Genomic DNA, 64,129 nt, shown 5'->3' with positions numbered 1-64,129 from the left:
CAGTAATAATAAATGCAATTTCTTTTTACAATAAAAAAATCTAGCATGGGGAAAGTTACTTTGTCGGATGACGGAAAATCTGTTGTAATGGACATCACAGGAGATGTTTTTTACTTTACTGAAACCCCAAAACCCACTTTAGTGCAACCATGCCCTAAGAAACACGAATCTCTTGGAGAAGAACAAATATCAAGCTCAAAACAGATCTTATCAAATGTTGCTGTGCAAATTCCCACATCCACCAACATAAACCCCCCGTTGGGAGACAAAGCATATCCACTCAAGCAATAATACAATGGCATTGGTAAAAAAAATTCTTATCTAGGTGTTCGTTATTGGTTCCTACATGTTTATGCATGTTGGGGTGTCAGTTTAATCTTAACAATTTAGCTATAGTCTATATGGCTTTAACATAGGGACAAACACACCGTTGGTGGCAACACACTGTTAATTTTCATGTTTTTATTCTGCGAGTAACATTACAGGGGCTAGACAGCAACATTAAGTATTATGGTGCCCTCCATTAATAGCGTGTGTGGCCTCCTTTGGCATCAATTACAGCCTGACATCTCCTCTGCATACTATAAATATATTTAGATATTGTGTCAGTTTGGATTGAATGCCAGGCATTCTGCAGGACGGAGAATAAGTTAGCTGCTGATCTTCTGGGGATTAATTTAATCATCGAGTCCAATAGCTCCCAGATCTGTTCTATCGGATTCAGATCTGGGCTTTGAGGTGGCCAGATCATACGATGAAGGATACCTTAAGAAATAATTATGGGCTTCAGTGGGTCGATAAAATATTGCGCTAATGGCTACCTTTGTTTTCCTTTTTTCTAAATATCCTCTGCATAATTTTGAGGCGTGTTTGGGATCGTTATCTTCTTGCAGAATGAAACCTTTCCCTATTAAAGAGAGCCCTGCTGGAACGGCCTGACGAACGAGGATGTTATGGTAAACCTTTTTATCCATAATTCCGTCAATTCGCTTTAAAGTAGAAACGCCGTTTACGGATATTCCTCCCCAAACCATGATGGATCCACCGCCGTGTTTTACAGTGGAAACAATACAGTTCTTGGCGTATCTCTCTCCTGCCATCCGTCGCACGAAAACTCGGCTGTTGCTCCCGAAGAGGCAAAATTTACTTTCATCAGTGAATAAAACCTAACAATAATGTGAATTGAAATCGTTTTTGTTTGTTGTAACAATATTATTACCTTAGACCATTGAGCCTTGGTCCACATTACGTGTTTTTGGGAAAATATTAAACGCTTTGCGATGTTTACTTTGCGAAGTAAAGGCTTTTTGCAGCCAATTCTACCATTCATACCGTAATTTTGCAGTATTTTTCTGATGGTTGATTTTGATACTGGACTTTTTCTTCCGATATTAAACTCTTGCGTAAGTTGTGTTGCTGTTTTTCTTCTATTTCTTCGAGAGAGGGACGCAATATATCTTTTATCGCGTTCGCTTACTACACTAAATCTTCCCCGTCCTGGTCTATTACAATATGAATTACTTTCTGCAAAACGGCTGACTGTGTCAAAAGCTGTACTAACACCACAACCGATTATACGCGCAATAGCTCTAAAAGACGTCCCACTTTCACGTAATTCTATTATTTTTTTCCTTTCATCAATAGTTAATTCTCTACGACGCCCTGCCATTTTTCAACCTCCTTCCGGTTTCAATTCTCTAACTAAATGATTTCATACCTGAAAGTAGGAAAAACATCTGTTTTTTCTTTTGGTTTTCTTTTGGTTTGCTTTTAGTTTTCGTTTTTGAAAACGTTGCTAATGAGGTGAAAACCTTTTCGTTTGTAAAACCAGCGCCCCTGGTGGAAAAAAATAAAACTAGTTTTGTCGGGTAACAAGATATGACCTTCCCTGTTTAAAAAAATTCCCCTTAATTAAATATTGATATTACACTATAGCCATTAACACAGAATATAAACGAAAGAGTTCTTTATGTAACGGAATAATTGTATTATGTACATAATGATTCCTTACATACGAAATAAATATCTATAAATAGGGCATGGTGCCATAAGACGCTATAGAAATTAGGGGCAGTGTTCGTTTATTTGTTGAACAGCATGCTGGTCAACAAATCCTATTAGAAAAGAAATTAAAAAATTAGTACCCTATAGCTTGTTATTTTGTCAGCAAAATTGTAAAATTTAATTGCTTTGCTGACATATTTGAGCCCGATTTCCCGGTCCGCGCTAGGTACCCGCCGCCGTAAGACCCAATGTAAAAAAGTCCAAAACAAGGCCCGCGTTCAGACACTTTTTGCGGGTACTGTAGTTGGCGAAGAAAAGGAACCTATCGCGTCCAAAACTACTGATTTTTCGATACCGAAGATTATGGGACGGTGCATCAGATTGGCTGCTTGTCGCCAGAGAACGAACGCGCTCTCGCAATCATTCAAGAGAAAACCAGAAGATTAGAAGTCGGCTATGAAGTGCCGATCATTTGGCTAGAATGTGATCCCGACTTCGTCAACAATCGTCAGATGGCAGAAAATAGGTTCCGGAGTCTGCTGAATCGATTCAAACGCCAGCCGGAGTTTGAAAAGGATTATCGGACACCCGTCCAGAAGTATTTCGACCAAGGCTACTGTAAGGAACGGCCAGCCGCGAACCTTTTTACCACCGCCGATTTCACACCTCCGATGTGCGACCTTGGTTCCCACGGAGAACCCTAACCCGAAAACCCTTACCCGGTACCTTTTTACACTTTAGTGTTAAATTTACACTTAAATATTCTCTACCTTTCCCCGTATGTTGAATTAAACTGACCTTGTCCTCCCGTATAAAATGTCCCTCTAAAACCCTAACGAATTCAGTCTTTTTCTAGTGCTCAACTCGACAAGTTCTTTTAATTTTGTAAGTGTAAGTGTTTGTGTGAATAAACTGTTTTGTGCCCCGACCCGCCACGTTCTACTCTACCGCCGCTAGTTGTCACTATGCGCACACTGTAAGTCTACCTAAAATTCCCCTCTCTATCTCGTCTTATTCTGGAAGCCTACTCTCACCCGGAGAGTCAAGCTTCACATTGGTGACAGTGAAATTCGAACCCCGAACCCCCGTTAGAGACTTAAATTTTCCTATATCTTTCCGGTACCTCAGATAGCGCCAAATTTAATTTTTTCCCACATTGCCAAATATCTATTGATTTTTTACCAATAAGCGCCACTGCTAAAGGAAATTAGAACTTATTCGCCTAAAAAAGTAAATGGATAATTTTACAAAAGTATTTCGAAGCGCTGGGAAAATAGTTACAGGATTCACGACCAAAAATAAAGTAGCCAGAAAAAATCAGGGTCCTACAAGCGAAATAGTATATTCTCAGATACAGCCACAAATCGCCCCAGATAACGAATCCCCTAGCAATATCAACCTACTAACGGACAACGAAGTAGAAGAACACAACCTCGTCGCTCAGTGGGATAGAATTAGGGAAGAAGAAACAACGCACCTAGAGAGCGACCAATACGGAACACCCCCTTTAGAAATTCTAAGACAAGCTCAAGCACTTATCGCAGAAGATCTTGGTCAGCAGGGAATAGAAAACGAAGCCACACAACTTTTCTTCAACGAGAACCTTACAACACTAAAAACAGACACAACAGGCACCCCAAGCTTTAACAAACAATACGCCGATTTACAACTTGAAGACGTACCAGAAGAAGAGATTTTACAAGAACTACTATTTTTGAGGGAACTTAATTGCCAACCTGAACTGTCTTACGAACAAATCAGAAAATCATACCGAGCAGTGATACAGCAGTACGGCGAGCATTTTTATACACCAAGGGAACTTTTCCGATTTTTTAACCTCAGAACATACCTAACTCCGATACCGGAAGCTCTTTACCCAAACCCTTCACCAGTAACCGCAGGTCAGACGGAATCGACCACACTGGCTTCCCGACAAAACCCTGACCTGGAACTAACCAGTTTTAAGGCAGACATACCGTACTCCGTCCTCACACCACACCCGATCCGTGTAACTAGTAGAGGAAACCCCTTTTTAACAAGCCAGGACCAAGAAACTGGGGCAAGAAGCAAAACAACAAGCAGACTAGCAGAAAGAGAATTAAGATCTTCTACAGTAGCAACACATAGGGAAACGCCGAGAAACGCAGAAAACCTTCCACCTCCGGTTCCAAAGAGAGTATCATTCACCCCTCAATTATCAACGACAACAAGACAGAACACCACAAACACAATGAACTATAACCCGCGCCCTCAAGCCAGTACTAACTCAAGCAATCCCGAAGACGACTTGGTAGCAGTATTCCGAGCTTTAACCAAAAATAACTGGTCAACTGACGAAGCCGCAAATTTCGTAGCCACCCTAGTAGGAAACAACACAACCCGAGCATCCAACCCTCCCCAGTATACGTCTACACCGAACCCCACCTTGTGGCAAAATCCGATGAGCAGTGCCATCGCCCCTCCCTGGCAGAACTACCGAACGACGGCATCAACAATAGCCTCTCAACCAAGCTACATGACCTCAAACACGCACCAACCACACCCTCACTACGGACACCACCAATCAACAATCAGCGAACTAGATATACAAGCAACCCGGCTGCTGACACAAATTAGCGTATTCTCCACACCAGGAAACAACGCCGACTTCAACTCTTGGCTAAGGCATTTCGAAAATACCTTGGACATTGGCGATTTCGAAGAATCCAAAAAAATTAAATATCTCCGATCCAAACTAGTGGGTCCAGCAGGAGACTTCTTGGAACAGTACCAACTCGATCACCCAGTCGAAGCAACCTGCTATGAAACCCTCAAGCGAGCGCTCAAAGAAAGATTCATGGGAAAAAACATGGAACACAAATACCGAACCTCGTTCAACAGCTGCAAAAGGGAACCTGGAGAATCAATCAGGAACTTCGCACACCGAATCCAGAAACTTGCAAGAGGAGGCTACCCGAACGTAAGCCACGAAGTAATTGAACAGTTGAGCAGGGATAAATTCATGAACGGACTAGCCCCCCAACTTCACGATCGACTATTCTGCAAGGATTTCCCCTCATTCGACCAGATGATCGAGACAGCAGAACGACACGATTTAGCTCTGGAACTCATAAATTCAAGAGAAAACCCAGGCACAGGAGACGCAGCAGGACCCCTAGCAAGGAAAGAAGACGAAGCAAAGGACATCTCCGACCTCATGAGGGAAGTAATTAGATCGGAACTCGCCAAGAACGCCGAAACGAGGAAACCAGAGAGAAGGGAACCGAGAAATGGGCAATATGACACGTCCGATAAATTCTGTACATACCACAACATGTACGGACACGACACCAGTAACTGTGCAGCGAGGCAATACCAGATGAGACTAGTGTGTGAAATATGCGGACGTAGGGGACACAACCGCAATTCCTGTCGCGCTCCCGGAAACCACCCATCAGCAGGGCAGCAACCTCCTAACAATCCACCGCCGAGGGACTATTATAATCAGCCCCCAAGACCGCAGCAGCAACAAACACCGCAATACCCACCACCTACTGCAAACAACCCCTTAACAAATAACACCGCAACCGGTCAGTTAAACGAGTAACCACCGATAGACATGTCGGGCCAAACGGTGGAAACGATACTAAGCCCCGCCAATACGTAAGAAGTGTGCAAAATAAAGTCGGACCTCCAAGAATAACACTAAAAGCAGGGGAAGTAACATTCGAAGCCCTTTTCGACAGTGGTGCAGGACGAAGCTTACTAAACAACAATTTATACTCGGCACTCGGTGGAAACGTAGTGAATTTTTCTCCAGAAGTAGCGGTAGAGCTATTTGATATAAATAACAGGCGCTTAAAAACCCTGGGTACAGTAACCCTTCAATTTCAGCTAGTGGACGAAGAAAGTCCCGATCTCCTAGTTCAATCGTTCATCGTAGTGGACGATATTACCGAGAACTGCGTACTAGGTTTAGACGCACTCTACGGTCACAAGTTCATGTTCAACGGCAGTGAGAAGACGATTTATCGGATGAGAAAACCGGATCAACCTACTCATGAGCCCGTTATGATAACTCCGCGCAAAATTACTATTCCTCCATACACAGCCCAAGTGGTGGAGAGCGAACGGGGGGGCGGAAAGCTACCCCCGAACATCGCCTGTTCATTTATACCAGCTCCAGAACTCCCGAAGGGAGTCCGCCTGGACCCCTTCGTTTCGAAGAAACAGGGGTATGGATTATTTCGCATCGTCATTATCAACGAGACCGACAAACAAATCACGATACCAGCCTTTCGAGTATTAGGTACAGTAGTCTTCACCGAAGAAAAAACACAGCACACAGTTGCCTCCTGCTCCTACCAAAACACGCCGACTGACCCCAACGTCTTCGACGAAGCCCTGGCAGAAATTCCGAGCAAAGAAAAACAAGCCCTACTAGAGCTCCTCGAAAATCACGCCCATCTGTTTGCTTTCAAAACAGAAGATCTCAGAAAGACAGGACTAGTCAAGCACACGATCGACACGCAAGGCAAAGGACCTATCCGCTCACGCCCCTATCGGAACTCCCCACGAAAAAAAGAAGTCGCGGAGGAAATCATCCAAGAACTACTCAGACACAAGATTATACGACCATCTGTTTCTCCATGGGCATCGCCCATTGTTTTGGTACGGAAAAAATCGGGAGTAGAAAGACTGTGTATCGACTACAGGAAACTAAATTCCATCACGAAAAAAGACTCATTTCCGCTGCCAAGAATCGACGACGTATTGGACCTCCTGCAAGGACAGAAACTATTCTCCACCTTAGATCTCGCTTCAGGGTACTGGCAAATAGAGATGGATGAGCAATCCAAAAAAAAGACTGCTTTTATTGTGGACAATAATTTGTATGAATGGAATAGATAAGCATTCGGGCTAACAAACGCCCCAGGAACATTTCAACGTTTGATGAATTTTGTGTTAACAAGCGTCCTCGGTAAAAGTTGCCTCGTTTACTTAGACGACATTATAGTATTTTCCAAAACCATCGAAGAACACGTTCTGCACCTGCGAGAAATTTTTGGACTATTGGAGAGAGCTAAGCTAAAACTCAAGTTATCCAAATGCAAATTCTTGCAAGAGAAGGTAAATTATCTTGGCCACATCATATCAGCCGAAGGAGTAGCCCCGACCCCACCAAAATTGAAGCAATAGCCAATTACAAACGCCCATGCACCGTGAGAGAACTTCAATCATTTCTAGGACTAGCCTCATACTACCGTCGGTTCATCGAGAAATTTTCAACCATAGCACACCCCCTACTAGTACAGTCAAAAGGGCAACCCAAAGATGAGATCAAATGGGGATTGGAGGAGGAAAAAGCCTTTGAAGCCCTCAGGAAGAGCCTGATAACAGAACCAGTACTGTCATACCCGGATTTTGGTAAAGAATTCATAATCTTCACGGACGCAAGCGATCACGGACTCGGTGCCGTCCTATCTCAAGAAATCGACGGAAAGGACAAGCCAATTGCGTATGCCAGCAGACATCTTAACGACAGTGAAAGAAAATACTCAACGGTAGAAAAAGAAGCAGCAGACCTGATATTCGGGATAAAACGTTTCAAATATTACCTACAACACGAGCCATTCGTGATAGTAAGCGATCACCGGCCACTGCAATGGCTTCAGACCTTCAAGGATGAAACAGGGAGACTAGGCAGATGGTCGATAATGCTCAGTAACCTAAAATACACGGTACGATATCGGCCAGGACGGGTAAACGAAAACGCCGACTTCCTATCACGGATTCCAGTGGCAGCCGTGCAAGTACAGCCCAAAGACGCCGATAGTATAACACAAGAACAGAGGAACGACCCCTTATGCCAAGACATCCAGGCGTACCTAGAAAATGGGCTTTTATGGGAAGAAGATCGACGAAAAATGCCAACCTGGGCAAGAGAAATCGAACTATTTACCGTCGAGGATGGCTTATTATGCAGGTTGTACACGCCTCACTCCGAAAAGAGACGACAATTTGTGCAGAAACAAGTGGTGGTACCAGCATCCTTACGACAGGCGCTAGTGGAAGAATATCACGACTCACCGCTTTCTGGCCACCTCGCTTACCGAAGAACCTGCCAGAGGTTACGTGATAAGTATTATTGGCCAAGCATGCTCGAAGACGTTAAAGAATACTGCCAGAAGTGTGAAACGTGCGCTCGACAACGACGATCAGACAACAGAGCGCTTCTACATTCGCTCCAACCCGCCCAAGCCCCATTCGAAACATTAGGACTAGATTTCTTGGGTCCTATTAACCCCACATCCTTCGAAGGAAATAACCACATACTTGTGATAACAGATTACTTTACCAAATGGGTGGAGGTCGTGGCGCTTCCAGACCAAACCGCAGTAACAACATGTAAGGCCCTAGTGGACAAAGTCATAAACTACCATGGCCCTCCTCGGGTAATCATCTCAGACCGTGGCACGAATTTTACATTGGAGCTTTTCAATGAACTTTGCAAGGCTCTCCGCATCAAACACTGCACCACCACCGCATATCATCCACAAACCAATGGATTAACCGAACGTTTCAATAAAACCGTCGTAGAAATGCTAAGAAAGTACATCTCCGAAGGATACGAAGACTGGGAAGACATGTTGGGACAAGTAGCATTCGCTTATCGTCATTCGATCAACTCTTCGACGCACGAAACACCGTATTTCCTGAATCATGGGCGGGACGCAGTCATGCCTATCGACCGATGGCTACAGCCAACCTCCTCCGATCCTATTACACCGCAAGACTACAAGAGCCAAACCATGAAACGCCTCCTCAAGGCTTTTGACCTCGTAAAGGAAAATCTAGAGAAGGCAAGAGCACAGCAAAAGGAACAATACAACAAACGAGCGAAAACGTTCGAATACCAAATAGGGGATAAAGTACTCCTCGACGTACGAACCGTTAAACCCGGGACCAGCCGTAAACTAAATCCCAGATACCAAGGTCCGTATCGAGTGACCAAAATTAACCCGAACTACACAGTGGAGATACAGGCAACACCAGGGTCGACCCCGCAGCTAGTTCACACCAACCGAATCAAACCATTGCTAGAAGCTATGATCTGGAGGGACGACCCCTGCCCCGACTTTGAAGACCTCCGGCTTAATCCCGCAAGGCAAGTAATCGAAGAAGAACAGGAAGAAGAGCTCACACATGTAGAAGACGACACAGCCGAGTCCTCTTACCCTCTGGAGGCGTTTTCCCTAGACCTCCCGACAGATGAAAATGAAATGAACATCTCAAACCCATTTTTCGGATTCACGCCGCCAGACCAGGACGACGAAGAGTTGGCACAGCCAGCCAGACATGAAAGACGCACAGGGCTACGGCCATGGTCATCAATACGCCCGCCAAGAAGATAGTAAAAAAAGTTTTTGTCGTGTATACATGTGTCGCATGCTGAAGAAGGAACTGTTAACTATGATCAATATATCCGATTCCCCGAGCGAAACTTCGGGGTATCACTCGTTCGACCGTGAATCCACTCTTCCCCTAAACCCTGCAACATGATTGCGGGACGCAATCTTTCATGGCCGTAAGGTATGTAAGGAACGGCCAGCCGCGAACCTTTTTACCACTGCCGATTTCACACCTCCGATGTGCGACCTTGCTTCCCACGGAGAACCCTAACCCGAAAACCCTAACCCGGTACCTTTTTACACTTTAGTGTTAAATTTACACTAAAATATTCTCTACCTTTCCCCGTATGTTGAATTAAACTGACCTTGTCCTCCCGTATAAAATGTCCCTCTAAAACCCTAACGAATTCAGTCTTTTTCTTGTGCTCAACTCGACAAGTTCTTTTAATTTTGTAAGTGTAAGTGTTTGTGTGAATAAACTGTTTTGTGCCCCGACCCACCACGTCTACTCTACCGCCGCTAGTTGTCACTATGCGCACACTGTAAGTCTACCTAAAATTCCCCTCTCTATCTCGTCTTATTCTGCTCCCGGAAACCACCCATCAGCAGGGCAGCAACCTCCTAACAATCCACCGCCGAGGGACTATTATAATCAGCCCCCAAGACCGCAGCAGCAACAAACACCGCAATACCCACCACCTACTGCAAACAACCCCTTAACAAATAACACCGCAACCGGTCAGTTAAACGAGTAACCACCGATAGACATGTCGGGCCAAACGGTGGAAACGATACTAAGCCCCGCCAATACGTAAGAAGTGTGCAAAATAAAGTCGGACCTCCAAGAATAACACTAAAAGCAGGGGAAGTAACATTCGAAGCCCTTTTCGACAGTGGTGCAGGACGAAGCTTACTAAACAACAATTTATACTCGGCACTCGGTGGAAACGTAGTGAATTTTTCTCCAGAAGTAGCGGTAGAGCTATTTGATATAAATAACAGGCGCTTAAAAACCCTGGGTACAGTAACCCTTCAATTTCAGCTAGTGGACGAAGAAAGTCCCGATCTCCTAGTTCAATCGTTCATCGTAGTGGACGATATTACCGAGAACTGCGTACTAGGTTTAGACGCACTCTACGGTCACAAGTTCATGTTCAACGGCAGTGAGAAGACGATTTATCGGATGAGAAAACCGGATCAACCTACTCATGAGCCCGTTATGATAACTCCGCGCAAAATTACTATTCCTCCATACACAGCCCAAGTGGTGGAGAGCGAACGGGGGGGCGGAAAGCTACCCCCGAACATCGCCTGTTCATTTATACCAGCTCCAGAACTCCCGAAGGGAGTCCGCCTGGATCCCTTCGTTTCGAAGAAACAGGGGTATGGATTATTTCGCATCGTCATTATCAACGAGACCGACAAACAAATCACGATACCAGCCTTTCGAGTATTAGGTACAGTAGTCTTCACCGAAGAAAAAACACAGCACACAGTTGCCTCCTGCTCCTACCAAAACACGCCGACTGACCCCAACGTCTTCGACGAAGCCCTGGCAGAAATTCCGAGCAAAGAAAAACAAGCCCTACTAGAGCTCCTCGAAAATCACGCCCATCTGTTTGCTTTCAAAACAGAAGATCTCGGAAAGACAGGACTAGTCAAGCACACGATCGACACGCAAGGCAAAGGACCTATCCGCTCACGCCCCTATCGGAACTCCCCACGAAAAAAAGAAGTCGCGGAGGAAATCATCCAAGAACTACTCAGACACAAGATTATACGACCATCTGTTTCTCCATGGGCATCGCCCATTGTTTTGGTACGGAAAAAATCGGGAGAAGAAAGACTGTGTATCGACTACAGGAAACTAAATTCCATCACGAAAAAAGACTCATTTCCGCTGCCAAGAATCGACGACGTATTGGACCTCCTGCAAGGACAGAAACTATTCTCCACCTTAGATCTCGCTTCAGGGTACTGGCAAATAGAGATGGATGAGCAATCCAAAGAAAAGACTGCTTTTATTGTGGACAATAATTTGTATGAATGGAATAGATTAGCATTCGGGCTAACAAACGCCCCAGGAACATTTCAACGTTTGATGAATTTTGTGTTAACAAGCGTCCTCGGTAAAAGTTGCCTCGTTTACTTAGACGACATTATAGTATTTTCCAAAACCATCGAAGAACACGTTCTGCACCTGCGAGAAATTTTTGGACTATTGGAGAGAGCTAAGCTAAAACTCAAGTTATCCAAATGCAAATTCTTGCAAGAGAAGGTAAATTATCTTGGCCACATCATATCAGCCGAAGGAGTAGCCCCCGACCCCACCAAAATTGAAGCAATAGCCAATTACAAACGCCCATGCACCGTGAGAGAACTTCAATCATTTCTAGGACTAGCCTCATACTACCGTCGGTTCATCGAGAAATTTTCAACCATAGCACACCCCCTACTAGTACAGTCAAAAGGGCAACCCAAAGATGAGATCAAATGGGGATTGGAGGAGGAAAAAGCCTTTGAAGCCCTCAGGAAGAGCCTGATAACAGAACCAGTACTGTCATACCCGGATTTTGGTAAAGAGTTCATAATCTTCACGGACGCAAGCGATCACGGACTCGGTGCCGTCCTATCTCAAGAAATCGACGGAAAGGACAAGCCAATTGCGTATGCCAGCAGACATCTTAACGACAGTGAAAGAAAATACTCAACGGTAGAAAAAGAAGCAGCAGCCCTGATATTCGGGATAAAACGTTTCAAATATTACCTACAAGACGAGCCCTTCGTGATAGTAAGCGATCACCGGCCACTGCAATGGCTTCAGACCTTCAAGGATGAAACAGGGAGACTAGGCAGATGGTCGATAATGCTCAGTAACCTAAAATACACGGTACGATATCGGCCAGGACGGGTAAACGAAAACGCCGACTTCCTATCACGGATTCCAGTGGCAGCCGTGCAAGTACAGCCCAAAGACGCCGATAGTATAACACAAGCCTACTCTCACCCGGAGAGTCAAGCTTCACACTACGCTTCCCGTGTTTCCGATCCAGCCAATGCAAGATGCTTTTTAGCTCATTATGGACTATACAAAGGGAAGAAGATGCGAGTGGTCTACGACGCCGCCGCTTCTTTAAAAGAAAAGTGTCTCAACGATTCGATCATCAGTGGGCCAGTCCTTCAATCTCCTTTGGCAGCAGTCAGTACCCGCTTTGGAGAAGGAGACATCGCTTGGGCCCCGATATTGAGGCCATTTTCAGCCGCCTCCGCCTTTCCATCGAGGGCCGTGATTATTTCTGTTCCTTATGGCAGGAGAAAGAAGACAACGAACCGATCATCTGCTGGATGGACCGACTTCCCTTCGGAACCACCTGTTCCCCATTCCCGGGTAGGAAACAATACTGCCCATTCTTAATCCGATGTTGATTTTAGGTCGGTTCACGTCGTAAATGCGTTATAAGTTACATGAGATTGGTCCATGGTTCCAAAAATATTGGAATGTGGTTTTTCAAAAACCAACTCAATTCCATCCTGGGCCATTCTTAGAAAGTTAAGTTTTAACGATGCATGTATCCCGCTACTAAACCAATGTCGATACAATTTCGAACCTTTGCTGTTGTTCAATATCGACTAGCCAATAATAATCCAATGTCCAAAACCCAAATTTCAACGATGTATATATCCCAATATTTATCCAATGTCAATACAATTTCGAATTTTTGATGCTGTTCGATATCGAAATGCCAATAGTACCCCAAAGTCAGAAACCCAAGTTTAAACGATATATATATCCATGTACAAATCCAATGTTGGTATAATTTCAAATTGTTGCTCTTGTTCGATATTGAAATGCCAATAGTATCCCAAAGTTAGAAACCCAAGTTTAAACAATATATAAATCCATATACAAATCCAATGTTGGTACAACTTCAAATTTTTGCTCTTGTTCGATATCGAAAGGTCAATAGTATTTCAAAGTCAAAAACCCAAGTTTAAACGATTTATATATCAATATACTAATCCAATGTTGGTAAAATTTCAAATTTTTGCTCTTGATCGATATCGATAAGCCAATTATAAGCCAATATTGGACAAACAAGATTAAACGATCTTTATACCACGATACCAACCCAATGTCGATGCGATACGAATTTTTGTTGTTGTTTAACGATAATATTATTGATATGTATGTATATATGTATAGTTTTGGGGTAGAAGTCGGGGAACGGTAAAACCCTGTTTTTGGAACTGGTTTTTGGAACCGGGTTTAATTTTAGCAAGGAATTTTTAACATAGGTCCTACGATGTTACCTAGTCTCGTCATTCGATAACTGATATAAGTGCAGAATTCCATCATTGGCCGAGCATTGGCTTGCCAATAGAAAACTTGTATTTTTGTGGATCAATCCAAGCCTATACGAACATCGGATTAATTTTGGCGAATGTTGTTTCCTGCCCGGGTATATAGCGAACAATAACATAAATTCGAAATTGTATCGACATTGGATTAGTATCGGAATATATAGATCATTTAATCTTTTCTTCCTAATTTTGGTTTAGTATTGTCAAATTGATATCGATCAACAGCAAAAATTCGAAATTGTTTAAACATTAGATTAGTATCGGGAGATAAACATCGATTTCTGACATTGGTTTACTGTTGGCTAATCAATATCGAACAAGAGCAAAAATTTGAAATTGTACCAAAATTGGATTAGTATATGGATATATTATTCGTTTAAACTTCGGTTTCTGACTTTGGGGTACTATTGGCATTTCGATATCGAACAAGAGCAAAATTTTGAAATTGTACCAACATTGGATTAGTAGATAGATATATACAGTCATGCTTGGAAGTTTCTTTAGCAGGCTAATCGGTCTATATCCTTCTATTTCTTTTTGATGGAGGGGATACTTTGGTGCCTACCGTACCCCTTTATGCTATTCCTATTTCTCTTTCTTTGCAACCCGCGAAAAAGGTGCAACATTAAATGTAGGAAAATTAACTGAAACGTAGAGGAAGAGAAGAATGGAAAGAAAACGAGGGTATGGTAGGCACCATAGTATCCCTTCCGTCAAAACAAAATGAAAGGATATAGACCCATTTGCCTGCTAAAGAAACTTGCAAGCATGACTGTATATCGTTTGAACTTGGGTTTTTGACTTTGGGGTACTATTGGCATTTCAATATTGAACAGCAGCTAAAGGAAGCCGGAGATATAGGACCGGTGGAAATAGGCCCCGACGAAATAGGCCCGGCAAATAGGACCGGACGAAATAGGCCCACTTTAAAAATATTTTTAAGGTCCTATTTCTCCGTCAAATGGGCCTATTTCTCCCTTTTATTTCTAAGTTCCATAAGGTACTCTGAAATAATTTCAAAAAAATTCGACCTATTCTCCATGAGAGAGAAGGCGGAATAATGTACGATACTTCCGCCACCGTTTATATTCATTGCCATAGCTCAAACCACGATGAGTGAAATTCACACATTGCCGTCTAGTTATTCATATGTTAGTTAACCGATTTGAGAGCCTTGAATGCGTCTCCCCTCTCTACCGATGCCAATGCCAGTGCTCGGGTGAAGTAGGAAATGAAACATATTTGATGAAATAACTCTTTCGAATATATTTAAAACATTTTCATTAATAATTTAATGTTTTTAAAGCACGAAACGAAAATTACTTTTAATTTTTTTGGGGCTGACGCGCTGCCCAAGCCGGCAAACCAGCCAGAAGGGTGGTCGAGCGGTGGGACTGCCCGCACCCGTAGGAGAGGGGTCAGTGCAGGGGGGGTTTACCTGGGCCATACCATAAGCACCCATGTTTTATTTTTCGCTTCTAATGTCAACGGGTGGTCTATCGGTCAGCAAACTGGGCTGCCATTCGGAAGAACCGGTGTTCGAATCTCGGATAAGTGAAAGTAGAAATTCCAGAAAAATTATTTTGAAAAATAAATAGCACAACAGCATCAAGCCCTGCAATACCAAGCGGATACATGTTGCATTAAATAAATCACCGGTTGGGCTTTACACGACGCTTGTCGTTTAAAACATTTTTGTAAATTATTTAATTTTTTTAAAGCACGAAGCGAAAATTACTATATAGTTTTGAATACCAAAGTCCAGTTGTCTAAGATTTCCATCAATCGGTAAAAATGTCGTGGTTCCATAGCGTCATGAAGATTGCATCATGTGTTAATCACTAACCAGCGTTTAATTTTCAACATGAAAATTATCAAATAATTTTAATACACAAATTTTTTATTATTTAAAATTTAAAAAAAATTATTTAATGTGTTCTAACATCTATCCATTTTGAATTGAATATAATCCATTTTTAATTATTGAAAATACACACTCGTTTAGCAGACGAGTCATCAATAGCGTGGTCATCCGTCATCTTAATAACACACAACTTGGATATTATTTCGCTCTTTGGGATTTTGTATCGGTAAAACTTCGTTACATTTATACCAGAAATGCTGTCCACAAAAATCTTTAGCAGTTTTATAATTGAAGATCTAAAGTTTATTTGTAGCTTAATGCCAGACCAGCTCTGATTGGATTTGTATCATTCTCTTCCATTTACGATGGACGCTTAAAAGATTCTAAAGTCAGCAAGGTAAGTTTTTAACACTGTTATTTATATTTAATACAGACTAGTTTAACCCTGTCTCTTTTCTGTTTTCCTGTAATCAGATTCACCATGATTATCCAGCCTGTTATTCATCACATGATGCAGGTATTTAATTACATAACAGTTGCTTAAAGCAATTCCTTTATTCAAGTATTTATTCCATAGTTGTTGTTGGTGCTCGTGGAGCTGGATTTTGTGCAGAGTTTGGTTGACTCGCAGGCATCATAAATCTTTAATAGGTGTTGTTCGATGTAAGTGCCCATTTTCTTCTTCACTCCCCTGTGGTAATTTTAAAACATGTGATCAGACTCTTCATTTTCAGCTTGATGAAATGAATCCTATCAAGTTACGTTATAGGGCACAGGAATCCCTTTCTGGAAGTCCACAGCTTTCAAGGCACTCTTCCGATTAAAAACATTATGGTCTGTTTATTTACATTTTGTCTTTCTTAATTTCATAGTTTGAAAATCCTGGAGGAATCTAGTGATTCAATATCCCTTTCATTTGGCGGCACTGGCAAAGTTGTTCTGCTTGTCAAGCCATTTCGTCTTGATGTCTATGATGAAGACCAACTAGTCATCTCTGTGAATGCAAAAGGCTTGCTGTACCATCACCTGCACTATTCGTCGATGCTTCCGAAATTAATAAATTTCATGATTGAATCTATCAAGTAAGATTTTCTGTGTAATAGTACAATATAATAGTGCAAAGACATTTTTAAATATCACAACAAATAGGTTTATACATTTAAAAATCATTTAAACAATTGGTTCACAATTCGTCATCGCTCTCGAAGGACATGTCGTAATTATCTATGTTTTCGTCGTTATGGTTCAAAGGATGGTCAGTGACTACAGTTGGGAATGAGGTTTTCAGTTATAATACTATTTCCTCCAGTAGTTCCACGGTTGATAACTAATAATAATAATAGATTGATATGGTTATTTAACAATTATTTGAATCATTTTAGTTATTACCTCATTATCCTGGTACCGTGTCCACAAAGCAAAAAGGATGGAGTTCTTTAACTGTGTCTCCTTCTTCCTATGGGCCTTGAACTTCTCGTGAGAGAGAAGCTTCTGTGATAGCTTTACGTCTTGACACAGCTGCTCCAGCACCAACGTCATCTTGTAAAACGGGAGATTTGGGCCACCCGCCAACTGGTAGGAGATAAATAATGAGTAACACTAACTTAATTAATTAGTTTACTGAAAATACCTTGTTCCAGTCATTGTGAAGCCCTTCACAATCGTTATTTGTTCTCAGAAGGAGATTGAAACAGGACCAATGAACAGGAGTCCAAAAACGGCCTTGAATCCAGTTTCGCTCCATATAGTCCATTAATGTCTCCAGTATTGGTGGCACCGATGTTCGTAACGAGTCAAACACCGAAGGTATTTTATCGGCTATACAAAACAGAACATTGAAATTTAATTTTTTAAAATTCATTGAAAAAATGTAACCTGGAAGATAGGCGAGGCAAAGCAGACGAAAAACGAAGTCGCGAACAGGATTGGGTCCTTTTTTGTTGTACTCGGTCGACAGGTAAAAATCGAAGATTTTCTTCATTATTGCCTGGCAACAATGGAAATTACATCCCAAGTGGAAGCAAGAAGGAAACAGTTTTCGGACTGCGACAAAAACTGCGCGTTCAAAATCTGTCACAATCCGTTCAACTCTGGGAAGGGGCATGATTTTCTGAATAAGGTAAACAAAATAAGTTAATGCGTTGAAAAATAAATTGAAATGAATTGATTGTACCTTTAGTTTTTGGAACACCGCTATATAGTCAATAGCTCTTCTTCGACACATGCAACAGAAAAGAAGCGGCACTTGCTTTAAATCTCCTTTCTCGTTCTTTATTATTCCGTTGATGGAGAGTAACTAAGTTAGAAAATTTTTTTTTAGATGATTCACTTTAAAAGACGAATTTTTAAAATACCTGTTTTATGGGATCCCTGATGAAGTGGAATGTCGCATCTAGGAACCACGTCTTGCAGTCCTCCAACTGTCTCTTCATTACTTGTGTGAAAAACAGAAGATGGCGAGCTTTATTTTTGCCATGCCCAGCGAAGACCTCTCCTTGAAAAATGTCTGGAGTGAAGAACTCTACGTGGATCTCAAAAAATGGCTCGTCTTTCCTAGGATAAGGAGGCATAGATTTGGATCTCAAATATATGCAATGAGTAAAAATCTCGGTAAAAATGTTATAATTTACTATATTAATGATTGCAATGATAGGAAAAAGCATGACCTTAACCGCCTAGTCGCATTTTCTACATCCGGCATATCTCTCCCTGCCATCTCCTTGTTCTTCTTCAATTCGTCAAAAATAATCCTTTTGGGGGGCTTAAACTTCTCTAGTAAGGCTTCCTTTTTGGCGTTCTTAAAAATCGGAATCTTTCAAATAAGACAGAAATTGAATTAATTATCAGTTCATTGATTGGCTAAAATTTACAGGCTTACTCGCTCGTGGTTCCCATGGTCTGGCGGATGATTATGATGGACTCCACTGTCTTGATTGTGTAACTTTTCCTGGAAGTCTTCTTGGCTGTATTCAACAAGGTAATTTCTTCCCGACCGAATTTTTTGAGTTATTCTCGCTTTGCAGGGGTCTTGAGGCCGTCGGGTTGAGCAACGCCAAGTAAAGGATTTACCGCTAACACGTTTTTTTGTGCAGCAATAACCTAGGCAGAATCAAAAGTAAGTTATCAGAAATCATCACTTTTGTTATAATTGGTTACCTAATCCATTTGTTAACTTGTTTTTTTCTTTGTTAGATCCGTCAATGTGAATTTTGTACACTGGCTCCTTCGGTTCTTCAAATGAAGATTGCTGACAGAAGAAAACTAATTAATGCAGAAATACCATTATAATTTTTCATCAAAAATTTCTTACTTCCAATGTTGATTCAATTGGTTCCACAGGTGGCTGAGCTCTTACACCATCACTGTCGCGATTTCGCCTTGAAACAGATGGTTCAAAGACATCAGAATCCTATAACGGTTAAGGATAAGAACGGTAAGTGAAAAATTAGAAATAAGTTCATTAAATCTGGTATTATGAGTTAAAGAACACTTACGTGTAGTGGATATTCTGGTTCGACAGAAGAGTTGTCTGGTTGAATGCGTCGTCTTAGTCGTGGTGGAGCAACAGGCGGAGTAGCAGTGGGAGATCTAAGCTGCGAAAGAATTAAAAGAACAGGAGACATTAATAAAGAAACAATAGGAGAAGACTGTGCCCTTGGAGATTCTCTATGACAAGGAGGAGATGGTCTTCTCTGAAGCGGAGGAGATGGTGTTCTTTGACGAGGCGGAGATGGGATTCTCTGACGCGGAGGAGATGGTGTTTTCTGAATATCAGCAGGAGCAGAACAAACAGGACGTCGTCTGGATACATGGGAAGGATCTAGAATCTCCGGACGCTTCACGGTTCTTTTCGGGCGAACAGAAGCTCTTGAAGTAACCGCCTCAACGTCGTTTCCATCACAAGAACCACCTGCAACACTTGCCACTGCTTCACGGACTTCTTGACACTCACTTGCAGACCGTGTACTATCAGCATCTGACAAAATAGCATTCGCCTAGTTAAAAGAGCAGGTTGAGAGAAAAGTTATCGAAATGATTACTCAGTATTAATAACAAATTAATTTTGTACAGTATCCTGCACAAAAATCCGAACACCGATTTAATTTTTTAAAGCCACCTATTGGCGGGGTAGTGGGTTTTTTATCTGTTTTTCTTTAAGGGGGAGGGTAGATGGGGTGATGGACACGACAGGGTAGGGTTGGGTAAGTCTAGACATTTTTAAAAAGTGCCTTAAGGTATTACGCTTTAAGGCAAGTTACAGGTCGCGACATTTTTGCAACCCCCAGGGTGGTGTGTTTTTTTTAATGACAGTTGGAAATTTAAGGCTTGGGCTGGTAATGTTGCTTACCGAAACAATTTAGCTTATGTTCCAGCTGCCTGTAAATGTTTACGTCGTTGTCAATGGCGTGGGTGTAGCCTTTCTTATTGTGATGCTGGAGATCGATGTTCGATTCCAGATGAGGCGATGAGTTATTATGATTAACTTACGAGGAATTCTCTTTCATATATAAAACACATCTTTATCGAGCAATATGTGCTTTTTTTTTTATTAAATAATTTTAAAAATAATAACTCCTTAATGTAATATAATAATATAATCCTTAGATAATCCACTTCGTTCTAAAGAAATTAACAATCCCAGCTCATTCGAATGAAGAATATTATAACGATACTATATATTTCACAATTCCTTATCGGGAATCGAACACTGATCTACGGAGTCGCAATCAGAGGCTCTACACATATGCCATCGGTACCGACATAATTGTGCACAGGCAGCTATCTAATTTATTTGGGTAAGGAATATTACACAGCCTCAGTCCAACATTTCCAACTGTCGTTTAAAAAAAACACACCACCCTGGGGTTTGTAAAAATGTCCCAACCTGTTGCTTGCCTTAAAGCGTAATACCTTAAGGCATAAAAAAATGTCTAGACTTACCCAACCCTGCCCTATGTGTCCATCACCCCGTCTGCCCTCCCTCTTAAAGAAAAAAACAAACAAAAAACCCTTTACCCCGCCAATAGGTGGCTTTAAAAAATTAAATCGGTGTTCGGATTTTTGTGCAGGATACTGTACTTACAAGGGGATCATCGCTCACATCATCTGTACGAATCTGTACACTATCAATAGAAACACACTTTGCACAGCGGTAGTTGGTGGAAAATTCTTTCCAGGTGCGTGTGCCACCTCTAGCGAAAACAAATCCGCAACACGCACGGTGAAGTGGAACTTTACAGACAAGACACCGACAGAACTGTTTCCGACTCGAAACGACACAATCACAGTGAGAACACTTCGAATCCGAAGAGAGATCCATGGTGAGTACTACTTTGCACAAGACTGAAACAGAGACTATTGCCTTCCCTGAAATGTTCTTTCATTATATAGGAAGTGTATCATATGGAGGAGGAGCCACAGGACGTTCCGGTGGTTTCCGTTCTGAAGTGTGTGTGCCGCTCCTTCGGGAGCTGTCAGTGGCTATGTAAGATAAAGGCTCCCTAGGGAATATGTGTTGAAAGCGGCAAAACTCTTCTGATGGTACCATCAAAGAGAGAGAAAGACATCAGATGAACATCGAGGTTATTCTGACTTACCATCACTGATTTTAAATTACTATCCTGTTTATTGAGTATCTATCCTGTAACCGATCCCACCACCACCCCCCAGACCAGAATTTGATAGTTCTAGGGAGAAGTTGCAGAAACTTGGAGAAGGAGAGGGCTCAATGACGGCAAAGGAATTCAATAAGATGAAGCTAAAGCTAGAAGCGTAATACCTTAGTTCAAATGAACTTGTGTCTCTTTTCCTAATCTTTTTTTGTTTCTAATTTCTAGGGAGGTTTTGGCCACATAAAAAAAAAACAGTTGCTATGCATGAAGTTTTCTTAAGCAGACTGGAGAATCATCCCATATTCAGAGCTGATACGAACTTTCGTGTTTTTCTTGAATACGAACAAGATGTAATGAACGAGTGTACCTTGTCAATCAATTTCAGAATCAACTCTAGTAATGCCTTTGAATATTCACAGTTGTCCGTACGAGGAAAAAACAAAAAGGAAAAACTGTTAGATCGTTTTCTACAACGACTGAGAGATATTGCTTGGGTCTACATAAAAGGACGTTGACGAGTTTTTATTATAATTACAATCCAACACTCCTACGATATCCATTTGCATTGGTATAATATACACCATCTTGGGGAACAGACCCTAAATACAATCAGAAATTGTATAACCATGACTACTTAGTATTATTACACTCGTGTTAACTTCATTACAACTAAGTTACCTTGATAGATTTTCCATCGGGAACATTACTTTGAACATGTTTCAGGAACTTTCCACTCTTCACACACAAGCAGTAGCCTCCACAGATATCCAGTCCTTTGAAGACTCTAAAATAAAAAGGGAATTAAAATTGTTTAATGAAATGTACGAGAAACTTTTTTCTCATTATCTTATACTTCTCTAATTCAGCTGACATTTCTCTACTGGACCAGTCTCGATAGTAGCTTACTGAACGAATACCTAGTGACATTCTGGATAATTCCTCCAAGTCTTGTTCGATGGGAAAGATATAATTACTATGCCATTTTTTCATCATGCAACAGAAAAGCTGCTCGCAAGGCTTACTAAGATTTTCTTTTCCTTTTTGTTTCCGTTGTAGAACTGGAAGCCCATTTTTCCCTGGAAATATAACAACAATTTCTTAACAAATCATTGAACAAGAATAGTTTTCTTATTATATTTACTCTTTTCGTACTTCTTGAATCCCACTGCCAGCTCATTTTCCCTTTCCGTCAGGGACGAATTCGGTAGTACATCATGTACTGGTTGAAAAGTGTTTCCTCTAAATTTTCTGTTTTGCTCCAGTAATTGAGCTTGCAGACGAAGAATTAGAGCTGAAAAAAAAGAAAGAAACATTACATAATGAATACAATAACAATCATTCAAAGAATTACCAGCATACTTAGCCTTCAATTATTCAGTTTCCATCACTAATTAATTAAGTTAATACTAACGAAAAAAAACTATGCAGAACATGTGCTTAATTAGTCTCTTTATTTTTTACGTGCTCACTGCTCAGGCTATCTTCACACATTAATTAGTACAACTGCGAGCGCTAGATGGCTGTGGGTCGAAAAAAGAAAAAAAAACGAGGGAGCAAAAAAAAATTTTTTTTTCTTGGTAAAACGAATTGCCATATAATAATAAAATGTACACATGTTGAAGCTATTTTTATTTTTTTATAAGATTTATATTTTTTATTTGTAAAATAAACGCTGAAGTTGACGATGAGCAGATGACGCCATCTTCATGACGCTATTGAACCACGCTAGTGACGCCACTATCACCGATAGATGGAAATCTTCAAAACCACATTTGGTATTAAACTATAATAGAAATTTTCTTTTCGTGCTGTATACATATATTTGATCAATTAAAAAAAAAAGATCCATTTCGCCAGGGTAGTTCCACACCGCTTTATGCTGTTGAGCTATTAATTTTTCAAAAATATTTTGTAAAAAAAATTCTATTTCGACTTGGCCGAGATTCGAACACCGGCGCTTGGGAATCACAGTCCGAGTTGCTGACCACTACACCACCGGTTGCTAATATGAAGACGGGAAAACATAGGAGCGTATGGTTTGGCCCAGGGAAACCCCCCTTCACTCACCCCTCTCCAATGAGTGCGTGCAGCCTCCCCCGCTCGACCACCCTTCTGGCCGGCTTGAGCAGCGCGTCGCGTCAGCCCCGTTAAACTCAAAACTTAAAAGTAATTTTCGTTTATTGCTTTAAAAAACATAAAATTGTTTATGAAAATGTTTGAAATAAATCCGTAAGAGTTATTTCATAAAATATGTTCATTTCCTACTTCACCCAAGCAATGGGCATTGGCATCGGTAGAGAGGGAAGACGCGTTCAAGGCTGATCCGCTAAAGGGGGGAGATGCGTTCAAGGCTGAGCCACTGAAGAGGGGATCGAGCTACGGAAGAAAAAAATGGCAAAGCAAGCACGGAAATTTGTTCATTTTTCAAATTAACGATAGTTGTGAAGTGAAAACGACTTTTGTAACAAATGAACTTTATAGTAAAAAAAAGGGGAATAGGTTCATGAAAAAATAAAGACGAAAATCGGTTAACTAACATATGAATAACTAGACGGCAATGTGTGAATTTCACTCATCGTGGTTTGAGCTACGGCAATGAATATAAACGGTGGCGGAAGTATCGTACATTATTCCGCCTTCTCTCTCATGGAGAATAGGTCGAATTTTTTTGAAATTATTTCAGAGTACTTTATGGAACTTAGAAATAAAAGGGAGAAATAGGCCCACTTTGACGGAGAAATAGGACCGCTTTAAAGATATTTTAAAATGGTCCTATTTCATTGGGTTCTATTTCGTCCGGTCCTATTTGCCGGGCCTATTTCGTCGGGGCCTATTTCGACCGGTCCTATATCTCCGCTAATCCAGCTAAAATTTGGAATTGTACCAACATTCGATTAGTATATGGATATATATATCGTTTAAACTTGAATTTCTGACTTTGGGGTACTATTGGCATTTCGATATCAAACAGCATAAAAAATTCGAAATTGTATTGACATTGGATAAATGTTGGGATATATATATCGTTGAAATTTGGGTTTTGGACATTGGATTATTATTGGCTAGTCGATATTGAACAACAGCAAAGGTTCGAAATTGTATCGACATTGGTTTAGTAGCGGGATACAAGCATCGTTAAAACTCAACTTTCTAAGAATGGCCCAGGATGGAATTGATTTGGTTTTTGGAAAATCACATTCCAATATTTTTCCAACCATGGACCAATCTCATGTAACTGATAACGCATTTACGATGTGAACCGACCTAAAATCAACATCGGATGAAGAAAACAAAATGGTCAGTATTGTTTCTACCCGGGTGTGCTTTTTAAATTTGTTATTTTTAATTAAAATTTTTGTTGTATTTTTGAAATTTTTGGTCTAAATTAACGATTAAACATGAAAATGAAATTATTGTTTTGTAAATTAGTATCTATAATCAGTAAAAATAATGTAACTGTAACCACGTACTAAATTTAAAGTAACTTTGGTTTTCACTGGGAAATTTTTTCTAAGTTTTTAACCAAATTCCGGAATTACTCCGGAAAACATATTACTTCATATGTATAGAAATAGCTAAGTTGATAAAGCGTCTGGAAGATGAAGTTGTTATATAGTAGTCCAGGGTTCAAATCTGGCAATTCCGACTAGGTTTGTCTTTACTTTATATTACGATGAATAAAACCATTGTTTTGTTTTAGGCTACTATTTAATTTTTGATGTTGAATGTTGGTCCAATGTTGTTTTGTGCCATAATTGGCTGCATATCGAAATCGCACATCGGCCCGGGTTATTTCCAACTTGAGTCGCCAAACCTTGTCCATTTCTCTTATGCCACTACTGATAAAATTATTCCGGATAAACACTGCTCGGCAATGTTCTACCAAAATACATTTATAACATTGGTTAGGTGTTCAATTTTTAACATTGATACAATGTTGTTTTTTGCTGTAATTGGCTGAAGATCAGAATCACACATCGGCCCGAGTAATTTCCAACTTGAGTCGCCAAACCTTGTCCATTTCTGTTATGCCAATATTGATAAATTAATCCCGGATCAACACTGCTTGCCGGTGTTCTACCAAAATACATGTGTAATATTCGTGGGAACTTTGGATGGACAGCAGCACCGTTCGAAATTGGATTCGGGCCACCGTGGCTTATTAACAAATGTTTGCCACCAAAAAGTGGCAAGCAACTTTATTCAACGTCTAGTTTGCTGGCCTTAGCCCCCATTTTAGGTTCTGATGGTGTGTTGCGACTCGGAGGGCGAGCTGGATGCGCGAAGTTGCCGTGCGACCAGCTGCATCCTCCCCATCTTCCTGAGAGCCATCCGTTCGCAGAAAAGATCATTCACGTTTTCCACGAGCGTCTCAAACACGTCGGAACGGACTTTCTGCTCACTTACTTCAGTCAACATTTTTGGGTCACCAGTGGAAGAGAAGCAGTAAAAAGAGTCCGTCGTAACTGCACCATCTGTCGGTGCAACCGGGCCAAACCTGGTGAACAATTAATGGGAGACCTTCCTGATTCCCGGTTTGATTCTGGTTCTCTCTCGTTTACCCGAACTGCTGTCGACTTATTTGGACCGTTTGACGTTAGTCTTGCCCGGGACCGAACGACCAAACGCTGGGACATATTATTTACTTGCATGGTCACGCGCGCGGTCTTCCTAGAGCTCGCTCTAGACAAGCGATTTCCTGTTGGTCATACGAAACATTATTTCTTTATACAGGAAACCCGAAGTCATTCATTCCGATAATGGGACTAACTTTATCGGCGCCGAAAGAGAGCTGCGCGAGGCCGTAGAAGAAATGTACGCTTCCGAGGCGATTCCAGATTTCATGAAGAAGGTCAACATCAAATGGACCTTCCAACCACCTCGGACACCCCACTTCGGAGGCGCCCACGAGTCACTAGTTCGTTCCACCAATAAGGCGTTATAAAACAACCTGGATTAAGAAAAGAGCACCTTCCGCCATCCGATGGAGGATCAGCTTCGCACGTTATTGTATGAAGTAGCAGGGCTATTAAATACTTGGCCGCTGTCATAAGACAGTTCTGATTCGGTGGATTTCCGCCCGTTAACCCAAAATGATTTTCGAAATCGATCGCCAACAACCTAACCGCCAGCTGGATCATTCGACGACGCTTCAACTCGAGAACACTATCGGTATCTGCAACGAGTCCTGAATCTCTTCTGTGATATGTGGAAGACTGTATATTTGCAGTCATTGGCCGCCGGAAAGAAATGTTCAAACAGCCAAACCTAGAGGTGGGCGACATCGTCTTAGAAGTCAACAAGGGATTCATCCGTGGTGAATGGAGTATCTGCCACGTCGCAAAGGTTTTCCCAGGTGAAGATGGATGTGTCCGAGCTGTCGATGTTCAACTCCCGACCGGAATCTTCCGCCAAGGGATAACTGAATTAAACCTGTTGGAGTCCAGCTCGTCCGTAAAAATGGACTTGGCGGAGGATGGATCGCCGAAACACGTTACGTGTGAATTTGGCAACCCCGAGCCATTTTCCGCTGTTCTTTAATGGCTTCCCCTTTCTTTAGCCTTCCTTTTATTTTGACGTATAGTCTGCTCTATCGCGTGATCGTCTCGCACGAACTCTGAGCGTCACATTTCTGTTCTCAGTTATTTTGACTTTTCTCAGTGTTTAACCCTCCAGATTGCAGAGAGAAAGTGTTCTCTCCTTCTTGCATTGCTTCAGGTATTTAAAATTATCAATTGTAATATGTGTAATTGTGCTAAAACCCTATCTGTATCCAGTTGACGTCTTGGTTCTGACTTTTAATTCTTCTTAACTCTTAACTTTTAATTTAAAATGTTTTAGTTTAAGTTAAGAGTCCTTACAATAGTCAGTTTGTTCTTCGAAAAATGTAACAATAACAACCTTCCCCACCAACCAGGCATTGTAACAAGAGTGCAAGCCAACAAAACCGTTCAACAGTCTTGGGGTTGAGATTCGTCCTTGCAATCTCAATGACACCTTTGTCAGCGCTACGAGTTCTCTTGCTGGTTGCACTGGTGGCAGAAATCGACAGCAAAAGTTTACCCATGGTGGCAGGCAATCGTGGCCATCGACTAGACATTATTGTCTAATATTCAAAAACTGTACAGGGATCGTTGGAAATGGGTTCCGTCTCCTTTTTCTCATATTCCCTCAATTATTTTATCTGGAATTTGCTCGGTGGATGGCGGTTCGATACCAGAACAAAATTGCTGCTTCATGACCCATAGGGGGCTGTAATTAAAAGATGTCTAATCATAGTACTTAGCAAATAATTGTGTGTGAATACAAGGTACTTTGAATCGCACCTGAAAAGATGATCATTCAACTAATAGCTTTTTCTTCCATTACTAGCAGAGGATGCTTGATCAAATTTCGTGTAGCTCCTTCCATAAGGTTTAGCAATTGATTGTACAATGGTTCTACAAGAAACGGCGTTGGTGTCATGTCCAAAGGGAGTTAGGCCGATTAGTTTACGTTTAAACCATAGTTTAGGCCTAGGGCGACATCTACGTATTGGTAAAACGAGCCTCAGAGAGTCTTAGAGGTACGCAAGTCAACGCTAAACTGCACCTAGCTTCTTCCGCTTGTTACGTGACCTCGTGACTTGAATAATTACTCTCTCTCTATCGGTGAGATAGAAGACACAAAAGTAGGATATTGTCAAGGAGAGTAAACAGCACATGTGGTTGTCTTTGCCTAGAGACCATACAGTCGACGCTGTAATTACGAAAACTAAAACTTTCCATCAAGAATGATACTTTACCCCTAGATAATTATGAAATTCTTAAATAACCTTAAAAAACACAGTGATGGGGAACGGGCGTAAATTTAAAGAGTAGTGTAAAATCCGTCTTCATTTGTCCTAGCGAGAGTTCCGCTAGACGCATGAAAATTTGAGTATTGTTTTATTCTTTCAGCTTTTTATTCTTCTGTCGCAAATAAAATAGTAGTTCAATACAAGTCAAGTGTGAAAATATTTACTACTCTATAAAATCTTGGTAACTATGACCAACACTTGTTTGAACGATACCACTTTTTAATGGGCGAGTCATTCTTCCTTGCAAAACTTGTTCATTCGTTGTAGAAGCTATATCAATGGTAGTAATACTGATGGCGTACCGAAGCTGCAATGCAAACTTGAGAAAATTAAATGTTAAGATTCACCGTGTTGGGCAGCCCAAGATTGGAAGTAAATCTTTAGTATGACAGCTCTATCAGCAGAAAACACTTCGCCCTCTTCCTTAAAGTTGTAAAATTTTTAATTAACAATTTTTAGAAATTTTCTAAAATGTTTTGATTTTCTGGGATAACGATCAAATCAACCTGTTTTACAATGAGGATACCATGATTTTAGATCCAGCAACGTATGAATCCGCCATATTCATTCGACCAAACCCTTTTTCCTCTCACTTTTCATCAGGGAATTTTTTTAGAGTCAATTTTCTCCTAAGTAAGTTACTGCACAATAAATTTAGTTTAGCAGTATTAAACCTCTTTATCTAATTATAATTTAAGACTGCAGATAATGTTATGCTGTATATATTACTTACCACAATATTAAGTTTAATGTAAGGACATCATTTACCCAGCCCTGCCTCCGATATCGAAGTTGTCCTCGACGGGGCGGGGACCCTGATAATAGTAAATCGGGATCGGACGTCGTTCACGTGTGGCTTACTTACACAGACGAAATTGTGTGAGAGGGTGAGTCAAGGTACACCAGACAGCCTATCTTCCATTCAAACGCCATCTGGACTCGACTAATTAGATGGACACGTGTAAAGGCCGGGAAAATAAAATAGGGACAAACAAAACAAATAAAATACGAGAGACGCACTATGCTGGTGCCACACGATATTCCCCCGCATCCATACACTCTGGTACAGAATTGGTGGAGGCTGCATCCAGCAAAGCGAAGTTTCAATTCCTTCAACGAAACGGGCCCCACTCTAATTTCACGTTGATTTTGCGAACAAGTCCACCTGGTCCTGGAAATATTTTCACCACACGGCCAAGGTTCCATTGACTCCATCTCAATGACGGGTAAATCTGAAATAGAATATATCTTACGGCGAAGTTATCCGTAAGGCTCTTCCATTTTGAGCGTCCAGTCATTGACTTGAGATACATTTTCCTCCAATGATCCCAGAAGAGATTGAGAAATCTCCGAAGATATCGATATTGCTCCTTATGGCAGTTTTTTCTCTCATACAGAAAGTTAAATAAAAATGCGATGCTTTTACTCACAATGTCCCATACACTAGTGAGCTCGAAAACAGACACGTAAGCAATAAAAGATGAACCTGTTCCAGCGAAAATCGACGCGTAATTTATTCGGCTGCTGTAGATCTGATTTATGTCTGTTTTTCTTAATGGTAGATGTCACGTCGATAATTAGAGAGCGTAATTATCAGCTGATCAGAAACCCAGTCGACTTTGTCAAATCTTGAATTCTTTCCGAGTCGTAAGAGGCATTTTGCCTAGTAACGTTCTGACAGCTCTTAATTTGGTCCGCTGTTTTATGTCTTTGATTGTGTGTGTCTATTCTATTCTACTCTGCATTCAGGTACTTAATTGAAATCATTTATTGTATAATGTATATTAATGTATTATATTCTATATTGTATTGAGTGAATTGATGCGTGATTTCTATTGAGTCACACTTGTATATTGACATCTCTGGTCATTGCCCACTCCTAATTGTGGACCCTGGGTAACATCTTATTTATATATGTTGCTTGAATGTAAATTTAATTATCTATATCGTTATTTAGGCACCAGTTGAATAGTCTAATACAGCTGTCATATTCTTTCACTCGTTGGCCCAAAGCTGCCACTGTTATTCTTGGTTTCATTGGTGATCGTAGAAGGACTCTGCAGGAAAGAAAGACAATGGCAAAGGGCAAGAAGAAGGCTGATCAAGCCCGTCAACCGCCTGATGAAGACACTATTGCTGGAAGAGGGAAGAATCGAAATGTCCAGGCCATTTATCAAAGACAAGCAGAAGATCTTGGCAAGTCTCAAGCACAGTCAACAGCCAACGATGATGGACAAGGACTCAACCTTCAGACCACAAATGCAAAAGGTGAAACAACACCTCAACACAGTAGAGCTCAAGATGCAGTCGAACGCGATGCTGTAGTTCCAAAATGCATTTAGCATGCCAGATGATCAACAAGCTGATAGCCGACAACGGTTCTCGCCGAGCATGTCACGGATTGGTTGACAAGCTCGACTCTATTTATGCAGACACTGAACGTCTTAACCTGTTGGCTGTCATGCCAAACGATGCAGAAGAGTATGGAAGACAAGCAGCCATCCAAATTGCACTGTTCACCCAAATTGAGACAGCCAAGAAAGACGTAGATGGATTCATCGATTCTCGTGCAGACGAGGCTTCTTCCATGGCTTCCTTTCAGCCTCTTTCCATCCGAAGTGAAGTATTACGAAACTGGACTCAAACGCAAGAATTCCATCAGAAAACTTCTTAAGCTCTGGCAGATGCGTAACAGAAAGCCGAAGAAGCTCAACGAAACGCGGAAAAGTTGCAGAAGGAGTCAGACGACGCGAAGAAGAAAGCGGACGAAGCAAACCAACAGGTGGTGAATTTAACAGGTCCTATTGAGAAAAAAAACTGCAAGTACAGTCATCAATGATGGACATCACGATTGGGGAGTCAAGAAAGCGGCTAGCTAAATTTCGAGGAGTTTATCACTTATTCATTAATTGTATGTATCGTCCATGTACACAAATACAGACCTCTGTGTGAGGAATCAGAAATCCCAAGTAATATTGTCATATTTACTCTAACAGGTTATGGGCCCAGCACCAGCCTTACAGAAAAGACAATTACTATGGATGGAAATTTAACTCTTGACGCCATCAGGCACATACAATGATTTGATGGAACACTCTTCCAAAATTGGAAACATTCCATGGAAATAATGTTTGAATTCAAAGACATCAAAGAGATTGTCGAGGTAAGCCCAACTACCACTAAGTCAAAAGCCAAATATTGTTAGTCTCAGACTTAACCATTCTTCATATCATCCCACAGGGAGAAGAATTATGTCCTCAGCCAACTTACGATGAAGTTGAAAATGAAAGAGTGTGTACTAACGAGGATGAAATTTATACATGGCGCAAGAAAGACTGTTATGCCAGACTGATAATTTTCAACAGCACGGATGAAGTACGACAAAAAGCGCTGTTAAACTGCAGAACATCCCATGAGATGTGGGGTAGACTGAACACCCAATACTTACAGAGGGCTGCGGATAACAAACACCTGTTACACAGAGAGTTCTTGAATCTCAGTTATATCGATGGAGACGACATCATGAACCATGTAACGGCTCTAGAATCCATGGCAGCACAACTCAATGACCTTGGGGTCAGTGTCACCAATCATGACATCATAACAAAAATTGTGTGTTTGCCTACCAACGCGTTTCGACAACCTTGTATCCTCGTGGGATGGAATGCAGGATCAAGAGAAAACACTAGATGCCCTTCGAGCACGCTTAGTTTCGGAAGAAAGGAAATATACTCTTCGAAAAGCACAAGCCGTGGGATCAAACATAGAACCTGCAACTGCATCATCTAATGCCGCATTCGTTGGTCATGGGATGAACAGCCACGGACGCTCACGTCCAGATATCAACTACGGAAGAGGTGGACGTAGTTTCAGAGGAAGTCAACGGCAACCCTCAACCCAAGGAAGATCAATGGATCAAGTGGCAAGAGACAACGCTTTCTGCTCATATTGCAAGAAAACCAGGCACTACGCATTCGAATGTCGTAAACGAATAGAAGACGAAGGGGCGAGCCAAGGAAACAACAAGAAAGTCAACCTGGCAGATTCGAGTGGGGGAAGAGAAAACGACCGAGACTTCTCCTTCGTATCGACGGAAGGCCTCCGAGCTTAAGAGCCCACCACTTTCTATCTCGATTCCGGCTGCACCCAACACATGTCCGATCAGAGATCATTCTTAACCAATTTTCGACCGATTGCGGAACAGGAGCGACCTATCGATGGAATCGGTGGTACAAAACTTTACGTGCGCGGTATTGGAGACATTGCAGTAAGCCATTGGGCAAATGGAATCAAGATTGATGGGTGGCTCAGGGATGTACTGTACGTCCCTCAACTAACAGTGAACCTGGTCTCAATCGGTTGCATCACGGAAAATGGATATACGATTGTAGTATCAAAAGATTCTGCCAAGATCATGCAAAAAGATGACACAGTGATGGAAGGTTCACGAATCGGGAAAACCCTGTATAGACTCGACATATCGGCCAAAACTCCGCCCATCACGAGTTTAGTGGCAAATTCAAGCTCTGCAACACTCCTTTGTCGTCCACGTATGGCACGAACGACTGGCCACGACCATGTGAGCCACGACTTCGTCAAAAAGATGGTGACCAGTAATCACGTCACCGGAATGGATCTCGAACCCGTGAAGGAAGATCAAAACCGGTACTGTAATGGATGCAATCTGGGAAAAATGCACAAATTGCCTTTCTCCACGAGCAAGCACGTCACTACCCGAATCGGGGAATTCATTCATACCGACGTGGTGGGTTCGATGCACATATCGTCACCGAATGGAGCCAAATATTACGTTGTATTCAAAGACGACTACAGCCGCTACAAAGTAGTATACTTCCTCAAATTCAAGTCCGAATGTCCCGAATTATTCAAATTGTTTTCTAAAAAGATCCTTTGTGAAACCGGAAAGCGGATTGCTACGCTACGCTCCGACATTGGTGGAGAATTCATGAGCCATAATTTCCAAAGCTGGTTAACAGAAGAGAGAATTAAACAAGAAATGAGCGCACCACACACTCACGAACAGAACGGAAAGGTGGAACGAGATTACCGAACCACTGTCGAGGCTGCGCGAAGCCAAATCCACGGGAAGAATCTACCACTCACACTATGGGCAGAGGCTGTAAACCACTCAGTTTACACTCTAAACCGAACTCTGACGAAACAACGGCAGGTGACCCCATACGAAATGTGGCACGGAACAAAACCAGATATATCCCACCTTAGGACAGTTGGATCCGTCGCGTACGCCCTCATCCCAAATGCCGAGAGACGGAAACTGGAGCCAAAGGCAATCAAAGGACTCTATGTCGGTGAAAGCGAACAACAAAAGGCCAGTCGCATATTCATCAAGGAGACGGGCAGAACCATCATCTGTCGCCACGTCAAGATTTACGAAACCTAAATCGTCGACACAACCACCTCCAACAGAGAGGATGACGAACCCGACGCTGATCTGTCAAAAAGTAAGAACGCGAGCACCACATCACCACCAGAAAATGTCACCCAATTGACGAAAGATACAACAGTATCCATCCCACAACCCGTTCGATAATCAACGCGACAACGTGTTCCAAAGAAACTATGGCCCATGGAATCGTACGAAGCAATGATGTCGTCAGATGGAATGATGAGGAAGCATCCAATGTCTCTTTTTTATGAACCAAAATCATTCAAAGAAGCCATGGAGTCGACAGAACGTGATTTGTGGAAGAAAGCGGCCGACGAAGAAATCTGATCTCATCAAGAGAACAATACCTGGACTGTAATGCCTCTTCCACCCAGCAGAGCGTCAATCCACAGTAGGTGGAATTTCAAGATAAAAACCGACAAAGACGGCCAACCAAAACGGAGAAAAGCCTGATTTTTTGCAAAAGGTTATCGCCAGATAAAGGGCATTGATTCTCAAGAATCATTTGCCCCAGTAGTACGCTATGATTCACTTCGAGTATTGATGGGCATCGCCGCTATGCATGATCTCGAACTCGTTCAACTTGACGTCGCCACAGCATTTTTGAATGGAGACATTGATGAGGAGATCTACATCACGCAACCCGAAGGTTACATCATCCCCGGGCGTGAAACAGAAGTTTGCAAGCTCATCAAATCACAATATATAGAATTCGGCAGGCGTCACGGATTTGGAATTTAAAACTAGATTCGGTACTCATCACAGCTGGCCTACGACAAAGTAACGCTGACCCATGCGTATACTTCCGTACAGATAACGACGAAACCATCATTGTTGCAGTATGGATAGACGACGGAATCATTGCGGGAAACCATATGTCCACCATCGACAAAATCGAAAATATTTAGAAAAATAGTTTCAAAATGACACACGGCCCAGCAGAACACTTCGTCGGCCTCGTCATTCAACGTGACCGAGCCAATAAACAGATTTTTCTATCGGCACCGCAGTCCGTAGAGAAGATACTTGCCAAGTTCCAAATGAATACATGCCATCCGATCTCAACTCCGACCGAAAAAGGGACACCGCGACTGTCTGCACTACCACCTAGCCCCGACGATTCCGAACCAAAAGCTTCATTCCCCTACCGAGAAGCAGTGGGGAGCATAATGTATGCGGCGAGTACCATCCGTCCCGACATATCATTCATCGCTGGACAACTCGCCCAACATTGTGAAAACCCTGTCCATTGGAAAGGAGCAAAGCGTGTACTACACCACGTATGTACCTCGCCGGGACCCGGGATCACGGGATATGCTTCAACGGCAGAAGAACGAACCCTACCAGACTCAATGGATACTCTGACGCAGACTACGCAGGCGATCTAAACAGCAGGAGATCAACATCTGGATTCTTATTCACGCTAAATGGAGGACCGATCACCTAGTCAAGTCGACGCCAACCAATTGTAGCGCTGTCTACGATGGAAGCAGAGTACATCGCTGCAAGCGATGCATGCAGGGAAGCAACTTGGATAAGACTTCTCTTGAGTGAACTAGGTGCTCACCAAAACAACGTGGTGTTACAATGAGAGCGCGATATCACTAGCAAAAAATCCAGAGTCGCACAAACGGTCGAAACATTTCGATGTACGATACCATCATATCCGCGAGCAAATCAAGAAAGTAGTCGTCAACCTTTCATACGTGAATACGAAGAACCAACTTGGAGACATACTTACAAAAGGGTTAGATCTGCAAAGTCAGGAGAAGCTGATGAAAGACATTGGAATCGTGAAACCTTAGTGCGTTGACTTAAACAGCGGCTGTTCATTTTTGAACTATTTCAATTGTATTGTGTAGACGTTGCGCATATTCGTGATGACATTTTTTCCTTCAATATGCTAAGTTGAAATTCAGAATAATTATCTCGGTTTGAATTCGCTACCGACGGCTGATTGAGGAGAAGTATTGGAAGCGGGACATTCAGCCATCTAGCGGTCAACATGACAACTTCATCCTAATATGAAATGAGAATGCTCACCTGCCTCTCTCTCTACGTAGCGTCTAGCTGTCTGGAAGTAACCACGTTGAAAGTGATTCGCCTCTTTTGTAATCACTGCAATATTTAGGTAAATGTCGAGGAGTTTATCACTTATTCATTAATTGTATGTAACGTCCATGTACACAAATACAGACCTCTGTGTGAGGAATCAGAAACCCCAAGTAATATTGTCATATTCACTCTAACAGACGATACCTCAAGTCGCTCGCCCTAATTGGGATGAATTGAAACAAAGGTGGCCCCATCTTGCTGACGTGCCTGTTAGGAAGAGTGGAGGAAAGATCGACGTGTTACTCGGCCTTGATCAATGTCATTTGAAGTGTTAGAATCGCGAGTCGGTGAAGATGATGAATCGTTTGCCTCTCGAACCCGATTGGGAAGGATAGTTCGTGGCTTGCTTGGAGGAGCCATCGGTCCGATGACTACCCGCTCTTATCATCTCACTGCGACTTCAAGAGAAGAGTCTGTTCAAGAATCATTGGATGCCTTTTGCGAAACAGAAAAATTTGGAACGGAATTTCGTCGAGAAAATTGTAAATGAAGGTTTACGAAAATTGGATGTTGACTACGAGGCTCTGCTGACTTGGATTGAAGGAGAACCAGCATTCGAAAATAATCGGAAGTTCGCTGAACACCGTCTTGAAGACTTACGGGAACGCTTCAAAAAGAACCCTAAGCTGGAAGAAGATTACGGAAAAGCCATCAAGAAATACATCGATGAAGGATATGCGTCGCTAGTTGAAGATAACGATCTCTACTCTGATGATCAGCATTATCTTCCCCATCACGGAGTGTACAAGAAGGTCTACGGGAAAAAAGAACGAAAACTGCGAGTCGTGTTTGATGGAGCTTCTCGCTGGAAACGGAAGAGTTTGAACGCTGGAATGCTGCCCGGTCCGAAACTTCAAAATGATTTAGCTAAAGTCCTTCTTCGATTCCAACATGGTGAAATTGCCTTCTCAGCAGACATCAAAGCCATGTACAGCCGAATTCAACTGAAGCCAAGTGATGCCAGATTTCACCGGTTCTTATGGCAGGAACCCGGATCGGAAAAGATTTTAACGTATCAGATGGACCATCTGCCCTTCGGATTAAATTGATCTCCGTTCATTGCTCTCAAAACAGTGCAGCGAGCTGCTGCAGATGCTAAGACGGAGAGGAATGATTGCATGGAAGTGGTCGAAAATAACATGTACATGGACGATTTATTGAAAACTGCTGATAGTGAAGAATTAGCCATTGTCAACGCGAAGAATATTCGGGACGGCTTGGCAGAAGGGGACTTTCATCTTAACAATTGGATCTCAAATTCATCGAAACTTGTTGCAGCTCTTCAACCAAGTGAAAATTCTACCGCTGATTCGGCATGCAGGTTAGCTTCAGATGAAGCCGAAAAGTTGCTGGGAATCTTTTATGAGCCTAGTACCGACAATCTGACTTTTTGAATGACCTGTTTATGATCCGTTAGGCCGTGCGGCTCCTCTGATTGTTAAAGCAATGATCAAGTTGCGCGAATTGGGCATCAAAGGCCTGAATTGGAAGGAAGTCGTGGCCGGGAAAGATAAGGCATGGTGGGACCGTTGGTTCAACACGCTAAAACAATTAAATAGTATCCGGATGCCAAGATATCTTCAGCCGAACAAGAAAAATATCAAGAGCTGTCCTAACGTTTTGTGATGCATCTGAAGAGGCCGTTGCAGCTGCAGTGTAATTGAAGACTTCCTACAAGGACGGTTTATCTATATGTCGACTGGTGATGGCGAAAACGAAATTGGCTCCTCGTAAAACTATTTCTATTCCTAAACTAGAACTTAATGCAGCTCTGTTTGGCGCGAGACTTTCCAGATACGTGGAAGAGGCGCTAAACCTTCCGGATCTCACCCGACTGTTCTGGAAGGATTGAAGTACCACACGGAACGGGCTACAAGCGGTTGCCGATCACTACACGCCATTTGTCAGCCATAGAATTGGGGAAATCCAATCCCTCACCGATCCGAGCGAATGGAGATTTGTGCCCGAAAAGCAAAATATTGCGGATGTTGCTACGCGTTCTCTCCTCATCGATGAAGAACCAATTCCGCCTGGCTGGCTAGAAGGTCCTGATTTTCTGAAACAGCCAGTTTACCTGTGGCCAAAGGATATACCCTGGATGGCTGTTTCTGCCGAGCGACGTGCTGCCCATTCTCAACATTTGACGAAACCTCGGTCCGATCATGATTGGTCAAAGTTGAAAATTGATTCCTGTAATCTCTCTAGCTGTCCCAAGATAGAAGGCCCCTACAAAGAATTGGTGCGTCGGTGCCAAGAACAGGAATTTGATGAGGATATTGTAGCACGGAGGAATAATGCTGAGACTCAAGTAGTGATTAAGATTGTATTCACGGTCGATGCGCTCACACACACACAGTACTAACAAACAGTTACAACTAGACTGGGGGGCCGCAGCAAGGGACACACACAAGTATTTATGCACTAACGTAGACAGCAGCTACCGGGGGAAATATCTGCTGACAAGACTGCCGGACATCTCGGGTAGAGTTGCGGTCAATAGCCGATACAGAAGCGCCGAACGTGACAACTAGTCCATTGGGCCTCAATAACCGTGACATCTCCCTCCCTAGATAGCGAGTCGTCCCGACCGCTATTATTTATTTTTAACCAGAAAAACGAAACTAAATTTCGAAACTTCTCCCTTTAGCTAAAATTTCTACAATTCTCTTTACTACTGTTTCCCACTAAGGCCTAAGGTTCAAAGCTTTCTTTACTTTTATTCAGATACTGTAAGAGTGCTATAGCCTCTTTTGACTTAACTATGGAAGTCATTTGATCTGATCTACCCATTACAAGGTCAACACTATGCGAAGCATCAAGAACAAATAAAACAGTCATCAGAACATGGAATAACATCAGTAGGGGGATTTGCCGCTTCTATTTAGTTAACTGCTCCAGACTTTGAAGCGTCTCCAACCAGTGCTGCTCATGTTCTATTATTCGAACCTCCAACTTAGCCAGTTGAGTGCTCCGTTGTGCAGCCTGCTCTCCGTCACCTGCACCTTCCACGCTGCCTGTTGTCTCCAACACCTCGAGTCGCTTTCTCACCTCGATTCTTCCCCGGTCATGTTTTTGCTTTCCCCTGTAAAATAGAAACCACAAAGTGAGATTTGCCATAACCGTGAGTATCGTACCCATCAACAACTCGTATGGGTAAGACAGTGGGGTTGACTGTACACGTATTCGGGTTTCATCCTCTTCTTTCAGCTGACGTATAGATTTCCCAACTATACATCTTATTGCAATTCAAAAGTACGCGACAAGCCAAAAGTCGTGCGCAGCTTACGCGGATGCGCACCACTGTGGCCTATAGCTGAACTAAAAATTGTTTTATGCTTGACTATAACCATTCGTACGATGCTTTACCGTTAAGCAGACAGATCGCACTCATGGTCATGGAATCTGCAAGTTTGTTTTCATTTTAAAAAGTAAACTGTGATGTAGTTTCATAATGAGCGGCAGTCGAGTCACTCGAGTGTCATATAAACTATCCGAATTAGCCAAAAGTTTACCTGAGGTTGAATTTAAATCATACTGTGAAAAAATTGAAGAACTGAAATGTAATGATCCTCTTGTAATTGATCTACATTTATACAAATCTGGAAGTGACCTTAAGAAACTCATCCCTCCAATAACGAGGGATCATCTTATCCTTTATTTAATCGTTGAACGGCGTGGCAGTGATTTTGAGAAAGTAGAGGCGGTTAACAACTTATTGGCATCAGAACAGTACTTGACCAATACCTTCAGTGATAAACTTCTGGCCTTCCCGTTAACAAATGGAACTGTTATTATCAGAAGTCACATTACTCATTCACAAACTTTATCTGCTAAGCCAGCCACACCATGGGCAGCCTTACTCAGTGATGGTAAAATTTTTGCCGCTTTCTGTGACTGTGTAGCTGGGTGAGTCAATCATCTTACTTTGGATTGAACAACATAACTAACAATATTTTTGTACAAATATATTTCCATAACACAGGCTTGGTTGCAGTTGCATCCACGTGAGTGCTTTACTTCAGCAAGCAATTGCTCATACCAAAGAGGAAAATTCTACCTCTTCCAATAATGTTCAAATCGTAAATCCAAAGCCTATCATTCCAGTTACATCCCTACCTTGCAAGTGGAATAGACCAGGGAAAGGACCTGTTAGTTACAAATTCTAATTCAATTACAAATATATATATATATATAATAGACTGATACTTTTCTTTGTTACAAATTAGGTAACTGTAGGAAAAGTTGCCGATTTAACTTCAGTCAATCCTCGAAAGAAAAGTTTCTCAGTAAAAGAAATTTTCAATTCAACTTTCATTTTCACAGTATGATTTAAATTCAACCTCAGGTAAACTTTTGGCTAATTCGGATAGTTTATATGACACTCGAGTGACTCGACTGCCGCTCATTATGAAACTACATCACAGTTTACTTTTTAAAATGAAAACAAACTTGCAGATTCCATGACCATGAGTGCGATCTGTCTGCTTAACGGTAAAGCATCGTACGAATGGTTATAGTCAAGCATAAAACAATTTTTAGTTCAGCTATAGGCCACAGTGGTGCGCATCCGCGTAAGCTGCGCACGACTTTTGGCTTGCCGCGTACTTTTGAATTGCAATAAGATCTATATCGGCCATTGTTCTGGCTGCCTTGTTTTTTTCCAAGTGTCGAGGCGATCATAGCCTGTAGTGACGTCGACGTCGATTTTTTGGGCTTGTCTATCGATCCTGTTGGAAGTGTCCAGTTGATGCCCTTCAGTTCTCGATCCGTCGCTACACCGAAAAGCCATTTCAGGGCACTCCCACCTGCATCAATTAATCCTCTCTTGGCCCTCTGCTGTTTCCCGGATATGGCCTCCTTCAGGTGATTGAATCTACTCTTGAATACCCCTAGTTCCTCTAGGCAGCCTGTCGCTCGTTCCGTTAATTGTTCTTTGATTCGATTACCGATCTTAAAATCCTCGTTTAGCGGCCCACCTTCATGCTGTGTTAGTTTCTCCGCCAGCCATTGTATAAGATGGCCCAGGGTAGCCTCAACTTGTCGAAAAGACACCTCAGTCACGACTACCCATTCCGAATCGCTGAAGTTGACTTCCCCAAGATTTTGAAAAACTACCCCACTCCTTACGAATCTCTCCCGAGGAGATGCCCCACATGGCATTGCCCCACATAGTAGCGTCAAGAGTAGCATAAAGGGGCTGAAGGTTATTGGGTTGCAATAGCGCTTGAGTTGTTTTCGACTTCTCTCCGATCTCCTCTCCCCTCCCCTACTTTGCTCAGGTGCTTGTGGTTCCGGGCGGGATATTTCGAGATCGACACCCTCCTCCTCCTCTGGCTCCTACTGTATTGCTTGTAGCCGTGCAGTTCTTTCCCCTTTCTCCTCTCTCTGCTGACGCAGCTCGCCGATTGGGTCTTTCCCACGTTGGGGTTCAGTTGTTACTAGCCGTTGGTTCCCCTCCAGTGGCGGCGTTACTGGTAAAGTATCCCCTAGGAAGTTTTCTTCGTTAGGCCTACCCGTCACCTCTGGCGAACCTCTAGCAAATTTTTCCATGCTAACCACGTAAACAATTTCTGATTTCCGCGCCCGTGGCAACTTTACCTCGTAATTTAACGACGACGTTTCACGGACAACCACGTAGGGTCCTCGCCATCGATGTAGTAACTTTTCAGACCACCCTATTTTACGAAAAGGTTTATACACCAGGACTTCATCCCCAACCTTGAAATCTGTTGCCACTCCTGGTCCTGCATCATAAGCGTCCTTTTGTTTTTCTTGCACTCTATGTAACCATTGGGCCACCACTTGCTGAGCTTCCCCTAGTTTTTTCACCACCTCGTCTTGCCCGTCATGTTTCACCGGATTCGGGTTCCCATTCATCATGACATCTATGGGTAGTATTGCCTCCCTACCATACAAAAGAAAAAAAGCCGTTCTGCGAGTTGATTCCTGGCGGCTTGAATTATAAGCAAAAGTGACATAGGGTAGGATGTTATCCCAGTCTGTATGTGCCTTATTCACATACATTGACAACATGTCTGCCAAAGTATGGTTTAACCTCTCCACTAAACCATTTGACTGCGGATGGTATGGAGTAGTAGCTCGGTGGTTTACTGCCAGAGCGGCCATTATGGACTTAGTAAGTTCTGCAATGAAACACTTCCCACAGTCGGTCACGATGCTTTCCGGTGCCCCATGGCGGAGTAACACGTCCTTAACAACAAAAAATTCTGCTGCATCTTTAGCCGTAGCGGTGGGTAGGGCCCGCGTCTCGGCCCATTTTGAGAGATAATCTACCGCTACAATGATGTTCCGATCGCCCCCACCCGTCACCGGAAATGGTCCGAAAACATCAATCCCCACCTTCTCAAAGGGTCGTTCTACTCTTATTACTTCCATGTAGCCCTGTGGTTTCATGGGAGGTGATTTTCGTGCCTGACACAGCACACAGGCCTGCACGTATCCCAACACATGTTTCTCCAATTTCGGCAAGTAGTAGCGAGCTTTGATCCGATCTACTGTCCGACGCACCCCGAGGTGCCCAGCAGTAATGTCATCGTGGCACGCTTTCAAAACAACCTGTCTGTAGTTCGGTGGGACACATAGTCGAAGCCTGCTCCCCTGTTGCCCAATTGTCCGCACATAAAGCAAGTCTTGTTGCAATAAAAAATTTTTAAATGGGGCGTCAGGCCGTTCTTCTAGTACCATTAATGCTTTTTTCCATTGTGGGACAGATTCTTGTCCCACGCGAATTCCCTTCAAGTCCCCGTTGAGTGTGACTAGCAGCACAGGTAGCAGGGAATCGCTCTCCTCTTCTTCTGCGGGGCCTACTGGGTACCGTGACAACGCGTCCGCATCCTCGTGTAATTTCCCACTTTTGTACAACACCTGGGGTTCATAACCCTGTACCAGCAGTTCCCAACGGGCTAGTCTTTCAGCCAGATCCTTCTTCGTAGTTAACCAGCACAGAGCATGGTGGTCCGTCACTACTCTCACCGTCATCCCCCAAATGTAGCAGTGAAATTTTTTCATTGCCCAGACAAGCGCAAGGCCCTCCTTCTCGGTTATTGAGTAGTTACGTTCAGTAGCTGACAGGCTGAAGCCTACTGGTCTCTCTCCCGCTCCCGTTTTCTGTACTAGCGCCACGCCTTTCCCGTATTCACAGGCATCGGAATGAATGTCAAACGGCTTCCCATAATCGGGATATGCTAATTGGGTCTTTTCAATCAAACGCTCCTTTAGCGCATTAAAGCTTCCTTCTTGTTCTTCTCCCCAACAAAAGGATTTTCCCTGTTTCGTGAGGTCGTGTAACGGCTTTGCAATTTTTGCAAAATTGCTGATAAATCGCCGGTAATACGAACATAGCCCGATAAAGCTCCTCACATGTTTAATTTTCTAGGCATTAGTCGCGTTGGCCGGCGGTCTAGGGAATTCTCGAACCGCACAAATCTTCTCAGGATCCGTTCCATCCTTATCCACGACGTGACCTAGAGCTTACAGTCTGGTTTGTGCAAATAAGCATTTCTTCAGCTTCATCTTTAGATTCGCGAACTTAAGACACTCAAATACACTTCGGAGTCTCTTCAAATGTTCTTCCACCGTTTGGGAATAAACAATAATGTCGTCCAAATACACTAGGCACGCGGACCATCTCAACCCACTGAGAACCAGGTCCATCATTCTCTGGAACGTACCAGTCGCCGCACACAACCCAAAAGCCATCACCTTAAACTGATAAAGACCATCCGCTGTTATAAAAGCTGACTTAGGGCGATCACTCTCCTTTATGGGGACCTGCCAATAACCCGATTGCAGATCCATGATTGAAAAAAAAAGCCGAAACCTCCAATTGTCGGAAATTCCGACGGACGAAGCTCACAGCCATCGTCCGGGTGCCAACCCTTTGGCCGAAGAAGGCTAGACTCAGACGAGTCATCATCGGTGAAGTGCCGCGCTACCAAGGGTAAGGAAGTCCATTAGCGGAAGCAAGAGACTTAAGACGGACTACGGCTCGCAAGAGACGTGGATTGGAGGCTGGAGCTCGAGACTGTGTTATTGGAACTAGCTGAGAGCTTTTCCATATATATAGAGACACCTGTTGAGGGTGAAAGGAACGACGTGAGGGTTGAACTCATTGAGGCGGAGCCTGCAGAGTTCATCCCGCCAGATTATAGGTTTCGTTCCCGCAGGGTTATCGGGAAGTTAACTGATCGATAACCGGCAATCATCAGCAGCGGTGCCCTCTATTCCAGGATCGGACGCTCGGACAAATTAGACAACGGTGTAGTTTTCTGTGTATAAAAGGAGCCGTCGTGCCATGATAATACACTCACTTTTCTCACCGAATTGTCTGCGTCCAGTCAAGTCATTTCGCTCCAGTAATCCGCTCTCTTTCAGAAAAGGTCCGAAGTCCTCCTGCCGCCGCCTCCTCTAGCTTGCCAGCCGCCTCCTCTGACGTGCCAGCCCGCGACCGAGCAGCCATCCCGGAGACTTCACTTCACCGCTTACGAGTAATACTCTGCGGCCGTTTACTCTGTTGAGCCCGATAAGGCCCAACAGAATTTGACCGTGCTCTAGCCCGACAAGGCGAACAGCAGTCTCAGGACTTACCAGCGCAAGCCCGACAAGGCGAACGCAGTAGTCGCTAAATAAGTGCTACGGCACTACAGATAAAGGTTAACCGACGTAAAGGCACACAGTCTGGCAAACTTACCACCGTAAGACCCGACTGACCTTCTGCGCCAGCAGTAATCTGGCCTTTCGGGACAAGATTCATGAAACCAATCTCGCTAGGTTTTCTTCAATTCTGGGTAAGGGGTACACATCTTTCAGTGTCACCACGTTTAACTTTCTGTAATCCACACAGAACCGCCAGGCCCCGTCCTTCTTCCGCACAAGTACCACTGGTGAACTCCAGGGTCCATTGCACTTCTCTATTACTCCAGCGTCTTCCATTTCTTGAACAAGCGTCTGCATTAGCTCCCGTTCTTTCCACGCGCTCGAGTAAGGGCTTTGTCGGATGGGACGACAGTCCCCTGTCTCGATCGCATGCTTTACTACGTTGCACACCCCGAGTCTGTCATTTTCCCCGGCGAAACAGTCCTGAAAATCTTGAAGTACCCCAACAATCTTGTCGTGACTTTCCACCCCAATTTGCTTCGAGACATGCTTTCCGAGCACATCTCGTGACCACTTGGGTGCTTCCAGGGCGGCCAACGCCACCACTTCCCCCTCACTATCCGTACCCTCTTCAGCTAAGGTGATCTCTTCTAGCGTCCCCAGGACCATGTTTCTCGGTACCCACTGGTTGCGATCTGAGAAATTGGTTACCAGCACTTGATTGAACGTCTCGCAATCCACTACCAACAGTCGCCCCGTTGAGACGCCCTTCCGCTCCAGTACGCTAGTCGAGGGCTCTATCATTGCCCAGTTCTTCCCCGGGATTCCTGATGTCAACTCTATTTCGACCACCACCGATGAACGTGCGGGTATCATGCGCCCTACTCGGGACACCAGCTCGGGTGTTTCAATCTCTTTTTCTGCCATCATCTCCATTGGAATGTCTCCAATGATGAATTCAGGCAGAGCCCCTATTTTCATTCTCGTTCCAAATCTCTCCAGGAAGTCTTTACCGAGCAAGAGGTCAATTCCCCCCATTTCTAACACCAGAACTCCGCCGACTACTTTTACTCGCCATCCGATATTTCCAACTCTACCGCTCCTCCGGGACGTATTTCCTGGCCGTTAATTGACACGAGCCTGTTCGCTAGCCAGGGTTTTATCTCAAGGCGTAATAACTTGGCTACCCCGGGTGAACAAACGGACACGGCTGCCCCCGTGTCAATGACAGCGGTTATCTTTCTCCCATTACAAATAACATCCTGGATGACAAGTTTCGTTACGTCAATGCGAAGTAACGGAAAACTTAGTCAGCTCTCTTCCCTTAGCAGGCCGAGGAATTTGGGGTTAGTCTTTTGAGTATCTCCCCTAGCACGGTGGTTCCCCCCATTCCCATTTCCTTGCCGATTTTCCATGGGAATCTGGCAATTTTAGGTGCCCCGGCTGCCTGCCCCTGAAACCAATGGGCTTACCATCGGGTGTCCAATTAGGCGTGGCCTTTGGATCTCTCCCTCTAATAATGTTTCTCCCTTGGTTCAAATTATCTCTTTTCTGCATTAAGTCTTCAAACATCTTTTCGATTTTCTCCAACCTTGTAGCTACGGACGCATCTTGCTGCCCCGCTAGGCTATGCTTGGTTCTTTCCTCCCTTCCCATCACTCCCATCGTCCACTCGTCTTGCTTCCCTCGATCGGTCATCTCCTGGAAGCGTTTAACTTCTTGGAGAAACTCATTGCAGTTGGTGGGCTTTAAACTCCATAGTTTTTCTAGGACACTAGGACGCAAACCTTGCCAGAGGTGTGCTAGCTTCGTGGCCTCAGTCATATGCGGATCTACCCTACGGCATAGATCGAGCACGTCGTAGTAGTATTCTAGAGTTGATTCTTCAATTCCCTGCTTCCTCCCGCGCAGTTTAACCTCGTTATATTGCACATAGTTTACGGGCGTAAACTGTGTCAACAGCGCTGATTTTACTCCTGCGACCACCGGGGGCCCTTGTGCGTCTGACCACGCAGCGCGAAGGTTGCCTGATGCCTCCATGCATGCATACCATTTACCCGCAGCCCCTTCTAACGACATCTCGATGTGGTCCCTGAGCTCGTTTTCGCCCCACCGGTTGTATCTCCCCTCCTTCTCGTAGCGATGGATCCAACTAACTATGTCTTCCCCATCCCGCCCGGTGAATGTGGGGGGAGTCTGGAATTTAATCTGGGCTGCCATCCCTACGGGATTAAGGGGTGCGACTACCCCGGCTACAACAGAATTTCTGGCGGCCCTGCTGCGTAGCAATCGAGCGCTTACCACCGAGGATCTGCGCCGAAAAGCCTCAAAATCCCACTCTAACCCACCTTCAATGCTTTCCGAATCGGAGCTGTCCTCGCCGTCAGCACACGCTACAGTTTCTTCCTCGCTAATACTAGCCTGGTGTTGTCCCAAATTACTTTCCCTTGCTATAACCCCTGAACGGTCTTCTCTCTCGGCTAATCCTCCCGGCTCCCCTACAACGTCGTCCAAACGACTGAGGATTCCACTGGCACTGCCTACGATTGCCTGATCACTCCTTGGCGTAAATCGCCTAAATTCGTCTCGAGGGCGCGGTCTTCCCCTGCCTCTTCCAGTACCCCCACTCATCTACCGCCTTCTGCACGAAACTCCTACTCCCCCACCAACGACCGACCGTCGTTGCCTGATGGATGGCACTCCGTCTACCCACGATCCCTAGATCGTCACCCACGACCACCTGCCGCTTCCCGAAGAACCCCTCTTTGTCCTAACTCCCGATTTTTCAATCGTTACCGGCGGTGATCTACCACCGAGGAAGCAGGGAATTGCCCCCCTCCCCAAACAACGAACGACCGTCGTTGCCTGACGGATGACACTCCGTCTACCCACGATCCCTAGATCGTCACCCACGACCACCTGTCGCTTCCCGACGAACCCCTCTTCATCCTAACTCCCGATTTTTCAATCGTTACCGGCGGTGATCTACCGCCTTGCAGCGCACCACTGTCCGCCTCTACGCCCCCTTAATCACCACTAGGTCCCACCCACCTCCCCAGAAATTCTTATGGCCGTCCCCGCGCTATCGCACCCTAATCGCCCGTCACACGGCCGGTGCTGTGGCTTCGTACCCCAACAATTTAAGGCGCGTAGGCCAGTTGGGTCGACGACTCTCGGAAGCCCCTAACAGCCTCCGCCTCCGCACAACTAGAGCACACTAGAATGAAACAGCGCAAAGACTTACCATAAGTTCTGCATCTCCACCATGTAGCACGGAGGAATAATGCTGAGACTCAAGTAGCGATTAAGATTGTATTCACTGTCGATGCGCTCACACACACACAGTACTAACAAACAGTTACAACTAGACTGGGGAGCCGCAGCAAGGGACACACACAAGTATTTATGCACTAACGTAGACAGCAGCTAACGGGAGAAATATCTGCTGATAAGACTGCCGGACATCTCGGGTAGAGTTGCGGTCAATAGCCGATACAGAAGCGCCGGACGTGACAACTAGTCCATGGGTTCTCAATAACCGCGACAATATTCAGGGGCTCCACCAAAATCGACCACTTTCGAGACTTCAACAACTCTATTGAAGGTGGTTTCGGGACCGCTGAATAGTCGTCCCTTGACGCTCGCGAGTAAAGACCCGGAAAATTTTCGACCCATCACCTTGCCTGCTTGAATCGTCAGTAATGCTCTTCCTCGAGACCATGTGCGCTATTCAAAAAAGATGGTGAATCTTGTTTGGAGCTTGTGGACAAAATTTTATCTTCCCACTTTAATCCCTCGACGAAAATACACGACGGAAAAAAGGAATTTCGTCGTCGGGGACGCCGTAATGGTGTCAGAGAGTAATCTGCAGCCCAGCCAATGGAAAACGGGGCGCGTGATCGAAGTCTTTCCTGGATCCAACGTCTCGTCCGAGTAGTTAAAGTGAGGTTGGACAGCGGCGAGTATCTACGAGCAATTTATTGATTAGTGTTGCTGGAACCAAGCTTTTCCAGCGCTTTGCTGACCTCAGGGGAGAATGTTCCAGCGAACGCGTAATTTATTCGGCTGCTGTAGATCTGATTTATGTTTGTATTTCTTAACGGTAGATGTCACGTCGATAATTAGAGGGCACAATTATCAGCTGATCAGAAACCCAGTCGTCTTTGTCAAATCTTGAATTCTTTCCGAGTCGTAAGAGGCCATTTTGCCTGGTAACGTTCTGACAGCTCTTAATTTGGTCCGCTGTTTTATGTCTTTGATTGTGTGTGTCTATTCTATTCTACTCTGCATTCAGATACTTAATTGAAATCATTTATTGTATAATGTATATTAATGTATTATATTCTGGAGTGTACTGAGTGAATTGATGCGTGATATCTATTGAGTCACACTTGTATATTAACATCTCTGGTCATTGCCCACTCCTAATTGTGGACCCTGGGTAACATCTTATTTATATATGTTGCTTGAATGTAAATGTAATTATCTATATCGTTATTTAGGCACCAGTTGAATAGTCTAATACAGCTATCATATTCTTTCACTCGTTGGCCCAAAGCTTCCACTGTCATTTTTGGTTTCATGAACCGTTTATTGTAAAATCAGCTAACAACAGGTATTTGTTATAAAATACTTAAGATATTACGTAATTGAATTAGAAAGGAAAGAAAATATAACTTATGGGACATGCTCTATAATTCCTTAAAGCATTTACGGAACAAGAGGGAACTCAGATTGGTTCTTATGAACTCTCAAAAGGGGATGCTGATTCAGCTTGCAAGAATTGTGGTAGTGGGCTCGGCGGTAGGGCTGACAGAGATTTGACACATGGCAGTAGAAGAACCCAAAACCTGGTTGTTGACTGACCAAATATTACTAACTAACTATGGGGAATTCACGGTGGCATTTTAATTGGTTGCCACTCATGAATGGCATAAAAGACAATGTAAAAGTATAGGCGGGCAAGGTCGGGCGTTATCGGGTGACTTTAGACATCACAAAGAGGTATAGGCGGACAATTTGGGAGGGAATCAAACGAATTTGGACAATCGGTAAAAATTGCCCATGAAAGTTTAGGCCGTTTCGGGCAATTCTCGATGGACTGAAATACATACATTTTTAGTGACTGGCAAGTAATGGCCGTTTTTGGATGCTCTTGACAAATTGTAAAAGATTCTATTTATAGCTGGAATTTTGAGGCTGGTTTCCTCTAATTACTATATTTTTTAGACAGCGTGGAAGGCGTAGAAGGCTGGAACTTCCATTGAATGCTTTTAACGTGAACATATTAGACCACGTCTGGGTCCTCGTACAGCTTTGTCACTACTTATCTCAACTCTCTCTCGTCTTCGAAGAAATTGGTGCCGTTATCCGTGTGTAGCACCCCATAAAAACTATTGAAATTGCGCAAGACTAGCAAGTAATCTTCCGAGTAGAGGATTGTTACAAACTCTAAAAACACGACCCCATCGTATTGTCGTCCGATTTCTGGACAATAATACAACAATCGGCCCGAAAAGGTAACAGACCGATTTCGTAAAACGTGGAGATCCAAACTCCAATCTCGATTCGTGCAGATGGGCCATCATCTGCACTCCTGGATTGATTCGATCACGCTGACATGTCTCACTCTCGCGTTGGATCCTTTTCCCTGGTTTACATTCACCAGGAATCTAAAAATGCTGCTTGATGCAGCTGAGCTGATAATCCTTTCCGACATGCCTCAGTGAAAAGTGAAATGGTAAATTGATATTTTTCCTGAAGAACAGTCTGATGAAGCTCCTGTTTGGCCATTCCTCCCGTCCGGTATGTCCTTCAAAGCGCACCAGTCTGGAGCCATTTTTGCACCTTCAGACGCCGGATTTCCTAAGCAAAGGCTTGGCACCGTTTTGCAAGCATCAAATAATTTACCTCAAATTTTGGTATGCCAATACCGAGGCACTGCTTTGATACGTTGACACTCTTTCTCGGCCGGCTTGCCGATAAACAACGCCTTTTTCTTTGTCAAGTCCATTAGTGGCTTCGCTTTTTATGCAAAAATTTGCAAAACCGCACGTAGTATGAGCGTAACCAGTCTTCACAATGCCTCACTGACTTACGAGCGTCGATGTCGCTCTTGCTCATTTGAGAAAATTTGAGCGTCACTCACTCATTCACTCGCAAAAATTTAAACGAGGGATAGCTCACACTCGAGCTTGCAAAAAATAAATATATTCTTAAGTCTTAATAAAAGCAATACAAAATTACATTTTTTTGGTTATTTCCACACACTTCAACACAGGAATTCAACAAATTAATCATGTTGAGGAATTCGTTTTCCAGTTGTGGCACACATCTCGATTTAATTACATAAATGTGAAACTATCAAGTTACTGTCAGAGAGAAGTGACCTCTAGCCGTCTAAATAAGACCAGCAGCGCTGAAAAGGGGTTCACAAGCGACTGAAGGGGGAAGAGACGAGTTTCGTTCTCTGCACAAAAGTAACACAAGCGCAATATTAAATATTAATATTGTAACACTACGTTGTATCCAAGGGCAGTAAGACTAAGACTGAGAGCGATACAAGATTACATGGCGACTTACGCGACTTACGCGACTCAAGATTACATACGAGGGAAATCCTGACGTCATACGTTCGGTTGTTCTGAATACCAGCTGGATCGCATAACGTGATCATTGACCACGTGACATCCCCCTCTCTAGCTGCATTCGTTCTCGAATTCATTTCCCAAACAAACCATAAAAAAAACAAAAAGACCCAAACTAAATTGACGTATATAATTCTTGCTAAATAGCATTTGACAATAGACCAAAAAGTTAAAGTTTGATAACGCTAGAATATCGCTACATGACTTAGGGGAGGGGGGGGAATTAAAGGAAAATGAAGGAGCTTTTCTGTTAGGCCTGGTTCTCTGAGATCGCTTCTTCTCCGCTTCCCTGCTCCTTCCGTCGCCATTCCTGTCATGAGGCAGTCCCTGACGCGTTTCTCATTACGACGGCCCCCAGTAGTCCTTCTGTCATTTTCTCAATCCGGTCCTATCTCTCCCTGTTTGTTGGCGGTTCCACCTTCCCAACCACTCCCATCGTCCATTCTTCTTGCTGTGGGAAATCCTTTCCGGATACCGCTTGATTTCTCGTAGGAATTCATCACAAGAGCTGGGTTTTAAACTCCAGAGAACTCTGGTAAATTTGATCTGTCTTACTAGGATGGGCAGTACTGGACCGCCAAAGAACGTTATAAGAACGCGCTTAAGCCACAGTCCTTTTAAAAAATAAATCACATCCCTCTGAAGACGTCTTATTTTGATCCGTTTCTTTAAAAACCACGTTCCCACAATTAACAGTGTAGCGTTGGGGATCAATTTTGTAAGAATTACGTACACCACATCAAATAATAATCCAGAAATTTTTTTCAATACGTAGTGATTGGTAAACAAGAAGAAGCTCAGTCTATGATGCGGGAGTCCAATGATCGAAAATCATAATAGTTATGTTTCTCTTCTGATATTTTGGTCAAAGAGCGCAAGGTGTAGATTTATTAAATGCTAATTTTTATTCCAAAATTCATTTCTTATTGATTGAAGCCAAAACTATTTCACTGTAATATGTGTCAGTCTAAAAATATCTAAATATGAATGAATAATGCGTATATGGTTGATTACTCGTCTGTCATCCGGGAGACCTGTGTTCGAATCCGATGCTAGAAAACTACTATTTGCATTTTTTATTATAGAGCAAAAAGTCGTCCCGGTGAACGCCAAAATGAGAGCTTTGGTGACCATAAAAATACATGTATTAGAGCAGTTTTTGACGGTCATCAACACCTGCTAAAATCGTCTTTAAGTCATCATTGTAATTTTTTAGGACAGAATAAAGAAATCCTAGTAGTGCCGTTAGGATGAATAAATATCCTTTAAAAGACGTCAGTGTACTGTGTAGGTAGTGTTATTTATCAATTCTGTTTTTTTTAATTATTTACACGTTTGTGTCATCACATAACATATTTTTGGTTGAAAAAAAAAGAGTTGGTGGGCTATGCTATAGTAAAAAAGAGAAGAAAGAAGAACAAAGTAAAGGTGCAAGTGCAGCAGTAAGAGAAAGAGCTGGAAGTAGAAGTAGAATGGAAAGAAGAGCAAAGTAAAGGTGTATGTGCAGCAGAAAGAAGAAAAAAGATGAAAGTTGAAAGAGAAAGGATAGAAGAGGTGCAAGTATAGCAGCAAGGGAAGAGAAAGAGGTGGAAGTCAAAAGAGAGAGAGGAAAGAAGAATAAAGTAAAGGTACAAGTGTAGCAGAAAGAGAAAGAGCTGAAAGTCGAAAGAGAGGAAAGAAGAGCCTAGTAAAGGTGCAAGTGTAGCAGAAAAAGAAGAGAAAGAGCTAGGAGTCGAAAGAAGAGAGGAAAGAAGAGCAAAGTAAAGTTGAAAGTGCACCAGGAAGAAAAGAGAAAGAGCTGAAAAGTGAAAAGAAAGCCAAGGAAAAGATACAAGTGCAATTTAGAAAGAAAGGAGAAAGAGCTGAAAGTTGACAGAAGGAGAGAGAAGAAAGAAATACACAAGGAGAAGAATTGGAGATCACTTCATAATCGACGCGTCGCTGTGTCTTAAAACATTGGGGAAATTGATCAAAGGATGAAAATTCAAAGAAAAAATGCGAGTGATCAACCCAATCCCCCCTTAAGAACCGTGACCTGAGCAGGAAGACCCGTATGGCGGCATTAAGATATAAATTAACTTTGTATATGAATTTATTGCATTTTTGGACCAAAATTTAAGGAAATATATATGTAGAGTGGTTGATTCGTCAAGGCGGGAGCCTTGAAATTGTCAGAATGGTCGATTGTTATGGGAATGTTAAAATAATATTGTACTAGTTGTTAAATTGACCGCTAGAATGCGTGGGCTTGCACTCAAAGCAAATATTATTCCCTACCTTGACCTGTTTGGCTCCTGCCCTGACCTCCTCTGCCCTCTCTGCACTTGTATAAAAGGCGTCCAAGCAATTTTAGTGCAGTTGTTCGAAAGTCAACAATGAGGGAGATCTGGTCTTGGTCGGCCAGAGCGGTCACTGTAGTAAAAATTTGTGAGCCATGTGTTAGGCTAATACAATTCAATATTTACAAGCGTTTAGTATTGCCTCGTAACACAATTCTTGGAAAAAAGATTGTGTCAGTAATAAGATCGACTGATGAAAAAAACCAACCAAAGGAAAAGGACCAACAAGGTAAAGGAAAACGTGAAAGAATTCTATCAAGTAAAGGAAGATCCTTATCACCAGCAGCGTCCAGCGAGAGTGGAAATTTTGTTGCAAGCAGAAAACCTTGTGCCCGTCGGGACTCCCCGTACCCATATCAAGTAATCCAGTTGCCCCTAATCGATTTCTTGATGAACAGCTTTTAGCCCTTCCACAGGTGCCAACCTCACTTGGGAGTCAGTTATTGCTTGTCCATGAAAAATAAATTGAGCCTATAACAGGGACCAGTAGAGGAGGTGGTAGTTTTTTTAACTTATATAAGAATCAATTCTCAGGATCAACCACTATATTTTTACTTATTTGTTAGACTCCCGATTCACATCCTATTCGTTTTTAAATCCGACAACCAGCAGTTAATTGGAACATTTTAATGAGGAGCTTATTTTATTGATTGAACCATTGAACGTGAATGATGAAGCAAGGTGGATAACCGGAACGGTTCCGCTCGAAGACGGCATCATCCAACGGTCGAACAGCCCCTTGAGCTCGCCGGTGGTTCTCGTGAGAAAAAGGTCCGGTGAAATTAGATTTTGTGTGGACTATAGGTGACTCAACGCGGTAACGGAGCGTGACGTATACCCGCTCCCACGGGTCGAAAACGCACTTTGCAAATATTTCGCAAGGCTTACCGGCGCGAAATATTTCAGCTATCTAGATCTCGAGAGCGGATTCTGGCAGATACATGTCATTGAGCCGCACCGACCTAAAACAGCATTCGTAACCCCTGGCGGGTTGTTTGAATTTCGCCGATTACCGTTTGGATTATGCGGATCTTTGCCCAGTTTTAAACGCCTATTGGATAGGGTCTTAGATGGTCTGAAATGGACAGAATGCCTGTGTTTCATGGACGATATTCTGGTATTTCGCTCTACATTTGTCGAGCATCTAGAACGGTTGGACAAAGTGCTAGCCGTCATAAACAGAACCGGCCTTGTTGTGAACGCAAAAAAATACTTGTTTGGGGCAAAATAAATAGTCTACTTGGGCCACGTAGTCAGTCAAGAGGGCGTTAGTCCCGATCCCACGAAGGTAACAGCAATTATTGCCTTTCCTCGGCCTCTTAACGCTACACAGTTAAGGGCCTTCCTCGGCCTTACGGCCTATTATCGAAGTTTCATCAGCGGGTTTTCCGAGACCGCATGACCGTTACACTGCTAGTTAAAAAAAACGCCGACGTGAAAAACGATTGGACAGCTCTTCATGACGCCGCGATGCAACAACTAAAGAAAAAGATAACGACCGCCCCCGTATTGGTATGTGACGATGGAACCTCTCAGATCGAATTACTTACGGACGCAAGTGTCAAGGGTATAGGAGCCGTACTGCTCTTAAAATTGGGCGGAAAGAGTAAACCTATTACCTTCACCAGCTGAAAACTAAGTTCGTCCGAAGAAAAATACCACGCTAACGAGTTAGAATGCTTAGCCTTAGTGTGGTCACTGAACAAACTTCGACATTTCCTATATGGGCGACCCGTAATCGTGAAAACCGAAAGCAGCATTCTGTGTTGATTGCTAAAAAAAAAGGATGTAAACGGCAAGTTTGCTCGGTGGATCATGACCATCCAGGAGTATCTCCTGGACGTACAACACATCAAAGAGGCGACCAACGTAGTAGCCGACGCTCTGCCCCGGGCACCTGTTGGGGCCAGCCGAAGAGACTGACCAAGTCGAACCTTACTGGTGGCCATACAAACGGATGGATAAACACCTCAAGACATCGGGCTGTTACAACACGCAGACAAAGACGTAAGACAGCAAATCCTAGCTGTGCAAGCGTTCAAAGACGACCGGTTTGTTCTTTCATTTTCCGACTTCGTCCTATACAAAGGAGTATTGTAGAAAAAAAATATGAAAAGAGGACGCCCTCAACTTCTGGTAGTACCGTCCATCTTACGAAAAGAAATCGTTGCGGAATGTCATGATGCGACGGATGGAGACCACCGTGGTTTCCAAAAAAAATTCGGTAGGCCAACGCTTCTGATGGAAGGGAATGTCGGCGTCTGTTAGGAGTTACGTCCGTTCCTGCCATTTTTGTCAAACTTACAAACCCCGAGTGGGGCTTCGGGCAGGGAAACTTCAACCAATTCCACCCCAAAGACTATGTTTCACACGCTAGGCATTGACCATTTGGGTCTGTTTAAATGGTCATCTGAAGAAAAGCAGCACTTGATAGTCTGCAATGGTGATCTTTCAAGGTGGATCGAAGCGGAACCCGTCGTGAGTACTGGGGTGGAAGAGGTAAAGGCATTCCTGGAGAAGGTAGTTTTCCTCCGACATTCACCCTTCCGGAATATAAGTGATAAAAGGTCCTGCTTCGCATCTCTAGCATTCGCCGAATTTTGCCAAGAATAGAGGATCCGCCATGTACTGGCCTCAGCGGAACATCCCGAAACCAACGGACTGGTCGAAAAAATAAATGGATTTATAACGTCTACGCTAGCAGCCTACGTCAACTTTGCCCACACAGATTGGGACAAGAAAATTACAAGGACCGTTTTTTCCATCAACACTGCCAAACAATCATCAACTGATATCATCCCGTTCGAATTGGTGTATGGAAGAACAGCCGTCATGGCTGTCGAATCTGCCTTCCCTTGGCCGCCTGATGAACACTTGTCCCATGACGACAGTATCCAAGCGGTAACGCGTTAGCAAAAAACGGCCCGTATGCTAGTATTAAGCCGCCAACGCAAAATGAAAAAGAACATTGATCGCTACCGAAGACCTGATCCAGTTTTTCATCCAGGCGAGCTAGTTCTAATAGCGAGACGACCAAAAGCTAAAGGGAAAACCAAAAAGTGAATACCCCGCTTCATCGGACCTTTTCAAGTGTATAGGAGGGTTTCACCCACTTGCTTTTCAGTGGAGGATCTGCCATGCAATAGGAAGAAAAGGCTATGGCGCCATTTCAACGCCCATTCCAGACAAATACGGCGATACTTTCCACGTCAAGAGACGGATTGGCTGCCCAGTGACGACGACAACGAATACGAAGACGCGACGGAAAATGGCGAGGATCCACGAGATTCGAACATAAACGAAGAAACATAAGCTACAGTGACCCCGGGACACAATGGTGATTGCGTTAAAGAACGAGAAGATACACGACCGGAGTCAAGCTTGGTGACAGTGTCGGAGCCGTTCGTACAGCCCGAAGTCACAGTGTCGAGAGCCGGAAGAATAATCCGTCCGACTAGAAACGAAGCATTCGTTTATTATTAGCAGAGGGACCTTAACCGCTACAAGAAGTGCTTTTTCTTGTTTTGGGCCAAATTCTCTGGCCCAGTTCTTAATGGCGGTCTCATTTCACTTACTTTGATTTTTACGTTCTCTATTCTTTTTTTTCTCTCTCTCTTTCTTGTGTTCTGTTTTTGTTGTAATGGTCCTTTTTTTCTGTTTGTTACAATTGTCCGTTCATCACATCATTAGCTCCGACAGAAATCGACCTTCCCAAGATCGGGAGATTTTGATGTTGTCAGGAAGGGCCGAGGGCTGCATACCTGGTTATTTGCGCATGACGAAGCAGCAACTACGCCACCCTCACCTCACACCCGTTGGAGAGGGGCGGGGGCTGAATACCGGCCAGGGTAGTTGGGCACGGGATGCGAGAGAAGCCATACCGTGTAAAACGTGCTCATTTTAACTGAAATAAACGTGTTCGCTACCTTGATTTTCACGTTTCCTGATACTCGGCGCAACAGCTGGTAGATTAGCACGTTGGGCATTGTCCATGCAGGACTATCAGCCCCGAGATTGTTTATAAATGTGGGCGTCTCCATGAGGACGCCGACGCACTATCTCGGTATCCTGTGGACGGCATATGAGACAGTAACGACGAAGAGGATCTGCTACCCGTATACACGACAGAATGAAAGGAAGAGCGTCGTTGGACGAGGGAGATGCAAGGAGCTGTCCCGGGATGGATGGAAGTACGCAGACAGCTGGAAACAAGTACAGCCGAAGCCTACAAAAATTTGTACTGATTAATGGACTACTGCATCGCCGAACCCTGGGTAAACAGGAAATGAGCTTGCGTCTATGCATACCACCCGGGTCAGCGGATGGAGATTTTAGAAACGTACCACGGCGATCATTGGGCTGCACATTTGGGAGTAAAGAAAACGCTGGGGCGGATCGAAGAAAGATTCTAATGGCCACGCTTGTGACATCATGTACTAAGCTATGTGCGGTCATGTCCATAGTGTCAGGCGAGGAAAATGCCGCCATTAGAACCTCAGGGACACATGGAAATCATTCGAGTGAAGAGATCTTTCGAAAAGGTGGGGATGGGCATACTGGAGCCTTTTCCCGTATCGACGGGGAGCAAGAAAATCGTCATTGTGGCGGTGGATTATATTAAGAAGTGGGCAGAGACGAGGGCCATCCCGATGGTGACGGCTCGGGACGCAGCTGAGTTCTTTGTCGAGGAGATTGTATTACGGCATGGGGCGCCGAAGTGTGTGATAACCGATTGCGGGTAGTGTTTTGTCGCCGAGTTCACGAAGGAAGTCATGCGTCTAATAGAGGTGGACCATAGAACAACAACTCCTTATCACCCTCTGGCAAATGGCCTGGTCGAGAGATTGAACCATATTCTAGGAGATATGCTATCGATGTATATAAATAGCAAACACACGAACTGGGACGACATTCTGTTCTATATTACATTCGCGTACAATTCGAGTATTCAGGAATCGACCGGGAAGAACTTGTTTTACCTCCTCTATGGCAGAGAAGCGCGGTTAGCGGTTGATGTGGTGATGGGCGTTCGTGCAACGCCCCTTTCAGAGGATCCTGACACACTGGCCCGGGATTTGGAAGCTGCGAGGAAGATGGTGAAAATACGATAACGACGAAAATACGACAGCGAAATGTTCGCTGTCATGGTTGTGGAGTACTCGGCCATGTTGTTAGTTGCTGCCCAAATCTTCAACGTCAGAGGCCGCCACTAACTGCACAACAGTTAACGCGTGCGCCCCCGGGCAGGGTGTATGCTTTAGATGGTGAATACCAGTGGGTTGGTGACGTTGAACGTGGTGACACAGCAATGGCCCTCCCAAGGTCTGTGGAGGATGATTATTCTATTAATCACGCATTGCGGTCGTCCAGCAGCGGGGCTGAGTGGTACCAACAACTATCACTAGATGGCGTCGACATCAACTTCAAGCTCGACTCTGGCGCTACCTGCAACATACTTCCGCTTGAGTTCTTCAACCGCATGCCGAAACAACGCCAATGGCTTCGCCCAGGGCCTATTGTTCGTAGCTATGGTGCCAAGGATTGTCCCCTAAAAGTACTCGGACTGTATGCTGCTAAACTCTCTCATCGGGGCGCCACATTCGTTGTAGATTTTGTGGTTGTTGATGAACCCGGCCAGCCACCGATCCTTGGCCTACCGTCTTGTGACAAGCTGAATCTCATCCGTCGGGTGGATGCCATTCATTCGCCTGCCGCTACCCCACTTCCTCCAATAGTGACAGAGTTCAAGGACGTGTTTACGGGACTAGGTAAACTACCAATTGAACACGATATCAAGTTAATATCTGGCGCTAACCGTGTTGACCCAGTAGTATGCGCAGCAGGCCGCCTTCCGTTCCGCTTAGAGGATCGAGTTTTCAAAAAATTGGATGAAATGGTGGCTGATGGCATAATCACGCCTGACCAAGAGCCCACTGATTGGGTCAGTCGGATGATGGTGGTAGGCAAGCCTGACGGGGACGTACGCATTTGCTTGGACCCCTCAGAGTTGAACAAAGCTGTTCAGCGGCAACACTTCTCGGTGCAGACCATTGAACAACTCTTCGCAAAAATCAGTAAGGCCCGACACTTTTGCAGCCTTGATGCTGCTTCAGGATTCTATCAAATTCCTTTGTCTACTGCAGCATCATATCTCTGCACCATGGCAACACCGCGCGGCCGTTACCGATACCTTCGTCTTCCTTTTGGTTTAAAGTCGGGACCAGAAGTGTATCTTCTCTATTTGCTGATAGCAACATTGAAAAACAATGAGGTAACTAATTCTTTAATTTGTAAGTTATATTTCATTTGTTTTATTTTTCATATTGAAGCTAGGCAAGAACAGCATGGCAGTACAGGGTGTTTGCACTATTGACAAATCATTCTCTGTCAATTCTGATCTGAGTGACTCTGTAGCTACAGATACTGGTTGCTTCCCAACGCATCAACAGCAAACTGACAATGTTAAACAACATCATTCTGTGTCTGTCAATCACTTCACATTATGTGAGCATGAAGTTCCCACTTACTAGAGGAACGTATTGTGAGACAAATAGGACAAAAAACAGGTAATAGAGTAAAAATGTAATAACTAATTATATTGAGTTTCATGCCACAGCATTTTCTTCCTGTTTTTGTAGGGAAATGGTATCCCAAATGAGTCTGGTTAACTTGGTTGCACATGGTACTAGTTGTCATGGGATGGAAAGCTGCAGCGTTAAGACAGTTCCATCATTCAGCCAGGAAGAGGAAGTAAGTATACAATTCTAATAACTATTATCATTTTATTACCCCCAGGAATGCCTGCGTTCTACTGTTGCTGCTAATGTGGATGTTCTACGTCCCATTTGAAACAATTAATGGCAACAGGAGTTGTCCGACTAGTTACAAAAGCATTTTTAGTGATTATTCAAACAGCTTGTATTGAGCATCTATCGGAGAGGAAAATACAATTAGTGTCAGTAGATGGGTGTTATTTGTCTTGGTATGTTTTCACTAATTTTTCTGTAGTGTTCTTTACAGGTAACAGCTGTATCGTAACATCATTCAATATGATCCTGAGCTGGAAGAAGATGGAAACCTTTTTTTATTTTTGTTTTTTTTTTGTATTTTTTGGGCCTCCGTTTCCTGTATATACAAATCTTTTTTAGCTGTTTGTTCATCCCGCTCTTTCTGCCTCCTTTCAAACATTTCAATTTTTTTCAAATAAAAACAAAGTTAGTAAAATACATGTCTCGCAAAACCAACATTGTAACTGTACTTACCATCTCTAATGACTTAAAATCTTCCAAATTGGAAACAACTTCTGTCAACAATTTTGCGCTTGATCCTAGCTTTTTCTTTTTTGTTTGAGGTAGGAGATCACTTTTTGTTATTGCTGCTTCCGCGGATGCTGCTTCTTCGGCTGTAATCATGCCGTCGGCAACCAGGTATGCATTTTCCTGCTGGATCATTGCTAACTCTTGTGCTGCTTCTTGCACGCTAAGGCCAGTTTCCCGTACTCTTTTTCCCATAGGAAGGGAGCTACTTAGAGCTTTGGGCGTTACTATTGCACGGTTCCCTGTAAAAATTTCAAAGAGTAAAAAACCAATTAAAAAATTTATATTTTACAAATCTTACCGAGTAATTCGTGGAGCTCTTCGTACAGGGCTGGTGGTTTGCATGCCCCCCTCCCTGTCTCTGAAACTGAATCCCTGTACGTTATGTAGGATTCTTTCAGCTTGTTCCACCTACCATAAACTTTGAGACTTGGTTCATCACTAAAGAAGTATTAACATAACCTGGGCAAACAGCATGCAAGTTGAACGGATTAATTTAGGGCTTGCTCTTCGCTGTAACATAATTTAACTGCTTTTACGCCAGGATTTCGCAGGATTCTGACTGATATTTACTCCAGCCGATCGAAGTTTAGCTGAAATCGTAGTAAATACTGTTTTTCTCGGCATTTTCTTGTTGGACACTTCTTCCCAATGGTCTTTAATAAACTCCAACAACTTGGTACTTGCCACCAGGTCTATCGAGTTTTTGGCTTGAGATCTGCAACCCGCCCAGAGCTCTTCATCGGTACTCTGGTCACTTACGTGGCCTGTTTCAGGCATAGCGTTGCTTGGGTCCACTACTGGCTCTTTCTGAATAATTTCCGTGGGGATTGATGGTAGTTTTTCAGTACCCTCGACGTCCTGCTGGTCATTTCGGGAGCGGATTTGTTCTGCTACAATTTCTCTTGCATATTCTTCTACACATTGACATGGAACGTCATGGTGGGATGGAGGGACAGCGTCGATGTCTACTTCAACGGTGTACATGGATCCTGAGAATAAACCGTAAATGTAATAAAAGTAAAGCATTAATCAAATTTAATAACATTTACCGTCGGGTAGAGTGCCCGAATAAATGTAGAAAAAGTCACTTTTATAGATAATGTAACCATAGGCAACCGCATTGCCGATATAGTCGAACGGGTTTTTCCAAGCGTTACTTCCATGACTGTAGCTCGAACACTAAACGATGGCATCCCTAAACTGAAAGAAAAAAAATCGTTTAACATATTTTTCTTTTTCTCTCTAAAGGGAAAATATATAGAAAACCTTTTTGGTTTTAGTTTTTTTAACGAAAGGAAATATCCCCCCCCCCTTTCCCCTTGATCCCGTCGAAAAAGCTCATCCAAGGGCACTAAAAATTTTTCTTATTCTCGCGTTAGTTATTGCGATAGGAAGCAATGGATTTATTAGCTCTCGCCGTTAGCAAAAGTCTAGTAGATTTAGTGGTGTCTGACGTCCCAAAAATTCCGGAAAATGAAGACGAAGAAGACATTTCCAGTTTCTACGCAAACCATACGAAAGTGGTAATAGTAGTAGGCATTACGAATTTAATGCGTAATTCCCATGTTCGCGTTTTCGGGTAAATAATTTTTGTTTCAATAAGATATGGTTCCGTTGCACTTGCAGTAAAGACGCATGTATCCTATTGATTTTTTTGTTTAATTCTCGTAGATTTTGCAAAATAATCATCCCATGTTTTACGGAAGATGTATTTCATCAGCATTTCCGCATGACACGCACTACATTTGACAAATTAGTTACATTTTGTGATGCCCATATACCTGACACGCCAGAAAACCAGCTATTAATGAAAGAGATGGTTTACATAACCCTGTGGTACTTGGCCAACCCTTGTCCATACAGAGTTTTATCCCTCTTGTTTAATCGTTCCATTTCATCAATCTGGAGAACGGTCGATACTGTTACGCGAATAATAGAAATGCATCTCCATCACTTCATTAAATGGCCAGCCGCAAGTGAAATCCCTGCATTAAGCGAAGAATTCCAACAGTGGGCTAGATTACCTGGTATTATTGGAGCCATGGATGGAACGTATATAAATATTCGAGCTCCAGAAGAAAATCAGAAAGACTATAACAATCGTAAGTTTCATCACTCCCTTATTCTTCTTGCCGTTTGCCTCCCAAACCGTTCCTTCAGCTACACGTTTGCTGGTTTTCCGGGAAGTGCTCATTACGCTAGAGTATTCCGATGTTCGGATTTAGGAGCTATTACTTATGATAATCCAAATTTACTTTTCCCAAGTCCAGAATTTCATATTTTGGGAGACTCGGCATTCCCTTGTACCCCGTATATTATTCCCGCGTTAAAATCTAGTATGGCCAACACACAGAAAAAAAGGAATTTCAACAGGAAATTGTCTAAAATACGCGTTGTCATTGAACACGCATTCGGTGATTTAAAAAACACTTGGCGCAGGTTGCAATATATTCATGCCCATGTCCCTGTTTCTTGGTAAGAATCAGGGCTAAACTCGGGTGATCAGGGTATGTAACCGGGTTTTTGGATACGATTGATTTCTTTTTCTAGCACCGGATTTACCTGGAAGTCAACCTAATTACTTTTGAGCAACGGAAGTTGGTTTTTCCATAAGATGCTTCAGAAAAAGCAGACCAACTTCGAACACAAATGAGTTTTTTCGCATTTGCGAGAGCACAACGGCGGATTTTTAACTTCTCTTTAGGTACAGTTTCGACTATTTATGAATTATTGATTGTCGTATCTTTTAGCAGAATCATAAACCCCTAGTTGCTCCACCATGGATATTTTCACTCTCAGAAACGGGTATCCGTCACCAGGGAATACTATACGAAAAAATCTAGGGTTTCAGATTGGGGCGGGGAAGGGTGATTTTCCACCCGTGAGAGCGCCTCTTGCGGTTGTGTTGGTTCACTCCACGGAGAGACTTATTTGTAGGCAGATGGCACTCGCACTGGGCGGAAAATCACTATCGAACATGAGTAACCATGTTTGTTTCAATCAGTCTCATTCCCGTTATTGTGTTGTGAATTAACGCGCTTAAATTGAAGAGGTTTTTAGTTCAGCCGTTCAAGCGGTTAAAAATCCACTCCAATTTTTCTCATACCCGTTTTCCCCATGGAATTCCTGAACGGGTAGGATTTTCTGGAACCTCTAAACCCTTGCACCCCTATTACAATTTGAAAAAGGACGTCAAATCTCAACAATTTAAAAGTTAAAGTCGTCATTTAAAGTTACATTTGAAATACTTTTCGTTATTTTATAATTTTTATTTTATACTAATTCTACTATACAATTAGATTTCTTAATTATTGACAAATGTTAACAGATTTAAATTTGTAACTGTAGCATGACTGTAGAATGGGAAAATGAAAATATGCAAATGGCAATATGCAAATGGCGGAAAAAGCAGAAGCAAGTTAGGCGTCTTTATCAGCATAACAGTCATCATCATTCAGACTCCAGGTGTTTCAGTTGTCATTCAATTTTTTAAAGAGTGATCCTTGTTTCTCTTTGACTGAAATTTTTCATGTGGTGAAATCACGAGCAAGTTTTTATGATGATGGACGCCCGCCATTTACCATCTAACGTATT

General features: G+C 43.2%; 2 protein-coding genes, 3 long non-coding RNA genes and 1 pseudogene across 10 annotated transcripts; 3 read left to right on the top strand and 3 right to left on the bottom strand.

Annotated features, from left to right (window-relative positions):
* Window positions 1-15,796: 15,796 nt before the first annotated feature.
* Window positions 15,797-21,863, top strand: LOC123473705. Its single transcript, XR_006647953.1, has 17 exons — window positions 15,797-16,018; window positions 16,096-16,138; window positions 16,199-16,284; window positions 16,494-16,703; window positions 16,771-16,940; window positions 17,004-17,196; window positions 17,262-17,427; window positions 17,504-17,740; window positions 17,801-17,921; window positions 18,001-18,219; window positions 18,275-18,396; window positions 18,494-18,736; window positions 18,814-19,054; window positions 19,122-19,632; window positions 20,708-20,942; window positions 21,013-21,393; window positions 21,459-21,863. It is a non-coding gene; the product is annotated as an uncharacterized LOC123473705 (long non-coding RNA).
* On the bottom strand, window positions 21,693-22,735 carry LOC123473704. 6 transcript variants are annotated; one of them, XM_045174944.1, is made up of 6 exons: window positions 22,593-22,735; window positions 22,386-22,524; window positions 22,208-22,309; window positions 22,087-22,150; window positions 21,912-22,017; window positions 21,693-21,832 (listed from the first exon to the last, which is right to left on the bottom strand). In XM_045174944.1, the coding sequence occupies exons 2-6, from the start codon at window positions 22,408-22,410 to the stop codon at window positions 21,701-21,703; spliced, it is 429 nt and encodes a 142-aa protein (XP_045030879.1). In that variant the 5' UTR covers window positions 22,411-22,524; window positions 22,593-22,735; the 3' UTR covers window positions 21,693-21,700. The 6 variants fall into 6 exon arrangements, 4 of the variants coding, with proteins under 4 accessions (XP_045030879.1, XP_045030880.1, XP_045030877.1 ...); XM_045174945.1 differs by having other exon boundaries at window positions 22,087-22,180; window positions 22,256-22,309; XR_006647952.1 differs by having other exon boundaries at window positions 21,735-21,832; window positions 22,087-22,180; window positions 22,256-22,309; window positions 22,375-22,524.
* Window positions 22,736-30,083: 7,348 nt separating this feature from the next.
* Window positions 30,084-30,860, top strand: LOC116925050 (annotated as a pseudogene).
* An 8,205-nt stretch (window positions 30,861-39,065) lies between these two features.
* LOC123473713 lies at window positions 39,066-39,839 on the top strand. Its single transcript, XM_045174977.1, has 2 exons — window positions 39,066-39,520; window positions 39,597-39,839. Exons 1-2 carry the CDS (start codon window positions 39,066-39,068, stop codon window positions 39,778-39,780), a joined length of 639 nt encoding a protein of 212 aa, XP_045030912.1. The 3' UTR covers window positions 39,781-39,839.
* LOC123473714 lies at window positions 39,565-39,914 on the bottom strand. The gene is made up of 2 exons (XR_006647978.1): window positions 39,821-39,914; window positions 39,565-39,760 (listed from the first exon to the last, which is right to left on the bottom strand). It is a non-coding gene; the product is annotated as an uncharacterized LOC123473714 (long non-coding RNA).
* Window positions 39,915-60,109: 20,195 nt separating this feature from the next.
* On the bottom strand, window positions 60,110-60,307 carry LOC123473794. Its single transcript, XR_006648065.1, has 2 exons — window positions 60,211-60,307; window positions 60,110-60,145 (listed from the first exon to the last, which is right to left on the bottom strand). It is a non-coding gene; the product is annotated as an uncharacterized LOC123473794 (long non-coding RNA).
* Between the last annotated feature and the right edge of the window lie 3,822 nt (window positions 60,308-64,129).

The sequence above is a fragment of the Daphnia magna genome, linkage group LG6 (genome assembly GCF_020631705.1).
Source record: "Daphnia magna isolate NIES linkage group LG6, ASM2063170v1.1, whole genome shotgun sequence".
NCBI classification, from domain to species: domain Eukaryota; kingdom Metazoa; phylum Arthropoda; class Branchiopoda; order Diplostraca; family Daphniidae; genus Daphnia; species Daphnia magna.
This window is presented reverse-complemented; position numbering and strand designations above follow the sequence as displayed.

Bases quoted from the DNA above. Each gene is read 5' to 3' on its own strand.
- LOC123473713 (XM_045174977.1), top strand. From the start codon at position 39,066: ATGAGCGGCAGTCGAGTCACTCGAGTGTCATATAAACTATCCGAATTA. The intron at 39,521-39,596 runs GTGAGTCAATCA...TCCATAACACAG, and splicing joins TTCTGTGACTGTGTAGCTGG to GCTTGGTTGCAGTTGCATCC.
- LOC123473704 (XM_045174942.1), bottom strand. From the start codon at position 22,410: ATGAGCTGGCAGTGGGATTCAAGAA. The intron at 22,018-22,086 runs GTATAAGATAAT...TTTTTATTTTAG, and splicing joins ATGTCAGCTGAATTAGAGAA to AGTCTTCAAAGGACTGGATA. The intron at 21,833-21,911 runs GTAACTTAGTTG...GATTGTATTTAG, and splicing joins CCGATGGAAAATCTATCAAG to GGTCTGTTCCCCAAGATGGT.